The 72,089-nt window shown below is 44.2% G+C and overlaps 3 non-coding genes across 3 annotated transcripts; all 3 read right to left on the bottom strand.

Annotated features, from left to right (window-relative positions):
- Positions 1–23,721: 23,721 nt before the first annotated feature.
- Positions 23,722–23,796, bottom strand: Trnas-cga (transfer RNA serine (anticodon CGA)). The gene has a single exon. It is a non-coding gene; the product is annotated as a tRNA-Ser (tRNA).
- A 17,386-nt stretch (positions 23,797–41,182) lies between these two features.
- Trnav-aac (transfer RNA valine (anticodon AAC)) lies at positions 41,183–41,255 on the bottom strand. Its single transcript has one exon. It is a non-coding gene; the product is annotated as a tRNA-Val (tRNA).
- Positions 41,256–41,413: 158 nt separating this feature from the next.
- Trnav-cac (transfer RNA valine (anticodon CAC)) lies at positions 41,414–41,486 on the bottom strand. Its single transcript has one exon. It is a non-coding gene; the product is annotated as a tRNA-Val (tRNA).
- Between the last annotated feature and the right edge of the window lie 30,603 nt (positions 41,487–72,089).

The raw sequence follows: 72,089 nt of genomic DNA, 5'->3' as shown, positions 1-72,089 counted from the left end.
GAGCCAAATGATTATCGGACCTTCCCGAGGACGAACGCTCACCTGTTTTAAGTACAAGTACTTACACTTACAGTTGTAACTACAGCTGCGTAATATTTATTTAGGTTCAATTTTAAAAATACAAGCACACACGTTATTTAAATTGCCGAAAAAACTTTACACCTTGCAAAGTTCACGACACCAGGACACCAAGGTGTTGGATCCGGTATCTCGTCAGCACGCGTTACGCTTTTCGACGCGCTCTGAATTCATTTCAGTTCAAAAATGGTTCAAATGGGTCTGAGAACTATGGGACTTAACATCTGAGGTCATCAGTCCCGTAGACTTAGAACTACTTAAACCTAACTAACCTAAGGACATCACTAACATCCATGCCCGAGGCAGGATTCAAACCTGCGACCGTAGCGGTCGCGCAGTTCCAGACTGAAGCGCCTAGAACCGCTCGGCCACTCCGGCCGGCACCGAAATTGGTAGCTTTAATAGAGTGACATACAGCTATTGTGACGGAACATGATTTTTCAAAAATGTTTGAAACCTGTAAATCGCCATTTCCTTAGAGCAATACGTTCTCTTCGCCATCGTCTTCGCTTCACTCGCAGACAAATTGGAAATTTGTGGTAAGGTCTTATGGGACCAAACTGCGGAGGCCATCGGTCCCTAAGTTTGCACACACTACTTAATCTAACTTACGCTAAGGACGACACACCTCCGTGCCCGAGGGAGGGCTCGAACCTCCGGCGGGGGAAGCTAAGCGGTCCGTGACTAGACGGTGCAGACCGTGACAAGACGCCTAACACCGCGCGGCTGCCCCACGCGGCAACACGCAGACAGAGCCGTGTTCCAAAGACAGCTTCTCATGAAAAAAATTTTCTCCTCTCAACGCTTATGCTAGTTGAACTAAGAAATGAAAACTGACTGAAACAAACTTCGGAAATAGCTGCAAGTTGAGTGCGCGCTAGTACCCGCTCAGTAGCAGGTTAGAACAGCTGAAACTGGTCGGCTGACTTCTTCGACAAATACGAGAAACGAAGAGAGGTAGCAATCATTTCAGAGCGTACAGGACTCCCCCACCAGCAGAATCGGTTTCTGTTGTTGATAAGTCTTCCGGGTTATATGGCCATGGTCCATGGAATTCTTCTATTCCTAACGTTTCGTCCAATACTACGTTGGACATTCTCAGAGGTATGGCTGGTCCTGCTGAGTCCTGCCGACTGGCGAGTCGGCCGTCATAGAGCGGCCTAAATACCGAGGAAAGTGGGCGTGGTCTAGCTTGCACATAGTAGCAGAGTGAAAACTAGTCAAGGGTGAAATGTAACTATCGATAATAGTCCGTCACAGATAAAAATCACTTATCGATTCTGTAACGACACTGTCCATATCTCGCTTAATTTCAAGGCCTCTTCTTTTATATTAAAATTATCTTCATACATATCTTCTGGTAAACCTTCCGGGATGTAAGGTCGTGGTCCATGAAACTCTTCAGCTCCTAACGTTTCGTCAAGAGCTGCGCTGGACATCTTCAGAGGGGTGTTTCTCCTCCGGTGAGTCTTGCCGGAGGAGAAACACCCCTCTGAAGATGTCCAGCGCAGCTCTGGACGAAACGTTAGGAGCTGAAGAGTTTCATGGACCACGACCTTACATCCCGGAAGGTTTACCAGAAGATATGTCATCCGGTCGTGAAAGCCTTCATATTATCTTCATACAGTCGTGGATAATAATTCGTGTTAGCACTTAAAACTGTAGTTTCAGAAAATTAAATTTTCTGAAACTACAGTTTTAAGTGCTACCACGAACTATTATCCACGACTGTATAGGGAGGCTATTGAAATTTATAAACATGAAGATAATTTTGATAGAAAAGAAGAGGCCTTGAAATTAAGCGAGATATGGACAGTGGCGTTACAGAATCGATAAGTGATTTTTATCTATGACGGACTACTATCGATAGTTACATTTTATCCTTGACTAGTTTTGGCTCTGCTACTATGTGCAAGCTAGACCACGTCCACTTTCCTCAGTATTTAGGCCGCTCTCCGACGCCCAACTCGTCAGTCGGCAGGACTCAACAGGACCAGCCATACCTCTGGGGATGTCCAACGTAGTATTGGACGAAACGTTAGGAATAGAAGTATTCCATGGACCACGGCCATATAACCCGGAAGAATTATCAACAACAGTACCATCCGGTCGTGAAAGCCTTCATTGTATGATTAGAATCTGTTTCGTAAAGCCGTATCTACCACGCGACCAGCCCCTCTGCTCTTGATGCTGGCTTTGCGGTTTTGTCAGCCGGGAGCGAACCAGCAATACTGACACAATTCGCGTCTCTTTGTAGGGTGCACCGCAGCTGTCTACCTGGGCGCTACAGCTGAGGCGCCTGATAAATGTACGGCCTCTTTGAGTGCTATTGGAGTCGGTGCTTTCCCCAGGAGCACGTACCTCTCCTGACAGTGACAAAACTTCGCCTTCCCCGCGAGATCCATCGCCAAACAGCGCAGTGGCTGCAGAGGTAATAACACAAAGGTGCAATCTTCGTCTAATGTAATTTTGGTGTATTGTGGCTCTGAAAGACAGATGCCTTGGGCTGCTTTAAAAAATGAAGGGGCGGGTGTCACAGGAAATCTCTTACTGTACGCAGAATGTCGACGTTCCAACATTTTCCCACACGCATCCGTGAAAAGGGAATCAAATGTTGCACATTCAGCGTTGCGGAGTACTTCGTGACTGGTTACTTCCCATCTGTGTTCATTTCATTTCCCACAAAGATAAGAGAGAAGGTAAATAAGTGATGTAAAGGTGCATTTATAAATGGCTCTGAGCACTATCGGACTCAACTGCTGAGGTCATTAGTCCCCTAGAACTTAGAACTAGTTAAACCTAACTAACCTAAGGACATCACAAACATCCATACCCGAGGCAGGATTCGAACCTGCGACCGTAGCGGTCGCGCGGTTCCAGACTGCAGCACCTAGAACCGCTCGGCCACCCTGGCTCTTGTATCGCTAATAGTTAGCTTATAATCAGGGAGAACAAGTTGATTTGACCGTGTATCTTTAATACCCCACCAAAATGGCATCCCGTCTAAAAATTATTTTCACAAAAAACTTCTTCCCGCTTCATTACGTAAAAGACAGCAGTGTTGCACTTTCAGAATCCGACGGCACTGCAACGGCTCTGCAAGGGGACATAAATCCACGAGATCATCTCCTCATAACAGGTAACAAGAATTCCTACGTGGCGGCTCACTAAGTCAGTTCAAGGATAGATTGGCTTAATTAACGCAAAACTCTGGTGGGAAAGCGTGTGCAGTTATACTGTCCGCCTCTAATACCACCACATACGGACTCACCGGCTAAACTGAGCCATTTCTGAAGGGTTAGTGCGAGTGGGGGGTTCTTGCAATCTGGATTCGAACATGGGACTTTTGTCCTTCGTAGGTGGCTGCTTTTGCCTGCAAAAAGCAAAAGTCTAGATTCGAATGCTGGTCCGGCACATAGTTTTAATCTGCAAGGAAGTTTCATATCAGGGAACATTCCGCTGCAGAGGGAAAACTGATTCTGAAAAGTACTGCGCAAATGGCTCCAACTCTGCGATGCATCTTTTAGCGTTAACTAGTGAACTTTACGGTCTAAATGGTTCAAATGGCTCTAAGCACTATGGGCCTTACATCTGAGGTCATCAGTCCCCTAGACTTAGAAACTACTTAAACCTAACTAACCTAAGAACATCACACACATCCATGCCCGAGGCAGGATTCGAACCTGCGACCGTAGCGGCAGCGTATTTTCCTTCAAAGCGGCCTTATCTGATAAAGCTTGATCACTTCGCCTAAGTACATCTTCGGGAACAAGTGGATACAGGATTGGGAATTGAAATAAATGATGTACGGCGGCTCTCCCCAGACTTGTAAATTCTCGAAAGCAGTTGGCGTGCTGGAAATTTCAAGCCGCTGTTAGCGTGTGTAGCGCATAATTTTCTGTTACTCGGCGCGACGAAGATTTACGGTTTCAGAGCGCTAAACGCGGGATTTATGCACCAGCTGTAAATCAAAAGCAGCCGCATAATCAGAAACCGATGCTAGCTAAGGTTGCGTGCCTCAAATTGTTTCCGATCACTGCCGAAACAACCTCCTACGCGAGGCTACCGAAGGACGACGGCCTGAGTTGTGAACGATGACGCGATTCCCACTAATCGCCCCGATAAAGGTTCTCCGTGTTTTGAATTTACTGTTTATAAGACAGACGGCCTTCACATGTTTTTCACTCAGAAACAATTTTTTTTTAAATTCGTTCTTTCCATTAACTGTACGCTTAATGAGGGGGTCTCACTACGAAACTGAGAACGAGTATACAAATGAATTGAACTGTTCCACTGAGATTTTGCTTCAGTCAACTGATCAGACACTGCATGAAAAAGGACGATATTTGAATCAAGCAAAGCATAAGGGTGTGTTTGGGGCAATGTATTAATTTCAGGTCGAGAACGACGACATTACTGAGCGGCGGAACCGATACCCTGTTGAAGATTGCCTATCTAACAGCTGCCAGAGGGACCAAAATTTGATTTTCGATATCCGTACATATAACAAAAATGAATGTTTATGTATGCATGTGCGTGCGTCTTTCCCCACACCTCCTCCTGAACTAATGGACCGATTTCAGCCAAACTTTGTACATACCCCCTCACTATCGGGCAGCTGTCGCTGTGGGGGTAAGAACCACCTACGTATCATAGTTCAGTAGATACGATGCCATAAACAATGAGATGCTCGTGGTTTTTCTGCAAGATTTAAATTTAAAAGACATGAGAAGTGGTTCTTATCGACTGCTGCTCTATTAGTTAAAAATCTAATTGTCTTCCCGTGTTATTACAAATACAGCGTGGTGGTTTAGTATTAGTGGCACTTGGAACAAAAACTTTCTTCCTGCTATTTTGTTGAAAACTGAAATTTTTTACGCTGGCTGTGTACAAAATACGAACTGATTCCTACAAAGAAGGAAACCGCCATCAGCCACGGTTAATGATGACACTAATTTACACAAACAGTGTCGTTATCGCTTCCTAACCGAAACGATAGGTTAATATTAAAAAAAATGTTTCAAATGGCTCTGAGCACTATGGGACTTAACATCTGTGGTCATCAGTCCCCTAGAACTTAGAACTACTTAAACCTAACTAACCTAACGACATCACACACATCCACGCCCGAGGCAGGATTCGAACCTGCGACCGTAGCGGTCACGCGGTTCCAGACTGAAGCGCCTAGAACCGCACAGCCACACCGGCCGGCTGGTTAATATCAAAGGCTATTAAAATTTGTATTAAATTTTTTGTTGTTTGCATTAGCTGCTGAAAAAACAACTGTAATATAAACGTGAACTGCCATTCACCTGTCGATTCTAAACCGATAAGGGCGCTGTATGTGTAAATAAATAGCGTTATCAACAGTGGCCGATTGCTGTTTTCTTCTTCGCAAGCCGCGCGGGATTAGCCAAGCGGTCTCAGGCGCTGCAGTCATGGACTGTGCGGCTGATCCCGGCGGAGGTTCGAGTCCTCCCTCGGGCATGGGTGTGTGTGTTTGTCCTTAGAATAATTTAGGTTAAGTAGTATTTAAGCTTAGGGACTGATGACCTTAGCAGTCAGGTCCAATAAGATTTCACACACATAATCACCTTCTTCGGGAGATACAACTTGCAAAAAGTTTCTTATTGGCACTGAGAACCAGTTTCCTGGTACGGCGCTTATAACGTTCTTAATATAATATTTATTTCATCCATTATTTTTTGAGGTGGTGTGCTGAGTAGCATAATACTGTGATATCAGAATGGCTTCTAAATTTTTATGGTTCAAATAGTTAGAAATACAGTTCCTTTTCCTCATTCTCGCAACAAATGCCAGATATGACACTTACACACAAACCTCCAGATGTCAGACACTCAGACCGGTATCAAACGTTGTGTGTCGATACAGTGTCAATCAAAACACGGATTTCGTTAGTGCTGTGTGCTGTCATCCAGTAGAAGATGCGTAGAAGGTAATTAAAAGTAACACCAGATCTCTGAGTATAGTGAACCCGCGTCTGTGAGCTGTAAATGTCCTTTGCTAGGTCCCGAGCCGGCCGCGGTGGCCGAGCGGTTCTAGGCGCTTCAGTTCGGCACAGCGCGACTGTTACAGTCGCAGGTTCGAATCCTGCCTCGGGCATAGATGTGTGTAATGTCCTTAGGTTAGTTAGGTTAAAGTAGTTCCAAGTCCAGTGGACTGATCACCTCGTAAGTCCCATAGTGCTCAGTGCCATTGAAACATTTTGAAGGTCCCGAGTACGATGATGGTGACTTTTTTCTTTTTAACAATTTACACGTGTAATTGTTGTATGAGAGAACATTTTTCTGACATGTAAAAGGACGTTTCGGAGTTTGTAGTACTGTTCTTTTGGCAGTCTTCTTTCGCTTCGTTTGTTGAAAGTAGCAAACCTGTAACGTCCATTTGTATAGATAACACTACACCTATCTACACAAATGTACTCTATAGGTTTGTTCCTTTCAATTAACCAACCGAAAGCAGATTACCAACAGAACAGTGCTACAAACTCCGAAACGTCATTTTATATGTAAGGAAAATGCTCTCCCATATAACAATTTCACATGTTGTTGTTGTTGTTGTTGTGGTCTTCAGTCCTGAGACGGGTATGATGCAGCTCTCTATGCTACTCTATCCCGTGCGAGCTGCTTCATCTCCCAGTACCTACTGCAACCTACATCCTTCTGAATCTGCTTAGTGTATTCATCTATTGGTCTCCCTCTACGCTTTTACCCTCCACGCTGCCCTCCAATACTAAATTCGTGATCCCTTGATGCCTCAGAACATCTACCAACCGATCCCTTCTTCTAGTCAAGTTGTGCCACAAACTCCTCTTCTCCCCAATCCGATTCAATACCTCCTCATTAGTTATGTGATCTACCCATCTAATCTTCAGCATTCTTCTGTAGCATCACATTTCGAAAGCTTCTATTCTCTTCTTGTCTAAACTATTTATGGTCCATGTTTCACTTCCATACATGGCTACACTCCATACAAATACTTTCAGAAACGACTTCCTGACACTTAAATCTATACTCGATGTTAAGAAATTCCTCTTCTTCAGAAACGCTTTCCTTGCCATTGCCAGTCTACATTTTATATCCTCTCTACTTCGACCATAATCAGTTATTTTGCTCCCCAAATAGCAAAACTCCTTTACTACTTTAAGTGTCTCATTTCCTAATCTAATTCCCTCATCATCACCCGAATTAACTCGACTACATTCCATTATCCTCGTTTTGCTTTTGTTGATGTTCATCTTATATCCTCCTTTCAAGACACTGTCCATTCCGTTCAACTGCTCTTCCAAGTCCTTTGCTGTCTCTGACAGAATTACAATGTCATCGGCGAACCTCACAGTTTTTATTTCTTCTCCATGGATTTTAATACCTATGTTTCCTTTACTACTTGCTCAATTTCACATGTAAACTGTTAAAAAATCGCCTTCAGTGAGTTTCGAGCTCGGGAGCCATAGTAGACGATCTGAAGATCTACCAGCTCACCCACCAGAAATCTTCACATCAGAACCTCAGTTGGGACACACTCTAGTTGTGGGGTTACTTTTAATTACCGTTTACACACGTTCCACTAGATATAACACTCAGCACGAACTAAATCGGCGTTTTGGTTGGTACTCTACCGTCGCACAATATTTGGTACCGACCTGAGGGTCGGTCGTCTGGAAGTTTGGGTGTTAGAACGTTTTCCCTTTTCACTCTACATATGTTGTGAAAGATTTTAGGAGTTGGAAAAATCGAAAAAGAGGACGGTTTCACCTCACAAATTTAACGTCATAGGACAGGTGGGAAAGGGCCCGTGCCTTAATAGACTGAGGGCCAGACAGTATGAAGCAGAGCCGTGTCTTGTAGTTAGGCCTAGCCCACGGTCAAAAAAGAAATGGTTCAAATGGCTCTGAGCACTATGTGACTTAGCTTCTGAGGTCATCAGTCCCCTAGAACTTAGAACTAATGAAACCTAACTAACCTAAGGACATCACGCACATCCATGCCCGAGGCAGGATTCGAACCTGCGACCGTAGCGGTCGCTCGGCTCCAGACTGTAGCGCCTAGAACCGCACGGCCACCCCGGCCGGCAGCCCACGGTCAGTGACTGTGTCTTGGAGCCAAGGCCAGTGACCGCAATGACAAAACATCGCTGCTCGCTACCTGTACGCTTTCTGAGGCGTTGTCCACATGGGGCGAACGCCCTGCTATTCTTTGCAAAAGTCGCCCCGCAGAGAGTCGCGCTCACCTAATTCGGCTCCCCTGTTGCGAGGCCCAACTAAAAAAAAAAAAAGTGACCAGTGACCTCGCAGTGTGGGCCTGCGCTATTTTTTCGCCTCTTGTGTGCCTCAGGTGACAGGTAAGCGAGCGGTCTCTGCCCCCGCGCAGTTCCGGAGAACAAAAGGCGCACTGTATTGTTAACGACGAGCTGCGTGGGTGGCTCTGCGGCGCTAGACAAAACCGCGGGTATTGGTGCGCACCCCTGCGGCCCACCCTCACTGCCCTACATTTCTGGGGCAGTTTACAGCGATTCTCGCTTCCCGGCAAGGGGGAGTTGGCCCGCGCTAGGGGTAGCTGCTGCCCGGTTTCCGGGGACGGACTGGGGGTTGTCGGCGTTGCCGGTACGGACTTCGGAGGTCGGCAGATGTCGGTCGGTGGGTCAGTTCACGCCAGACAGCTTCCGAACGAGCTGTGGCGCTTGTGTTTCTGTGGAGGGCGACTGTTGCCAGCGCAAAGCGCGCTGTCGTTCTGTGTTATACAGCGTACTATTCCAGCAAGATTGTGACGAGACGCAGAGATCGCAGGTACGGTGTGAAAATCATTGCTCTTTACGATGGCAGTGTACCCTATTTCGCGGAGAAATCATTCGAGTGCATTAATCAAATAAGTGACTTCTCGGTCGTAAAAGTAATTTCGTCGATACCCCAATGATTTCTTATCTAGCTTTTATTTTAAACGTTATAGAGAGTGTATCATAATAGAAAACATTGACACAGGTGACATTATATAAGAAAAAACTAGTTCGCGAAAATCATCAGCTGTAGAACTAATTTCGGGAGTACCGCAAAGGACTATGGGCTTTATTGCCCACATTATATAGGGTGTATAATAATGAATAGCGAAAAATGACTCAGATGGAACTGTTAATGAAAACAGTAACTGTTGTGTTGGCAGAAGAGCCAACACTGTGTTATTGAGGAGGCTGAAATGCACGCGTTTTAGCTCACGCAGGCTGGCGTGAGGAGGAAAAAACTATACTGACGTGAGGTCTGGAACATCACTAGGAATTAGAAGTCAGAAAGCGGACGTAATTAGTTTGATACTTAACTTTAATCCATTAATGATGAACGTCGCTCTTGACGGTACATGATTCACAATCTTATCTGTTCAGAATACATTCTACTAACTGAATGTGGCGCCTTGCTAGGTCGTAGCAAATGACGTAGCTGAAGGCTATGCTAAACTGTCGTCTCTGCAAAATGAGAGAGTATGCAGACAGTGAACCATCGCTAGCAAAGTCGGCTGTACAACTGGGGCGAGTGCTAGGGAGTCTCTCTAGACTAGACCTGCCGTGTGGCGGCGCTCGGTCTGCAATCACTGATAGTGGCGACACGCGGGTCCGACTTATACTAACGGACCTCGGCCGTTTTAAAGGCTACCACCTAGCAAGTGTGGTGTCTGGCGGTGACACCACAGTGACTTGCAAAAACAGCCGGGTGTAAAAGGCATTTCTAGAGTACCCCAGGAGACTGTTTTAGGGCCCGTCGTCGTTCACGTTACATAGGTTTTAACATAATTAACTGCGAAATAGGATACACAGGTACGATAACAGAAGCAAGTTAGTAGAAGCAAGCACTGAAGAGCGTACAAAACAGTAGCATACCACGTACTCAAAGGACATCGGTCCTGTATCCCCATTTCATTATTAAGCGCCGGATTTTGTTTTGTTTTATCTACATTTTTCGTAGTTTCAGTTGCGCGCAAAAAATTCAAATCCATCAAATTCCAAGATCGCTACCGTCCTGATTACACTTGAAAATACAATGTAGTTTTGTGTTGTAAGTCTTCAGGGATTTATCAGTTGTGTTAAAAGTTTCTTTGAGTCATTCGAGCTAAAACGGGTTCAGATCTGAGAATAAAAATATAACAATCAATTATTTAGTGCTTTTATCTAAGCTACGAGCTGCGTTCGCCCATATAAAAACAATTGATCTTCATCTTCTCAAAAGATAACGTTCTCGAGGACGTGCAAACAGATTTTGAAATGATAGATAGCTTATTGAAATACCGTATAATGGCATTCTACGTAAAATAAAATTATTTTGTTTCAGTAAACGGGGAAAAATAGTTATCGAAAAAAACTTATAACCTGCACCGAAACGTAACATACCTCTTTTCATTGCAATACATGCTGCTCTCTGTTATTATTTTTGTTCATGGAAATGTAATTTACATTATTGGGAAAATGAAGCATATTTTTGCTTTCATTAGCGCTGTTTTATCAGACTGAAACACTAAACTCCACCGAGATTTTGAAAACACTATTACTTTAAATTCCTACGCCCTGTAACAATAAACTTAGACAACTACTAGAACCTTCTATTTGCGCAACGAACCTGCTTTGTGTTGTGTGTTCACAGTTTTACATATTCGAATTTACGTTACGTTAAAAAAAATCTTCTCAATTTTCTTGATCAAATTAAAATTAAGAACATTTTTACAGAGGTATTAGGATGTGATAGTCGCCATTATGACAGATGATTCATTTCAGAATAAATAGCATTGATTCAGGGAAACATCATTGCCGTTTTTTCCTTGATTGTTTTCATTTTAGGACGAAAATTTGATTTATGTATTGCATCTTCTTCACAAAATTTTTTTTTTTTTAACAGCGGAAAAAGATTTACGTGCGATATTCTGTTCAAACTCGGACTTGATTTTTAATGTTTCCTCATCATGTTGGCCTTTAAAGGCTGATTTATTGGAGATACTAAACTCCAGTACGGACACGTAAAAGAAGAACGTAACTATCAAGGCAGGAAGCATATTTCGGCGTAATTCAATATCGAAAATATTTGGTAACTTTCGACAAACGAAATATCTGCAGGGAATAATATAACAATTGAGGACGTTAATTTCAGAGAGAAGGAATTGTCAGATATCATTCACTTCTTTGAAGGAATGAGCGTAAGGCAATATGTGCATTAAATTTTCTCTAAATATCTTAATAGTTCTGTTAACACCCGTCGTGATTTCTGTACCAATATTGAAGCGCTATCACAATGTTTATTATTGCAGATATGGTTCCCTATACCAGACTTTGATCAACATAACGTGATTTTTTGAATGTAAGTAGCGCCCTCAAAAAGCCGCTTGTACTATATTTCGTCGATAGATATAAAATAATTATAAAATCCTTACACGCGACGAATTATCTCCTTTCCACAAAATTATTTTGCCTACAATGATATGAGCCATGTATAACCGTATCACAGTACCAATGACAGAAAATATGAATAACTGTAAAAGGATGCATTACCATCTAGGGGAGAACATTGCTGATTTTCTTTTGGCGAAGATGTCCTGGTTTAAGAAATGTTATTTGTCTTTTTTAGGTTTCCGTAACTCAGTCACTAAAAACAGAATCGTTTGGAGAGTACTTTGTTGTCCGTCAGCCTACCCCTCTGTTAAAACAGCTTTTTGCTCAGGAACGGCTAGAGTTATCAAGCTGAAATTTGTGTAAAATACTGAGATCTTCGGTTCCTTGGCGGTATAAAAAATTCAAGCTTCGAAGTCACTGTAATTAAAAGGTACAGCCATTTTTGTCACTTAATTTGGATACTCGAAAACTCACAAATCGAAACCCACAGCGTACTTCCCACTAAAATAGAATAACGAAATTTAGTAAGAAGTAAAGTTTCGCGGTACAGGTAAAGGAAAAATCCGAAAATTGTTAATATGTAATTATAACAATTAAAAAACATTTTTTGCCATTTTTTGTCTGACTGTTAAGATCCTTTTTTTCTGACGAACGAGTAGAGGTATCAAGCTGAAACATATGTCAAATATTGAGGTCTACCGTCTCTTGGTGGTGTAAGAAGTTGTAGCTTGTAAGTCAGTGCTTCTGCGAGACACTGTGAATTACAAAGTAATCACGTAGTTGTAGAAGTACTTTGATACACGCAAACTTACTCATCAAAATTTGTAGATGAACTATATACATGAAAAAGTTTGTACGGAACTCTTAGCCCATGAGCTCTACTCGCATTTCCGTTTCCGTTTTTTAAATGTTTAAACTACCTCCTGTTTATAAAATCATCACTGCTTTCCAATTTGTGTTTATATTGTAAAGGTATCTTCTTGTAATGTTAAAGAAGACGTCTTTTATACGTAATGTGCAACATGCTGAGCTGACGAAACGCTTTCTGAAACATAATTACTATCCCAAACGGTTTAATCGATAGCTCTATAATACGTCGCAAAACCATTAAAATACGGTTCGTTAGACTTAATGAATACCATATGCGGGCAAGTTAAGCAGCAATAACTTCTGCTGAAACTCGAATTAGGGCCGCATTAATAAAAATGTCATTATTCGCAGTAATATACAATTAATTGACTGTGAAACTAATTTTCGCCCCCGTAAAAATCCGTTTGCGCGGCTTTCGCTGAAAAATGGCGTTTGTTTAATCGGTCCCGCGGCGGGGCGATGATATACGTTCGGAGGAAAAAAGTAAATAAATAAACGTGAAAATTAACAACAGAAGGCGAAATCCTCCGTGACAATTGTCGCGTGAGCCATATTTTATATGCCTGGTGGGTCGATTATATCTTCTCGCCTTAGCAGGACTACGGCCACGGTAAGTTCGGATGGAAAGGTAATCTGGCGTGCATCTGGAGACACGAAAAATTACCGCCGAGATGCGGGTGTGTATGTCAGACAGCATGCGGACAGCGGGTAACAGCCAAATACCACGATTTACGACCTCGGGAAATATGTCTGCGAACCAGATTAGTTGGGAGTTTAGGCATTCTCGCCATTACGGGTGATGCATTGCGGCGCCATTGTACCTAAAACAGATTTCTTACTTTGCTAAGGGACTATTGGAATATATGTATATACCAACGTTGAATTATAGAGGCTGTATTTTAGGAATAAGTGCTACTGCCAGTTGTCAGCAAAAAGAATTAATACAAACGTGTGAACAATTTCCGTTACCTTTATGCATCGGTATCAGAGTACAGATTCAAAATGTTCAATGTTCGCGCCCCCGCCCCCCTCTTCCCCCCAGTTATCTCGATATGTCTATTAGTGAGAATGGGCAAGTTGCAATCTGGTTCGTATTCGTTGTGGATCAGGAACTGGTTGCGTGAATCGCTTGATGGCAGAAGAAAGCAACAGGATCATGCTGAAAAATTAAATTGTAGCCTTCGATTCATTTGTTGGACAATACCACTTAATACTGAAACACAAAGAGGTAAAACACCAGAAAATGCAGGAAGCATGATGGTAGGAACAGAAACGATGAATACAATGAAGTACGCGGATGATGAAGGGTTGTTGGCGGAATCAGTGGAAGAACGGAAGTTTATAGTGGAGAGGATCATAAATGAGCAAATTCCTATCAAAGTGTGTTTGCGCAGGGATGTGAGCGCTAGAATTCGAGCTTTTTCTGGACACTGAATATGTTCAGGGGTGTCCACCACGCGGTCCGCGTGCGACCTAAAGCAAGTATCCAAGTGGCCCAAGAAGTGAGTACTTACCACACGGTCAGTAATTCCATACAGTACCATTTATAAAATTATGATCAACCGAATATTTTCAATCTGAAACTCCTGCCACACGGCGCTATTCTCTTTTTCTTCAGCGGTTATCGTTCGTTTCAATTGTATTATGTGTGGTCCAAAACCTCTCTCTTCTTCCAGTGTGGCTTAGGTAAGCTAAAAGATTGGACACTACTGGTTTACGTGTTCCCACTGGCGTTCTGAAATGAAATGCGTATTACAGCAAAGATAAGGAAAATGAACACACACATTTGTTTGTATGCCATCTCCAGTGGAGATTCTTCTCAAAGAAAAAAAGATAGCAACCCTAATTTTCTACGCATGATCTTGAGCATAATACTGTTGAAAAACATTATCGCTTACATTCAGACATAAGAATTTAAAATGTTTCTCTTCACTGATAATTTCATAATATCGTGACAGTAAAAGTTCGAATTTTACGCGGAGTTCTGGAACAACATCTGTATTCGCCACTTTTGCTGCAGTGAAATATTTTCTTTGTATGCCGTGGGTTGACACAACCTAGTACAGCCATTGATGAATTATTTACATTATATGCGACTTAACTTCTGAGATCATCAGTCGCCTAGAACTTAGAACTAATTAAACCTAACTAACCTAAGGACATCACACACATCCATGCCCGAGGCAGGATTCGAACCTGCGACCGTAGCGGTCGCTCGGTTCCAGACTGTAGCGCCTAGGACCGCACGGCCACTCCGACCGACCGTGATAATAAATTTTGATGTTAAGTACATCGGTAATCTCATTTCTGCTACACTTCGGTACTTACATATTTCTTCAGCTTACTCTCTCAATCCCTATTTTGTATTCATTAGAGTGTTTATTTCACTTAGCGGGTCCTGAAATTCTTCGTGACTTCAATGGGGATAGCAATGTCATCAGGGAATCTTTATCATAGATATTGATTCAGCCTTAATTTGAATCATACTCGAAAACCTTTATTTTAATTCCGTCATTGCTTCATCGATATACAGAGTTAACGATAGGGAAGAAATCCTACAACCCTAACTTACACCCGTTTTATCTGCTTTTTAAGCCCTCGTTGCTTCGTTTGGCATGTGTTATTTTGCTTCCAAGATGGAAGAATCTCTTCACTTAGTCTACTTCGTGATCATCAATTTTGATGTTAAGTACATCGGTAATCTCATTTCTGCTACACTTCGGTACTTACATGTTTCTTCAGCTTACTCTCTCAATTCCTATTTTGTATTCATTAGATTGTTTATTCCATTCAACGGGTCCTGAAATTCTTCGTGACTTCAATGAGGATAGCAATGTCATCAGGGAATCCTTATCATATATATTCATTCCGCCTTAATTTGAATCCAACTCCCAAACCTTTATTCCGTCATTGTTTCTTCGATATACAGAGTTAACGGTAGGGAGGAAATCCTACAACGCTACCTTACACCCGCTTTAAGGGCTTCCATTCCTATCGTTCCCTCCTGGTGAAGAAACATAGGAAGATTCAAAACTAGGTGGAAGCACTTGGACTAATCTCTAGATTAGATTAGATTATTTTTTTCGTTCCATAGATCCGTGCTGAGGAGATCCTCGTGGATGTGGAACATGTAAATTTTTTTTAAAGCTGAAATAACAATACTAATAGTATGAATATATACAACACATCATTTGTTTCTATTAAAAAATTCGTCAATGAAGTAGGAGTTGGCCATTAGTAAGTCTTTCAGGCTCCTTTTAAACTGATCTTTATTTGTAACTAAATTTTTTATGTTTGCTGGCAAATTATTGAAGATGAGTGTTCCTGAGTAGTGGACCCCTTTTTGAACTAAAGTAAGCGCTTTTAAGTCCTTGTGCAGATCATTTTTGTTCCTGGTATTGTATGTATGAACTGAGCCGTTTGTTGGAAAAAGACATATATTATTTAGGACAAATTTCATTAAGGAGTAAATATACTGAGAGACAGTAGTTAGTATACCCAGTTCTTTGAAGAGGTTTCTGCAGGAGGTCCGTGAATTTACTTCACAAATAATACGTATTACACGCTTTTGGACTCTGAAAACTTTTGTTCGACTTGAAGAGTTACCCCAAAATATTATACCATATGACATTATGGAATGAAAGTAGGGAAAGTATGCAAGCTTTTTCATTTTTATGTCGCCTATGTCTGCTAACACTCGAATTGCAAATACAGATTTGTTAAGGCGTTTCTGCAGTTCTGTGGTGTGCTCCTACCAACTGAATTTATTATCAAGTTGTAATCCCAGGAATTTAGGGCTGTCAACCTCTTCTATCTGCTCTTCTTCATACTTCATGCATATGCTGGGTGGAAACCTCTTACAGGTTCTGAATTGCATATAGTGAGTCTTTTCGAAGTTTAATGTCAAAGAGTTGGCTTTAAACCACTTATTAATATCCCTGAAAATATCATTAGCAGATCTTTCTAGAACTACCCTCGACATACTATTTATTGCAATACTTGTGCCATCTGCAAACAAAGTGAACTGAGCTTCTGGTAGTGTAACCGATGAGAGATCATTAATGTACACAAGAAAAAGCAATGGCCCTTTAATTGCAGGCGTAACGGGGAAAGCCTAATTAGTTCAGGACAGGAGTACTAATAATAAATGAGGTTAGATTGAGAGGAAAACAGGCGAAGTTTGTACCGTTCCTGAGGTACAGAGGGCATTCGAAATGAAGGATGAGTAGGGAGCACACTCTCAAGATGGCGGCGCGGCACCTTGAAGGCTGACATAGGTGTGGGGTTCGCCGCATGCATGCCATAGCCGGGTCGCCGACAATGCATCAGCGCACGGTTGACAGCCACATACATCACGGGCGAGATAAGCGGTCGTCCATTAAAAAAACACTCCGTATTCGGAAGCATAGGGGGCGCGGGGAGGGAGGTTCAGAAGGGGCAAATTCTCTCCAGAATGTGTAATCGAATTATTTCCTCCCCCTCCGTTTCCTTTTTATTATACAGTCGGAGTAGGCGGCTGCTCAGCGACGTAAGGTGCCTGAGCTTTTGACGCGGCCATTAATTCTGAGGCGGATTAGGAAACAGCGAAAAATACTTAGCTCCCTACATCATGGGGAGAAATAACGCCACGCGACCGGCAAACAAAGTCTTGCCGCCGGAAAAAAGAACCAAACTTATAACGCAGAGGGACTCTACGGCCGAAAGGAAAATTCTGGCTTGGTACTGACATTATGACTAGAAGTGAATCCATAGTGGACGTGGCTGGAAATAGGAAGGAAATATGAGACAAATGAGGAAATGCAGTAAGAATGAAGAGTTTACGAGTTTTTCCACATCCTTGATACAGAGTCGTATTGTGATATAGCAGCAGATAATCTTTTTAATGATTGTTGTAGCTATTAAACGAAAGTAAATGTTGATATTCGTTGAAATTTAGTTTGTTCTGTAGGCACACGTTGCGTAGTAGCGTGGTTATCTTCTTTCTAAAAAGCATTTGACTCACTCCCCATCGCACTGCCCTCAGGTTTAGTGGTAAGATGACAGACTGGATAGCCGTCAAAACTGAACACAATCAAGCATGATAACAGGATGAAGGAGTGGTATTTACAGGTAATCACGCAGTAACAGCATGCGTTCTCAGAAATGATAAGTTCACAAAGGTACATGTATCACATTGGAATAACCGAAATAAAATGTTAAAACGTACCTGCATTCTGTATTTAAATTTAAAAAAAACCTACCTGTTACCAACTGTTGGTCTAAAATTGTGAGCCATATGTTTGTGACTATTACAGCGCCATCTGTCACAACGCGAAAAAAGTGGTCCAACTAAAACATTCATATTTCTTTACGTACTACACGAATATGTAATAAAATATGGGGGTTCCTTTTTAAAAAAGCGCAGTTGATATCCGTTTGACTTATTTCAGCGCCATCTAGCGGGCCAACCATAGCGCGATCTGGTTTCCCCCTTCAAGCTAGATAAGTTTCGTTCTTTGTAGATTTTTCGTTGGACGCTTATTTCGTGAGATATTTGGCCCGGTCACGATCAATGGAACACCTTGTAAATGGGAATTTTCTCTGGTAAAGTGAAACAAAAGTGACGCTTTCCGTCAACACCGGACGTCGAATAAAAGACGTGATGAGCTGTCCAACGATCCGCTGGAATTTTCACTGCCGCCAGCAGCGGACCGGGGTCAGTGCTGGAGGACAGCGTCTCAGATAAACGCGTCCGCAGCCGCACCAGTCGCGTTCTGAGATTGCAGTACGTCGCAGCTGCACTGGAATGTAAGACTGCAAATAGTAAAAGAATGTTGTACGAATACTGTGGAATGCCTGATAAAAGGTTTCTTTACTTCAGATGTGAGTCACTGTGGCGGTAAGCAAAGCGACTCTTCAAATTTGCTTAGACATGAGTCACGGGTTACGGAATGCGATACTGAGTATTTCGAGATAGGCAGCCTATTTGTTGGGGCTAACTTCAATTACACACTGTAAAACGCAATTCCGAATTTCTGGCGAAACACCAGAGAAAAGGTGCCTGATGACTCTCAGCGGAAATACACTGTATACGTGTGCGCTGGGTGTTGCATTTCTCACGTGAGCGCAAGAAAGGATCGTATTACGAATTTACTCCTGCTACATATTTTTTCGACGACAGGGAACTTCAGCTAGCAATAAGCGTCGTACACTAAAAATATTTACGGCGAAGCCCTTGACAGAAGGTAGCCACAGGTACGTACTGGTCCGTAGCGGGCCACGAAAAACAGAGCGACGCTATGACGCTGCCGAGATTGATCCCTGGCCACGAGGCTTGTTTCTCGAACTGCTGGAGCACAACGGATGTCTTATTCCAGCTGCGGCTGAGCACCAAGGCCTCACGCGCACCATCTAGCGGCCGGAAATGAAAGTCCGGGTCCTTATTTTTAGCGCCGCATTACGTACGCTGCAGCCGATGATAGGTCATACGCGCCGAGGGGTCGAATAAGAGCCCGAAGAATGTGCCTCATGAATTTTGAATCGCTCAGGAACTGGACAGTCTGAGACACCAAAAACTTGAGACTTCTCTGGATTCCAAGAAAAGCGAGGACAATTCTTCCTGGTCCCCGACTTATCGTAAATATTGTCATACTTGCTGAGCGATCGAAGAACCTCGGAATCGGCAGGTCTTATGATGAGAATGGTCTTCGTGCCCTAAATCGTATCTCAGCATAAAATGTAAAACATCCATGACCATCATTTGGTTTTGAAGCTCCTACAGCGGCCATCTTTGCACCTTAAATTATCGGAATTCAGGTCTCCCTGTTATGCAAACAACTGTTCATTTCAATACGCAGCCATGTTTCAGCACCTTTATGCCCTCATCAATCTGGTCGCTCTGTGGAATAATAGGTACTTACAGTTAGAACATCTTCTGACTCTTGTTTCGCGGTTATGATGTGAAGCACAGCTGACGTCGATTTTTTTTTTTTTTGTACTCTCTATGATTATCCAGAATCCACATGATCAGTACTGTCATAAAGGGGCCGGAATAAGGCGTAATGAAACTCCGAAGTAGATTGCGTGATAAAATAAGACCTGTAAGTACAGCTAGAAGTTCCATCCGTATTACTTAAATATGGGAAACACCTCGAGAAAAGTATGCTTGAACATAAATACAGATGCTAGTCAAGCTTGCAGGTTGCGCTGTAGTATTTGTCCACGAACGACTCTTATGTCATCTGCTCAATACGTTGCAAGTGTCGGTCTTGATCAGAAAAGAGTTCTGTGTAGTTGTGAGTGTATTTTCTCGGAGCTAAGTGATTTGAAATGTGGGAAAACTGTTGGCGCACGTATGGTGACTGGTTCCGTAACCAAGGTAGCCGAATGTTTTGTATTTCAAAAGGCACCGTTTCGATCATTCATGTCCACATACTCGGAAAGCAGAAACACTTCATTATTTAAGTCACAACACGAAAGAAGTGTGTCTTGAGTGACGGTCTTTGAAGAAGATTGTAGGGAATAATATAACATGGTATTTTTTGTGATCTCTCCAAGGCATTTGACTGTGTGGATCATGTCACACTCTTAGAAAAACTAAGGTTTTATGGAACTGAAGGCTATACACACAGCTGGTTTGAATCGTACTTGATGAACAGAAAGTGAAAAGTTGTGCTGAATAACAGAAATAATGTTGGGAGGGTTGTAAATTATAGTGAATGGGGAGTTATCACAAAGGGAGTCCCACAGGGTTCAATTTTAGGTCCTCTGCTGTTCCTTATTCATGTGAATGACCCCCACTTAACGTTCAGCAAACGGAACTAATACTTTTTGCGGATAACACGAGTGTTATAATAAATCCCATTCCAGAAAAAGCAGCTGAAGATATTGTTCAGGATGTCTTTTAAAGAATTATTAAGTGGTTCTCAGAAAATGGACTCTCCCTTAATTTTGAAAAAATTCACTACATCCAGTTCTGTACAATGAATAAAGTCATGCCGACAATTGATTAACACATGAACAGGGCTCAGTTAACATGGTAGATTTCTCCAAATTTTTGCTTGTTCGCATTGATGACAACTTAAACTGGAAGAAGCACATTACTGAGCTTCTCAAACAACTAAGTTCAGCTTCTTTCACTCTCCGAATAATCGCTAGTCTTGATAATAAACAGATCAGTCTCCGAACGTACTTTGCATATTTCCACTCAATAATGTCTTATAGAATAGTTTTCTGGGGTAACTCACCACTGAGACATAAAGTATTGATTGCACAAAAGAGAGCAGTGAGAATAATTAGTGGTGTTCACCCAAAGACGTCATGTAGGCACCTTTTCAAGGAGCTGGGTATTTTAACTGCACCATCAGAGTACATATATTCGCTAATGAAATTCGTTACAAATAATCCATCTCAATTCGCGAAGAACAGTGATGTTCATACGTACAACACTAGAGGAAAATTGACCTTTCCTATTCGTTATTGAAGCTGTCAGTTGCTCAAAAGGGAGTACATTATTCAGCAACAAAAATCCTAGATCATTGGCCCAACAACATAAAGAGTCTGGCAGGTAGCAGATCAAGTTTTAAATATAGTTTAAAATCATTTGTTTTGGACAACTCCTTCTACTCCATGGACGAGTTTCTGTTTCAGAAATGGTAAAAAATAAATATTGTACCTCTAAATATAGTTGCATGTGTAGAGCTAAAAATTTCAGTAATATTAATATTAGCACTATTCATGTGTTTATGCGTCAGTGACGTAACTACCTGTAACGGGAAAATGTTGTACCGGAGTCATGACACCTGGAATGTGGAGCAACGGAACAATGTCACTTGGTCTGATGTGTCTTGTTGCAGACCCTTTCCAACTTCTGACCGAGTTTACGTCCCAAGAGTCAGACAGTGCGGGGATTGGGGTATGATTTGGCCAGCCATATCGTGGTATTTTATTAAGCCAATGGTTTTTCAGCAAGGTCGTATCACTATCAAGGATTATGTGACCATTTTGGCTTATCCGGTCCATTGCATGGTACAGTATTCACTGCCCAATAAAAAGGAATGCTATGTTCCAACGCGACACGACGCCTGTTGACGCAGCACGCGGCGTCCAAGATTGGTTTTGTCAGCACGAGGATGAATTGTTGCGTCTCGACTCGTCACCGCAGTCACCACAATATTATTGATCGTCTCCCTTGGGGAAAAGCGTGCCTCATCGCTATCCACCTCTTATCATGGTTACCTGAACTTGGGCACTATTTTGCAGGAAGAATGGTATAAGATTCCCTTGAAAACCTTGCAGGAGCAGTCGTTATCAGTGGAAGCTGTTTTTGACGCCAACGGGTCCACTGTACAGTATTGGGCACGATAATGCCTTATATTTTTGGGGTTTCCATATTTTCTTGTCCACCCTCTGCAGTAACAGTCGTCTTCCAATAGGAAAACTGATGTACTGTGATCGTATATGAGGATCAAGTTTTGACTTAAACGTTTTAGATTAACTATAATGAGGAAAACAATACACAGATAATATGGTGGCTAATTGTTGTTTAGTCTCACATTCTCTCGCGATTCAACTGGTACTCAAAATGAGCCCTGCGGCACTACAAAATGAAGATAATTTGAGATAAAATAGCTTGGTCGCACATTCGGCGATTGGAGGGCAGGAAAACACAGATTCCTGTCGGAGCTGGGAATACCGGCAAGGGCGCGGAGGTTACAGCCAAATTGCAGCCTGCATGCCGGCCGCTGCCCCGGTAATAACTCAATTTGGTGTGGGCTCCCGGTAAGGCAAAGATTGGCCGGTAAATCACGGCGGGCCTCCTCTCGTTTTCCTCGATCGCGGAAGGCCGTCGCGCCGGCAGTATCGATCATCGGCGCCGGGGATCCCCCGGCAGGGAGCGTGTACCGGTACTGTGCCGCAGGGCGCGAGTAATCGATGTTTGCGACATGGCTAATAGCGCCCGCCTCTGGGACCAGCTTAAAGCCGCACCGCGGGTTAATATGTACTACGGCTGTAATCAAGGGAGTAACACAAACATGATTCCTCCAGTTTTATACACTTGTTTCCATCAATACAGGTGGGAGAAAAAAATCAAAATTAGCAATAATTCGGGGAAACATACGGACGTTGTCTCCTTATGCATGCAGGATGCTGATGCGGCAATTTTAGATTTATATTTACATAATGCTAGCTGAGTACCCGGCGTTGGTCGGGTATGTATTTAGTTCATTTTTCAATTAGACCATCTCCTCCATTTCCTTCTCTCTCCCCATCTCCTCCATTTCCTTCTCTCTCTTTGTATCCTCCCTCATATCCTATATGTCCACCCACTCCACCCCTCAGCTCCTGTCCATCTCGTCCTTCCGCCCATCCTCTCTGTCCATCTCCCTCTGTTCCCTCTCTGCCCATTTCGCCCACATACACTACTGGCCATTAAAATTGCTACACCACGAAGATGACGTGCGACAGACGCGAAATTTAATCGAAGAATTCTATGCTTACCGCTTAACAATCAGACGGAATGACACATACAATCACATTCTTAACACTAGCCGTTTATTTCAACAATTCCTGGTAAATATGCCTGCAACAATAGAAGCAGAACGGATACTTTACTTAATCAGAAGAAACTACGCTCGGAAGAATATATCCACTTTCGAGACGCATTCATATATGACGGAAACATTGACGACATTGGACCAGTGGACCTTCATCATACATGGAAAGTCCGAGACACATACACTAATACATTCAAGATGCCAAAACCTACATAAGAAAACATGGACGACCTGACCTCTTGATAACATTTGCATGCAACCTGTCGTGGCCAGAAATCAAAGAACAACTAAAACACGGTCAAACCCCCATGCATAGACACGAAATAACAGCTCAAGTTCTCTGACAAAGACAAATGAGATTTGTTGAAGTCATCACCAACTATCACATCTCTGGAACCGTTAGGTGCTCGATGTACACGATCGAATGGCAAAAACGAGGGCTGCCTCACTCAAACAATCTCTTATAGCTACACGACATAATTCATCCCACAATGTCGACAAAATCATCCAAGCTGAATTTCCCAATCCACGCGAAGATCTGGAACTGCGTGACTCAGTAGTGAAAAACATGGTTTAAGGACCATGCGGGTCATTAAACCCCATTTCGTCTTCTATGACTGATGGTAAATGTACAAAAAAATACCGAAAACCGTAATTGGACAACAAACATACCGGGGTTGATTGCTATCCCAAATACAGAAGACGATCACCCAAAAACCGTGACTTCACAACAAAAATACGAATATGAGGCAACGGTGAACTGGTAATACATAATCAATGGGTAATACCAGAATGAGATTTTCACTATGCAGCGGTGTGTGCGCTGATATGAAACTTCCTGGCAGATTAAAACTGTGTGCCCGACCGAGAATCGAACTCGGGACCTTTGCCTTTCGCGGGCAAGTGCTCTACCAACTGAGCTACCGAAGCACGACTCACGCCCGGTACTCACAGCTTTACTTCTGCCAGTACCTCGTCTCCTACCTTCCAAACTTTACAGAAGCTCTCCTGCGAACCTTGCAGAACCAGCATTCCTGAAAGAAAGGATATTGCGGAGACATGGCTTAGCCACAGCCTGGGGGATGTTTCCAGAATGAGATTTTCACTCCGCAGCGGAGTGCTGGTTCTGCAAGGTTCGCAGGAGAGCTTCTGTAAAGTTTGGAAGGTAGGAGACGAGGTACTGGCAGAAGTAAAGCTGTGAGTAGCGGGCGTGAGTCGTGCTTCGGTAGCTCAGTTGGTAGAGCACTTGCCCGCGAAAGGCAAAGGTCCCGAGTTCGAGTCTCGGTCGGGCACACAGTTTTAATCTGCCAGGAAGTTTCAAAGGGTAATACCGTGTAACACACTGCTTTCCAAAATATTCCAAGCACATATAAAAGTAGAATACGTCAATTCAGTGAAATTCATCAAATATGTCTGTAAGTTTGAGAACAAAGGCAGTGACATGGCAGTATATCAAACAGCCAAAGCCAGCGAACAAAACAGAAACGACGAGCATCTCAAGTACCAAATGGGAAGATACATAAACAATAACGAAGCAGCGTGGCGGATTTTCAGTTTTCCCATACACGAACGCGAACCAACTATGCAATATCTAGCAGTACATGAAACCGATATTCATGTAACTGTCGTCATATTTCCTGAATAGTCGTGTATTTGTGTCTTTAGAACAGCCTGATTATTTGAAATTTCACGTTTACGACCTAGATTTAAAATTTTTTCATGCTGCCAGTGACACACAAATCACAGAACACAAACAACAATTAAAAGAAGACCTATATTCGGAAAAAGGAACCTCCGAACTGACTGTTATTGAATAAAAACAAATGATTCATGCAACACTTAATTTTGCGACCCGCTAGATATCACTTGTAGCGCAAATATTGTTCCGTTACTCGGAAAGCCAATACCCAAACAATTAGTTTTATGAAACAACAGATCAGTCCGGAGCCGCGCGACTGCTACGGTCGCAGGTTCGAATCCTGCCTCGGGCATGGATGTGTGTGATGTCCTTAGGTTAGTTAGGTTTAAGTAGTTCTAAGTTCTAGGGGACTGATGACCATAGATGTTAAGCCCCATATTGCTCAGAGCCATTTGAACCATTTTTTGAAACAACAGAGGCGCCCCTGTTGCTAAGGCCGCAACGGTTCTGGGAGTGGCGACTCGCAGTTACAAAGTTACAAAACCCCTGAGTAAAGTCAAGAATTTCGGATCAATTTTGCGAGTACGCATTCGTAACGTCCGCTCCCCAAAGTGGCCGTAACAGTAGTGGCACACACTCCACTGCTGTCTCATTAAAACGACGGTATGGAACTTCAGATTTCGGCTGAGCTGTAAAATTTTGTTTAATGGGCACAGAATATGAATTTAGAATAAAGCGAAGTAAGACGAAAGTAATTAGGAGTAGCAGAAATGAAATTAGCGATAAATTTAATATCAAAATTGGAGATTACTAACCGGACAAAGTTAAGAAATTCTGCTACGTCGGAAACAAAGTAACTCATACGGACGAAGCAAGGTGGGTACAGAAAAGCAGATTAGCACAGGCAAATAGAACATTTCTGACCAAGAGAAACAGCTCCTGGCATCAAATATGAGCCTTAATCTGAGGAAGAAATGACTGAGAATTTACGTTTGGATCACAGAATTGTACAGCTGTGAGTCATCGGCTGTGAGAACATCAGAAAAGGGGCATTTGATATGTGGTACTATAGATGGATGTTGGAGATTGGGTGGACTCTTAAGATACGGTTTGAGGACGTCCTGAGTGGAAAAGAAGACATGAAGAGCACTGACTAAAGTAAAAGGACAGAATAATAGGCGATGTGTTAAGACATTAGGGAATAACTTCCATCGTACTAGAGGGAGATGAAGGGGGTAAAAATTGTAGCGGAAGACAAATAGCTGGGGACACAGGGTGCAACTGCTACTCTTGGTTGAATACGTTGGCACAAGTGGAATTCGTGGAGGACGACTAAGAGAAGCCGGCCGTTGTGGCCGAGCAGTTCTAGGCACTTCAGTCTCGAACCGCGATGCTGCTATGGTCGCAGGTTCGAATCCTGCGCCGAGCGAGGTGGCGCAGTGGTTAGCACACTGGACTCGCATTCGGGAGGACAACGGTTCAATCCCGTCTACGGCCATCCTGATTTACGTTTTCCGTGATTTCCCTAAATCGCTTCAGGCAAATGCCGGGATGGTTCCTTTGAAAGGGCACGGCCGATTTCCTTCCCCATCCTTCCCTCGCCCGAGCTTGCGCTCCGTCTCTAATGACCTCGTTGTCGACGGGACGTTAAACACCAATATCCTCCTCCTCCTCCTCCTCCTCCTCCTCGAATCCTGCCTCGGGCATGGATGTGTGTGATGTCCTTAGGCTAGTTAGGTTTAAGTAGTTCTAAGTTCTAGGGGCGTGATGACCATAGATGTTAAGTCCCACGGTGCTCAGAGCCATTTGAAACATTTTGATTAAGAGAAGAGCACGAAATGAAATACGAATGCACATGGTGGTGCAGGTGCCGTACGTCTGATATTGTGATATTGTATAATAAACGGGACAATAGATATTGGAGTGGTGGATAATTTAACCAGCGCTGCCAGGAGCTGCAAACGCTACTACTTTCCGAGATGTCAGAGTTTATCGGATCATGACACGGGTAGGCTCTCAGAAGATTTTTACTCAAAAACCATTGTTATGTGCTCCAGAAGTGGGAAAGAAATATTTTTCAGAATCATGCTTAGTTATATGCTGAACATTTCTGGGGATACTGGTACATATTTGATGTCATTGAACGGAGATGGTCGTAAAATGTAATATTCATTAACATGGGGTGTGTCTACACTTCGCCTTCACGTCGGCTTTAACTCTCCTGGCGACACTTCTAGAGAGATGTGTGGATGTCTGTCGAGGAATGGCAGCTCATTCTATCTCAAGAGTCTAAATCAAAGTAGATGATGATGTTGGACGCTGGAGGAAAGTCTACATTGTATTATCGATGTTCCACTACGTTCACGTTGCAACTCAGGAAGCATCATTCCGTTTCAGGAATGTTATTTTTCACAAACCATTGCCTCAACGATGCAGTTTTATGACAGGGTGCAGTATAATCCTAATACAGTCAATCATCGTCTCCGACCTGTTCCTCTATTGTACGCGATAATGGTAAAAGAAACGTTCGTATCGTTCCGCATATACTGTATATACCTTCAGACTTCAAGAAGAATATGATTATTCCAATCCCAAAGAAAGCAGGTGTTGACAGATATGAAAATTAACGGACTATCAGTTTAATAAATTACGGCTGCAAAATACTAACACGAATTCTTTACAGACGAATGGAAAAACTGGTAGAAGCCGACCTCGGGGAAGATCACTTTTGATTCCATAGAAATGTTGGAACAAGTGAGGCAATACTGACCCTACGACTTATCTTAGAAAATAGATTAAGGAAAGGCAAACCTACGTTTCTAGCATTTGTAGAGTTAGAGAAAGCTTTTTACAATGTTGACTACAATACTCTCTTTCAAATTCTGAGGGTGGCAGGGGTAAAATACAGGGAGCGAAAAGCTATTTACAAATAGTACAGAAACCAGATGGCAGTTATAATAGTTGAGGGGCATGAAAGGGAAGCAGTGGTTGGGAAGGGAGTGAGACAGGATTGTAGCCTATCCCCGATGTTATTCAATCTGTATACTGAGCAAACAGTAAAGGAAACAAAAGAAAAATTTGGAGAAGAAATAAAAACTTTGAGGTTCGCCGATTACATTGTAATTCTGTCAGAGACAGCAAAGGACTTGGACGAGCAGCTGAACGGAATGAACAGTGTCTTGAAAGCAGGATATAGGATGAACATCAACAAAAACAAAAGTAGGATAATGGAATGTAGTCGAATTAAGTCGGGTGATGCTGAGGGAATTAGATTAGGAAAGGAGACGCTTAAAGTAGTAAATAAATTTTGCTATTTGGGGAGCAAAATAACTGATGATGGTCGAAGTAGAGGGGATATGAAATGTAGACTGGCAATGGCAAGGAAAGCGTTTCTGAAGAATAGAAATTTGTTAACATCGAGAACATTTAAGTGTCAAGAAGTCGTTTCTGAAAGTAATTGTATAGCGTGTAGCCATGTATGGAAGTGAAACATGGACGATAAATAGTTTGGACAAGAAGAGAATAGAAGCTTTCGAAATGTGGTGCTACAGAAGATTGCTGAAGATTAAATGGGTAGTTCACATAACTAATGAGGAGGTATTGAATAGAATTGGGGAGAAGAGGAGTTTGCGGCACAACTTGACTAGAAGAATGGATCGTTTGGTAGGACATGTTCTGAGGCATCAAGGGATCACCAATTTCGTATTGGAGGGCAGCGTGGAGGGTAAAAATGGTAGAGGGAGACCAAGAGATGAATACATTAAGCAGATTGAGAAGGAGGTAGGTTGCAGTAGGTACTGGGAGATGAAGAAGCTTGCACAGGATAGAGTAGCGTGGAGAGCTGCATCAAAGCAGTCTCTGGACTGAAGACCACAACAACAACATATTGTTTCATTAAGGACCATAAGGAGACCACAAACTAACCAAGGAAAACACATACGAGGGCAGTTCAATAAGTAATGCAACACATTTTTTTTCTCAGCTAATTTTGGTTGAAAAAACCGGAAATTTCTTGTGGAATATTTTCAAACATTCCCGCTTCGTCTAGTATAGTTTCATTGACTTCCGACAGGTGGCAGCGCTGTACGGAGCTGTTAAAATGGCATCTGTAACGGATGTGCGTTGCAAACAACGGGCAGTGATCGAGTTTCTTTTGGCGGAAAACCAGGGCATCTCCGATATTCATAGGTGCTTGCAGATTGTCTACGGTGATCTGGCAGTGGACAAAAGCACGGTGAGTCATTGGGCAAAGCGTGTGTCATCATCGCCGCAAGGTCAAGCAAGACTGTCTGATCTCCCGCGTGCGGGCCGGCCGTGCACAGCTGTGACTCCTGCAATGGCGGAGCGTGCGAACACACTCGTTCGAGATGATCGACGGATCACTATCAAACAACTCAGTGCTCAACTTGACATCTCTGTTGGTAGTGCTGTCACAATTGTTCACCAGTTGGGATATTCAAAGGTTTGTTCCCGCTGGGTCCCTCGTTGTCTAACCGAACACCATAAAGAGCAAAGGAGAACCATCTGTGCGGAATTGCTTGCTCGTCATGTGGCTGAGGGTGACAATTTCTTGTCAAAGATTGTTACAGGCGATGAAACATGGGTCATCACTTCGAACCTGAAACAAAACGGCAATCAATGGAGTGGCGCCACACCCACTCCCCTACTAAGAAAAAGTTTAAAGCTATACCCTCAGGCGGTAAAGTCATGGTTACAGTCTTCTGGGACGCTGAAGGGGTTATTCTGTTCGATGTCCTTCCCCATGGTCAAACGATCAACTCTGAAGTGTATTGTGCTACTCTTCAGAAATTGAAGAAACGACTTCAGCGTGTTCGTAGGCACAAAAATCTGAACGAACTTCTCCTTCTTCTTGACAACGCAAGACCTCACACAAGTCTTCGCACCCGAGAGGAGCTCACAAAACTTCAGTGGACTGTTCTTCCTCATGCAGCCTACAGCCCCGATCTCGCACCGTCGGATTTCCATATGTTTGGCCCAATGAAGGATGCAATCCGTGGGAGGCACTACGCGGATGATGAAGAAGTTATTGATGCAGTACGACGTTGGCTCCGACATCGACCAGTGGAATGGTACCGTGGAGGCATACAGGCCCTCATTTCAAGGTGGCGTAAGGCCGTAGCATTGAATGGAGATTACGTTGAAAAATAGTGTTGTGTAGCTAAAAGATTGGGGAATAACCTGGTGTATTTCAATGCTGAATAAAACAACCCCTGTTTCAGAAAAAAAATGTGTTGCATTACTTATTGAACTGCCCTCGTATATACCTCAGCAACACTTATTTCACTGTTGACCCAAGGCATGAGGGCAGATAATATTCTCTAGGCATTCGCCAAACTCAAACCCTTCAGTCGGCTTGACTAAGGGTATAGCGTAATTCATTACTCAAAATAATATCCAGTCATACACTGCCCAATGGCGTCATTCTCTGCACCACCCCAAGCGATGCTTAGCAGTGACGCCTGAAATGTCTGACTTACGGTCGTTACTACAGTAGCCTACATTTAACATTACCTGATTTTTGTAATCTTTTTCGTTTGTTATCTACGAGAGGTATTCAGTATGAAAAAATGTCGTAAGCAGTTGTTTACTTGTGACATGCAAAAATTTTGAAGACGTGACAAGAAGTACTAATACGTCTCACACTTTTTGCATGTCACAAGTAAACAACTGCTTACGACTTTCATTCATCTGACGTAATACAGATACTTCAAATCTTTAGCGTTATGCACTTCCGATACAAAACTAATGCTATACACTATATTTTTTTATTTACGTTACTTCCATTGCAATACGTCCGGTAAGCGAACTTTAAGGAGACAAATGCAAGTAACGAATAATTTTTACAGTCACTGTATCAAATTTTCCTGTGCTGTACGTAGTAGGCTACTATGAGTATATTATAGCTGTAAAGGAAGGTATTTAACGAATGATTTCGCCATATTGTCTTGTGCTTTTGATTCGGTGAGTGTGTACTCGACTGGTAGATGCTATTTACCTTGACTTCCGGAAGGCGTTCGATACAGTTCCGCACTGTCGCCTGATAAAGTAAGAGCCTACGGAATATCAGACCAGCTGTGTGGATGGATTGAAGAGTTTTTAGCAAACAGAACACAGCATGTTGTTATCAATGGAGAGACGTCTACAGACGTTAAAGTAACCTCTGGCGTGCCACAGCGGAGTGTTATGGTCTTTTCACAATATATACAAATAACCTAGTTGATAGTGTCGGAAGTTCCATGCGGCTTTTCGCGGATGATGCTGTAGTATACAGAGAAGTTGCAGCATTAGAAAATTGCAGCGAAATTCAGGAAGGCCTGCAGCGGATTGGCACTTGGTGCAGGGAGTGACAACTGACCCTTAACATAGACAAATGTAATGTATTGCGAATACATAGAAAGAAGGATCCTTTATTGTATGATTATATATGATAGCGGTACAAACACTGGTAGCAGTTACTTCTGTAAAATATCTGGGAGTATGCGTGCGGAACGATTTGAAGTGGAATGATCATATAAAATTAATTGTTGGTAAGGCGGCTACCAGGTTGAGATTCATTGGGAGAGTCCTTAGAAAATGTAGTCCATCAACAAAGGAGGTGACTTACAAAACACTCGTTCGGCCTATACTTGAGTATTGCTCATCAGTGTGGGATCCGTACCAGATCGGGTTGACAGAGGAGATAGAGAAGATCCAAGGATGAGCGGCGCGTTTCGTCACAGGGTCATTTGGTAACCGTGATAGCGTTACGGAGATGTTTAGCAAACTCAAGTGGCAGACTCTGCAAGAGAGGCGCTCTGCATCGCGGTGTAGCTTGCTCGCCAGGTTTCGAGGGGGTGCGTTTCTGGATGAGGTATCGAATATATTGCTTCCCCCTACTTATACCTCCCGAGGAGATCACGAATGTAAAATTAGAGAGATTCGAGCGCGCACGGAGGCTTTCAGACAGTCGTTCTTCCCGCGAACCATACGTGACTGGAACAGAAAAGGGAGGTAATGACAGTGGCACGTAAAGTGCCCTCCGCCACACACCGTTGGGTGGCTTGCGGAGTATAAATGTAGATGTTGAGGTACTGGCCATTCAAAAGTCCCGCCCGCAGTTTGGCAGAAAATGGCCGCCGTATCGTCCGGTTAGCCACTCTCTCCCTATCTATGCCGGGTTCACCTCTGGTGACATGTAGTGGTGAATTCTAGATTACATACGGGTGTCCGGATAATTTTGATCAGAGACTGTAGATAAAGAAGTATTCCATACCTGTATTTGGCGCCGGAGGAATGGGATGTTAGAGACGAGTCCGGGGGGGGGGGGGGGGAGGGGGGTTGTTATAGAGAATGGAAAAGTGTGCTACGGGAGCTGGTAGGCTTCGGAGTTAAAGAAGGGAAGAGGGTGTTAGTATATGCTTCGCAGTTGTGGAATGGCGCAAGAGTCACAGCCTGGTGTGCGTGTGTGTGTGTGTGTGTGTGTGTGTGTGTGTGTGTGTGACCAGAGGCCCGTGTAGGGGTGGAGCAAAGGAACACATTTATTACTACTAGGGTGGTGGGCGGAGAGCTCTAGATTTAAAACCAGATCCGAAAATATCGCGCAAACTCTCCCCAGCGAATCCGCGCGTTCGGTATTAAGTTGTTGCCTCGCTCGCGTATGTGTTTGCGTCTGTGTGTGCGCGCGTACGTACGTGTTTACGGGCACCTACGCTGCCGTCGGCGTTTAAGTTAGATTTATCGTGGGAGAGAATTATGCCGCATTCTCTCCCTCTCTCGTTCTCACACACTGATGCTACCCCTCACCCCCTTCTTCTTTAGGGAGCTTCAGACACATGCGTGTTTCCACTGGGTCCCCGCGAACTGGTGGGGTGAGGCTCTGCTGAAAAATCTTCAGCTCGCCGTATATATTAAAGGGATGATTTCTAATGCAAACGGCTTAAGCTAGGCAAAAAGAATGCGTGTTTGTCCGGCAGTAATTCTGCATTTATTATTCACGGGACCGTCCTGTTTTTCCCTAAAAAGCAGATTTTTTTTACGACTGCTAATACCACTTTGTACTCGTATCTTGCCAGCCAGACGGTACGCCAGAGAGTGGAATAAATAAACGAACAGCGAGCTATGGATGTTTCATTCCATGTACAGAATTATCAGTGACAGATTAGCAGTTCGCCTATATTCGGTATCGTAGTTATGTTCTTCTTCCCAGACCGAAGCTTGGAAAGCGCTCTCACACTTTTTTCTCTGTTTGAACCTAATCTCTTTGTTTTCCTGTGTGTCCGTGTATACTGCCAACTTCATTCTCGTCCACGAAATATGGAGGTTATTGTTGTGTTAAGGAATTTGTTGATATGCAACATACTAAAATATGGCGTTTCAGTCTTCGATCGCTATTCTTTATTTTCAATTACCGGTTTCGGGCTAGCTGCCCATCTTCAGATCATATGTTGTAGTTACAGAGTAACTTGTCCGTACAGAACACACGGTTCACTGTCATAATAATTATGATCTGAAGATGGGCAGCTAGCCCGAAACCGGTAATTGAAAATAAAGAATAGCGATCGAAGGCTGAAACGCCATATTTTATTTAATGAAAGAGCGCGGAACTCCCATTGAGACAATCATGTCTAGTTTTGATGCAACATACTTTTTTGTAATAGATAATTGCTGCAGTAGATGAAAGCCGATGACAGGGAAGTTGTCTGCAGGTAGAAGTAATTCGCTATGACGAAACGTATTCTCACTATAGGACGCAAAATAGCGTAATTTTCAAGTGAAGTGCACAGAAAAGATCATTAGTACGTTCGCAAGATAGCGTACACTTCCATTTTAGCCCTAACCAAAAGGAGCACTGACGGATATAATCAGCGTGCACAATTAACAGAACCCAGTACGTTGTTCTGAACGGGGAATATTCATTAGAGGTAAGAGTATCGTCAGGTGTGGCCAGGGAAGTGTGCTAGGGCTTTTATTCTCTATACCCTTAACAATCTGACGGATGAGGAATGCGACTGTTTGCTGGTGACGTTGTATGCATGCGAAAGTGGTGTTGTCAAGTAATGGTAGGAGAGTACAGGGACGAGTTGGAGTTATTATTTGGTGTGATGAATGGCAGCTCCCTCTAAATGTAGAAAAATGTAAGTTGAAACAAATGAGCCGCCCAGACTGGCCGAGCGGTTCTAGGCGCTACAGTCATGAACCGCGCGACAGCTACGGTCGCAGGTTCGAATCCTGCCTCGGGCGTGGATGTGTGTTATGTCCTTAGGTTAGTTAGATTTAAGTAGTTCTAACAAGGAAACCTCCCCATCCCACCCCCCTCAGATTTAGTTATAAGTTGGCACAGTGGATAGGCCTTGAAAAACTGAACACAGATCGATGGAGAAAACAGGAAGAAGTTGTGTGGAACTATGAAAAAATAAGCAAAATATACAAACTGAGTAGTCCATGCGCAATATCAGCAATATCAAGGACAGTGTGAGCTCAGGAGCGCCGTGGTCCCGTGGTTAGCGTGACCAGCTGCTGAGCGAGAAGTCCTTGGTTCAAGTCTTCCATCGAGTCAGAAGTTTAACTTTTTATTTTCAGTTTACGTGACAAACTCTTATGTTTTCATCACTTTTTTGGGAGTGATTATCACATCCACAAGAAAACCTAAATCGGGCAAGGTAGAAGAATCTTTTTACCCATTCGCCATGTGAACTAGTTAGGTAGGTCGACAACATATTCCTGTCATGTGACGCACACGCTGTCACCAGTGTCGTATAGAATGTATCAGAGGTGTTCTTCTGTGGAGGAATTGGTTGACCTATGACCTTGCGATCAAATGGTTTCGGTTGCCATTGGAGAGGCACGTCCTTTCGTCAACTAATCACACGGTTTTGCGGTGCGGTCGCAAAACACAGACACTAAACTTATTACAGTGAACAGAGACGTCAATGAACGAACGGACAGATCATACCTTTGCGAAAATAAAGACAGTAAAATTTTCAGTCGAGGGAAGATTTGAACTAAAGACCTCTCGTTCCGCAGCTGCTCACGCTAACCACGGCACCACGGCGCTCCTGACTTCACATTGTCCTTAATATTGCCTATCTGCGCATGGACTACTCAGTTTGCATATTTTGTTTATTTTCTCATAGTTCCACACAACTTCTTCCTGTTTTCTCGAGTGATCTGTGTTCCGTTTTTCAAGGCCTATCCACTGTTCCACCTTATAACTAAATCTGAGGGGGGTGCGATGGGGATGTTCCCTTGTAAGTTGTAGGGGACTGATGACCTCAGAAGATAAGTCCCATAGTGCTCAGAGCCATTTGAACGAAAACTAGTGAGTGGAAAAGCGATCCTATAGAGTTTGATCAACTATCTAGACGGAACGCTGTAAAGCGGTATGAAATGGAACGAGCTTGTAAAGTCGCTGATAGGTAATGCGAATGGTCGACTTCGGTGAATTGTAGGAAACTGTAGCTCATCTGTAAAGGAGGCCGCTTATGGAGCACTATTACGACTGATTCCTGAGTACTGAATGAGTGTTTCGGTTCTCATTACGTTAGGTTAATGAAAAACATAGAAGCAATTCACGATAGTCTTCCTAGATTTGTTGCCAGTAGGTTCGATCAACACGCGTGTCTTACGGATATGCTTCGTGAAGACAAATGAGAATCCCTGGGGGAAAGACGACGTTTATTTGTGAAACACTACTCAGAAAATTTCGAGAACAGGAACTTGCTGCTGACTGCACCCCACTGCCGCCAACATAAATTTCGCGTAAGGGCAGCGAGGCAAGGGAAGAGAAATTAGGGCTCGTATGTAGTGATGTTGGTATGACATGTTCTGAGGCATCACGGGATCACCAATTTAGTATTGGAGGGCAGCGTGGAGGGTAAAAATCGTAGAGGGAGACCAAGAGATGAATACACTAAGCAGATTCAGAAGGATGTAGGTTGCAGAAGGTACTGGGAGATGAAGCTTGCACAGGATAGAGCAACATGGAGAGCTGCATCAAACCAGTCTCAGGACTGAAGACCACAACAACAACATGTAGTGATGTAGACAGTCGTTTTTCTCTCGCTCCATTTCCGAGCAGAACAGGAAAGAGAATGGTTAGTAGTGGTACAGGATGCTCTCTTCCATGCACCATATGCTGGCTTCCGGAGTCTATATGTAGATGTAGATTTATATGAGGAAACTTGGTCGACTCTATCGCACTACTCGTGTGGCTTAACGTGTATTCCGGTCGCTGTTATACTGGGTGGTTATTATTAAAACGCAGATCGCAAGGATCCGGTGTGGGCTGTTATTATCGTAAGGCAGAGAAACTTGGTAGATGCGTTAATGCGGGACCGATTTAGATTGAAAAAAATAGTTCGAATTTTGACTACCAGGTGCAAATCTGTCGCTGTGAATGCAAGAGAAAGGAATAGAAATGTTGCCATATGTAATGGATTTGGAAAACGATGTGGGCAGAAAAGGTTTAACAAGAGAGGAAGGCAGAATGTTGATTTTATTATTAACCGCCACTTTCACGTTTCCTGCACAGTGAGAACTAGAGATGTCGAGGAGATGCTGTACAGTGCCAGATTTGCATCTGGTGGCCAAAATCGGAACTTTTTTTTTTCAGCGTAAATCGTTTCTGCATTAACGCATTAGCATATCTACCAAAGTTTCGCTGCCACACGATAATTGCAGCCCACACTGGATCTCTGTAAATACCTGCACGTTAATTATAACCTCCTGGTAGAAGCTACTCCCGTGATATCGAGTGAGAAGTGATCTGGCGCAGTGCTTCGGTGATTAATAAGAGTGTGGAAGGAACGTTTCGTGGTACGGAATAGTTTCTGGGCCTAAGCGAACGACGGCGATGGCACCTGCTGGCTAGGGAGCACTGCGTCCCCTTCCCTTCACAGCTGCCTGCTCTCCAGGGCTGCCAACTGACGGCTCGGCGCAGACAGGAATTTACGAGGTCACCAGCGGGGCTACGCCTGCTTTCTCCGAACTGGCGTGTTGACGTCACGCGCTCGTGTAATGGCTCTGCGTGTGTCCGCGTCTGTATGCAAATACAGCTGTTTCATAGCCTGTGAGTGGCATTCGACCTGGGCTGATATATCGCGACCAGCGCTCTAGATTTAGGAATTCGTTCCTCCACAGGTATCGCGAAGTGTGGCCCTTTTTGCTTGCAGGTTATCCATTTAAAGGCTCCTAGGAGCAACAAAAATTCTATTTTCTTTATTTCTTACGATCACCGGCCGAATTTAAAAATATAAAATGCTGTTATAAACTCTTCTCTTCATGAAGAAGTATAATATCATGTTCAAGGCGTAAGAGAGTAGCCGGCCGCTGTGGCCGAGTGGTTCTAGGCGCTTCAGTACGGAACCGCGCTGCTGCTACGGTCGCAGGTTCGAATCCTGCCTCGGGCATGGATGTGTGTGATGTCCTTAGGTTAGTTAGGTTTACGTAGTTCTAAGTCTAAGGGACTGATGACCTAAGATGTTAAGTCCCATAGTGCTCAGAGCCATTTTGTAAGAGAGTAAAGGAACTATTGCAGTTGGAAACGGTATACCTGTCTTCATGTAGCGTGAATCAGTGAGCGCAGTATTTGATAATGAGAGCAGTTAGCTACTTCCAACAAAGTTCAAACATAATTTAAAGGTTTTCGAAACTACTTCTCGCCAGCATCCCTCCCCACTTCCCTGCGTCATGCGTGACGTTTTAATTTATTATTTCTTCACTATTGGCTCTATCCACAACATATTTTTCACACTGTATCCACGTATATAATTGAATTAACACGCAAAATTGTATCATTACACGGCAGACTGCTCGAGTCTCGGAAAGTAAGATCTTGGAGTTTTAACAGACAAGCTCTACGTCAACCATGACGCTTCTTTACAAGTTCTGAAACAGTCACAAAAAAATACAATTTGTTTGTTCGATGAAGCCCAAATGGCTAATGATTTTGACTGCACTTTCGTTCGTGATGGCGTGCTATGTACCGGGTCATCAAAAAGTCAGTATAAATTTGAAAACTTAATAAACCACGGAATAATGAAGATAGAGAGGTAAAAATTGACACACATGCTTGGAATGACATGGGGTTTTATTAGAACCACCCCATATTGCTAGACGCGTGAAAGATCTCTTGCGCGCGTCGTTTGGTGATGATCGTGTGCTCAGCCGCCACTTTCGTCATGCTTGGCCTCCCAGGTCCCCAGACCTCAGTCCGTGCGATTATTGGCTTTGGGGTTACCTGAAGTCGCAAGTGTATCGTGATCGACCGACATCTTTAGGGATGCTGAAAGACAACAACCGACGCCAATGTCTCACCATAACTCCGGACATGCTTTACAGTGCTGTTCACAACATTATTCCTCGACTACAGCTATTGTTGAGGAATGATGGTGGACATATTCAGCATTTCCTGTAAAGAACATCATCTTTGCTTTGTCTTACTTTGTTATGCTAACTATTGCTATTCTGATCAGATGAAGCGCCGTCTGTCGAACATTTTTTGAACTTTTGTATTTTTTTGGTTCTAATAAAACCCCATGTCATTCCAAGCATGTGTGTCAATTTGTACCTCTCTATCTACATTATTCCGTGATTTATTCAGTTTTCAAATTTATACTGAATTTTTAATCACCCGGTATAACGCAAAAAGATTCTATTCAGGTCTGGAGACGATCATTGCCGACCGAAATTAATAACATGATTACAAATCAACACAGTGATCCAAAACTGGAATTATAATAAAGCAAACAGGACTCTCCTCTTGCAACGTCTGCCTCTGATTTTTGATGAGCGCTGCTAAACGAACACTCAACGAAACGCACTGCTGTTCTTTCGATCTTCTGGGAAAAACACACTGGTCACATCCAGCCTGCAGTAAGGATAACAGAAGTGATCCACAAAATTACCGTCTAATGTCTTTTGACATGCATCTGTGGTAGATTCCTAGAAAATATTCTGAGCTAAAACGTAACAGGGTATATCGAACAGACTGACCACTTCCATGCCAACCAACATGGATTCGGAAGAAATCTGAAATCCAACTTGTTCTTTTGGCATGTGACATCCTGAAAGTCGTGGATCAATAAAATAACGTGGATGCACTATTCCTTGACGACAGAAGTGGAGTTGACTCGGTAATAAGTCAACGTCTAATTTCGTAAGCTTTCACGGCCAGAGTCAGTCAACATAAGAGTTTTATGGCTGTAATGCTGTCTCATATTCCAAAATACGTATTACCGAGCGAGGTGGCGCAGTGGCTAGCACACTGGACTCGCATTCGGGAGGACGACGGTTCAATCCCGCGTCCGGCCATCCTCATTTAGGTTTTCCGTGATTTCCCTAAATCACTCCAGGCAAATGCTGGGATGGTTCCTTTGAAATGGCACGGCCGACTTCATTCCTCGTCCTTCCCTAATTCGATGAGACCAATGACCTCGCAGTTTGGTCTCTTCCCCCAAACAACCCAACTCAAAATACGTATTACTGAACCAAACCGACCATTTTGCGACGGTTGCAATGGCCTTCTTCTGGGTCTGCAGGTATACTTTGTGCCACCAAATTTCGTCATGACTCTCTTTTGAGACCACCATAATTAAAAAAAAAAAAAAAAAAAAAAAACAGTGATCTGATTGGTCTCCGGTTGTGAAAGGCCAGTAGCGACACGCACGCGGGATCAGGTGCGTTGCGGGCAGCAGAAAAACTGGCGGTGGCTGAAGAACAGAAAGATTACGCGAGAAAATAATATTCAACGGAACTTGCGTGCTTGCCAAGCAGCCAAGGGCGATGAAGAGCAAGGTAAGGGGCGCTGCCGAAATATTAAAATATCCTAGCAGTATGAATAGGGAGGATGGCTACAAGCCTGCGCTATCATGGATGCCAGCCATTAGAACTTAACTGGACGACAAGCAACTAGAGACGCTAGGGCTACCAGCGAGGAAAGATAGAAATCCACACCAAATATGACGATTACTGCGAGAGGCAGTACACAACGGCAGACATCCGCTTCTTTCACGAGAGATAAGCAAAGTAATAAATCCTCCTCTCTTTTGACAGCAGGAGACCAGTAATATAAACGGTTTTATAATTGGGACGTAACGTCATGCTCAGTGGTGATAAAGAAATGTAATGGACTGTAGATGCAGAGGGAGGCGTTGGTGTTATTCAGTGACAGTCACTTTATCATCCGACGTGACACCATTCCCGTGTTTACCTCCATCTACATCAACATACATACTCTCCAAGCCAATATACCATTGCCAATCATTCCATTTCCTGTTCCTCTCGCTGATGGAGTGACAGAAAAATAACTGTCTATATGCTTCCTTACGAGCCCTGACTTCTGTTGTATTCGCGATCCTCATGTGAGATGTACTCTGACTGCAGTAGAACCATTTTGCAGTCCCTCGTAAACGGAGGATCTCTTTGTCAACACTATTTCGCGGTCTTCATCCTTCCAAGCGTTTTATTTGAGTTCACGGAGCATTTCTGTAACGCTCGCCTGTTGCTCCAACTTAACGATGACAAATCTAGTAGCGCGCCTCCGAATGGCTTAGACGTCTTCCTTCAATCCAACTTGCGGGGATCCCAAATACTCCAGCAGTACTCAAGAATTGGTCGCACTAGTGTTCTGTGCGGGGTCTTCTAGAATTCTCCCATTAAGTTGAAGACGACCATTTTCGTTCCCTACAACCGATCGTACGTGCACGTTCCATTTAACGTCGCTTTATAGAGGTGACTGTGACAAGCACCGTGCCACTGAACTTCATTCAAACGTTACAGTTTGTTTTTCCAGTTCCTTTGCATTAACTTGCGTTACCCCGCATTAAGAACAACCTGTCATTCATCGTACCAAATGCAAATTCTCTCGAAGTCAAACAGTATCTTCCTGAAATTCCTCAAAGACGTTTATCCTGCACATTACAGCGTAATCAGCAGTGTCAGATTTCATGGATACAGAGGTGCAAGTGAAAGGGGCGAATGCAGGATAATGGCCGGCCGGAGTGGCCGTGCGGTTCTAGGCGCTACAGTCTGGAGCCGAGCGACCGCTACGGTCGCAGGTTCGAATCCTGCCTCGGGCATGGATGTGTGTGATGTCCTTAGGTTAGTTAGGCTTAAGTAGTACTAAGTTCTAGGGGACTGATGACCACAGCTGTTAAGTCCCATAGTGCTCAGAGCCATTTGAACAATTTTTGAACTGTCTGAAGCAGTGTTGGAAGGAACTCGTATTATGTTCAATGACTTTTCTGGAGACAAGAAATCTACACTGTAGGAATCAGCATGGGTTTCGGAAAATACGATCGTGTGAAACCAACACCGACTCAAAGGAAGGCCTCGGCGCTTGTTGGTGACGTCATGTCAGCTAGGCACTGCGAACGCCAGGTCTGTTGTAGGCAGAAACGCCTGCGCGTGCTTATCACTACAGATCTCTTATTTTTGGACAAAATGTTCGGTATTGTTTTGGATTCTGCAGTTTTACTTAGATGAAAGATTTTCTTACTATCGCAAAGCTTTTGTTTTGCGCAAACTGGTCGCACGTCGGTGGCAAAAAGCTGCCCGTCGATATAAAATGAATTTCATATTTGCTGTAAGCAACTGACTCTCTGGTCCGACACATTCAGGTGATAACGAAGATTTCGGTACAGATGCTTGTCGGTACGTCTTGTTTAAAGTGACGAAAAAGTGTTTCCGCCCGGAATCGAACCGGGGACCTTTTGCGTGTTAGGCAGACGTGATAACCGCTACACCACGGAAACGACTGCTGTGATGCAGACTTCACAGAGAACTTGTAACAAGGTTGCCATCGTAATTTGAAAATTCGATAAATGCGGCACTCGCATAACGAAGGTACTTGCAGCAGACCCACACATGACGTGGCCCACTGGAGTAGAATGCGACACACGCAGGAAAATACTGTTCCCGCCCGGGATCGATCCGGGGACCTTCTACGTGTGAAGCAGACGTGATAACCGCTACACTACGGAAACGACGGACACTATGAGTCCATCCTTGCGCACTCGAAGACGCCTCAGCCTTTCTCTCATCCGCGCATGCACACACCATAGTTCATTTGACAGCCTGAAACCCATCACAGCCGAGGGCTCAAGAAGTCTTCGGGGTGCTCGAGGGGGTGTCTGCCGCAGCATCCCGAACGAGATAATCAAACTGTTACACCCCATCGTAACGTAGACCTCGTCTGAAAATGGGCAAACCGGCCTGAAGCACGTAAGAGGGAAAGAATATTGTCCTAAAAATATGATTCATGGCAGGTTTTTCAACATTTTAACATGAGGTAAAACCAATTCCTACAGTTAGAGTAAAATTATTTGATAGTTGAAACTTCTCGCATTGGAGCTGGTTTCCTCCAATCAGGGCGCTCTACGTCACACCCGAACCGCTCGCAATTTGTCAAAGTGGCGCAACAATAGGTCACATCACTTCCAGTTCTTTTTCCGGCTTTCTTTCTTGATGTGTTTGGATCCCGAATCCTGGGCCTCGTTCTTTTATGTTGTGTTTCATAGCACATGGTAACGAAACAAACACAAACACACCTCTAAACAAACTCTACTACAAGACGCGATTCAGCATCACATAGACAGTTATTATTATCACAGAGATCGGATTACGTTAGATAATCTTCCTTGCGTGAAACCTAATATTTTTCAAGGCTGCAGTTCATCGTTGCAGGTGGGTGACAACAGTCATAAACGCAATGCTTCATCGCATGATAGAGCCGTAGCAAAAATGGTTCAAATGGCTCTGAGCACTATGGGACTCAACTGCTGTGGTCATCAGTCCCCTAGAACCTAGAACTACTTAAACCTAACTAACCTAAGGACATCACACACATCCATGCCCGAGGCAGGATTCGAACCTGCGACCGTAGCAGCCGCGCGGTTGCGGACTGCGCGCCTAGAACCGCTAGACCACCGCAGCCGGCTCCGTGTTGCAAAAATTGTTAAGTTTCAATGCAGTCCTTCAAAGAAAACTTGTAACGTTTTAGTAGAAACACAAAGTAAGAACAAGCCTCAAATTCTACAGATTGATTGCATTATATGGGGGTTCGTTTTACGAATAGCAATAGAGGAACATGCTATACATTCACATGAACAGGCATTCGGTTCTATGTTTGTCGTATAATCGTGACTTCCATTCTTATCTTAATATTATTTACTCTATAATGTTGTGTTTCGGAAGAAGGTATCGTTTTTTGTATTCCTTATGGCCTTAATACATTTGTCGGAAACTGAACGCAGCCGAGACGTATCTGTACACGGCACCGCCACAGATGTAAAGCGCGCGCCGCGGCAGGGGCGGTATTACGTTGTGAAACAGCCTGTAGAAGCGCCCTGTGACGTAGCCGGGTAGGCAGAGTGGGGACTCGCTCGCTCTTCAGTTTACCGACAGACTATATTAGGCAGGTGTACCAGTTTCTTTGGCTTTTCTGTGATTCTGCTCGGTTGGATGTATTTCTTGAAACGTCCTGGAGCATCTCATACATCGGCGAACATATTGTGTACACTCGGAGCTTCTTTAAGAGTCTGCGGTGTGGCGCCTACTCGTCGCTTTGGTGCAGAGAGCGCAGCGTGAAGTTGGGAGCGCTGCCGAGAGTCGTCGAGCAGTCCAGCGGCGCCGGAGGAAGCGCGTCGCTTGCGCTGAGGCCGCATGCGAATCGCCGTCGTTTGGCAGCGCGGCGGCGTGGCGAGGCGAGGCGAGGCGCGGACCACACAGGCGCCCAGGGACCACCGAGGGGGCGCCCTGCCCAGCCTACCAACGCCTCGCCATACTGCTTCCGGTGTTGCTCAACCCCGCCGGCGTGTAGGCGCGTCCCTCTGTGCAATAAGGCGCAGGTGGATTCCACAAGGATCCGCGCCCACCACCCAGCCTTCTCAATACACGGGGCAGTTCAAATTAATATAACGATTACAAATCTGTGCAACTCACAGATAACGATTATTACAGACTAGCGACCCGCCCTGGCTTCACACGGAAGGTCCTAATTTCGTCACCTTAGTACGTTAGGACCTGTGTAAACCCTGAAAGGTTACATGAAAGGCTACAAATTGTTATATACAGGGTAGTCCATTGATAGTGACCGGGCCAAATATCTCACGAAATAAACATCAAACGAAAAATCTAGAAAGAACGAAACTTGTCTAGCTTACAGACATATAAGAGTATCTACATCTACATTTATACTCCGCAAGCCACTCAAAGGTGTGTGGCGGAGGGCATTTTACGTGCCACTGTCATTACCTCCCTTTCCTGTTCCAGTCGCGTATGGTTCGCGGGAAGAACGACTGTCTGAAAGCCTCCGTGCGCGCTAATCTCTCAAATTTTACATTCATGATCTCCTCGGGAGGTATAAGTAGGGGGAAGCAATATATTCGATACCTCATCCAGAAACGCACCCTCTCGAAACCTGGCGAGCAATCTACACCGCGATGCAGAGCGCCTCTCTTGCAGAGTCTGCCACTTGAGTTTATTAAACATCTCCGTAACGCTATCACGGTTACCAAATAACCCTGTGACGAAACGCACCGCTCTTCTTTGGATCTTCTCTATCTCCTCCGTCAAACCGATCTGGTACGGATCCCACACTGATGAGCAATACTCAAGTATAGGCCGAACGAGTGTTTTGTAAGTCACCTCCTTTGTTGATGGACTACATTTTCTAAGGACTCTCCCAATGAATCTCAACCTGGTAGCCGCCTTACCAACAATTAATTTTATATGATCATTCCACTTCAAATCGTTCAGCACGCATACTCCCAGATATTTTACAGAAGTAACTGCTACCAGTGTTTGTTCCGCTATCATATAATCATACAATAGAGGATCCTTCTTTCTATGTATTCGCAATACATTACATTACGTCGCGTCACATGCAGAGCATTAAAGCATTTAAGAAGAGACGCAAAAATGAAATTCTTTGATATAATGGCTGTACCTGTTCCACGGTATGGCAGTGAAACGTGGGGTTGTGGAGACAAAAACGCTGTCTATGTTGAAGCGGTTCAAGTGAAATTTTTACGAACTGTGAAAGATTGGACTTAGCTGGTCAGGATACTTAATAAAAACATGAGGCAAGAAGTGAACAATTCTGCAACGGATAGAAGGAACGAGGATTCGAAAGACAGCATTACAACTTACAGACAAAGCAAAGAGGGAGATACTACGGCCAGTTAAAAGATGGCAGTGAGGCCACAACAGGTCGATACATCTAACCTGTGAATGGCAGAAGAAAAAGAAAAAGCGCTATATCTATTTAATGCACAGCGATACATAGGCAAGGATTACAGATAATTACATTGAACTACGTGCGTATTTAACGAAGAGACCTTCTTAGCATTTGTTGAGCTGCTGAAGACATTTGATAAAGCTGAGAAAACAGTGGATCGTCATAAAAAAGGTTACCCACTCTATTTAAAAGACACCTCAAGAGGTCTGTACGAAAACACGAAACAGAGTTCTATGCAGGTATTAGAATAGACAGACTACTCTGGATTGTGGTTTATGTGTAGACGATGTCACAATTCTAACAGCGAAAGGAAATGAGCTGCGAAAGGTATATTAATACTCAGCAAAATAGCGGATGGCTGCAATATTACTATATCCACAAAGAAAAGTAAAACAGTTGCGCTTACAGAACGCCTCGATTTTCTACTTTTCAGATTCCCCCTCAGTCCATCATTCATTGTTATACAATGCTGTATTGCAGACGTGCATTCCCAGAAACTTCTTCCTCAAATCAATTCGATATTAGTAGACTTCTTTTTGCAACGAAATCCTTCCATGCCAGTGGTAATCTGCTTTTTACGTCCCCCTTAACCTCGTCGGTCACACTTCATTTTTCTTCCAAGGAAATAGAATTTCTTCTCTTCTTCTACTATGTGGTCTAATTTTGGTGTTACGTTTGTCGCTAATCTCATTTCTGGTACTCCTCTCACTTTCGTCTTTCTTCGGTTTGCGTGCCTTTACCTTTCATAAAGCCCATCTGATCGTCATCTAACAGACCGTCAAGTTTGTTTCCCATACCATATTCAAAAGAAATCAATAAACTTCGCAGATACGGGCTCCTGCGGAGTCGACAACGCTATGGATATCTGTAGCAACTAAGATCCAGAGTTTCGTTGTACCAAAACTGCGGTTTGGTCGCGTTGGTACAATTTATAAATAACGTACTAAATGGTAAGATTACCCGTAGTATTGTGGTAGGGAAACAATCATAAATGGATGCGTAAGAGAGAGACTGGTAACTGACGATTTCTCTTTGTTTTTGATTGTTTGCACCTAATTAGAACCGCACATGTTCAGTGTAAGCGCACTGTGTTTTCTATATCCTTACAAAATATAAAGTGCATTTTATATGAGAGAAGAAATGAATTGATCGCATAACGTCTGCGCGTTTATCTACCCTAAGCAATTACTTCAGATGCAAGTACAGTTTAAATGCACAAGTATAAAAAATCTGTATTGTTATTGTTGTTTTTTATACTCAACACAAAGCTCTTCATCACACTCGAAAGCAAGTGTTTCCTGTTATTATTGGTAAGTGCGAAAATTGTTTAGGTATAACGCAAACATGTTTTCTACAAGCTCGACGAAGTACTGAAGAGATATCTGATACGTTTTCGTTTTGCTTTTTTTAATTTTAACCTTTTCTTAGCAAATTATGTTTTCCAGCGCTGCAGCATACATTTGTATTGTCATTTATTTGTACTACAAATTCACTCAGATTCACGTTTCAGATCAGCAATTTTCGAATAAAACCTGAATTAAATATTGACTATTTTAACTTTGCTATAAATATTATTTGTTTTTATGTATCGGACAGGAGGATAACTGTGCAGAACAAAAATATTTCGAAGGTTACGCGTCCCGTTATATATCTTTACTCAGTTTCTACGTGGTTAAACGCTTTCGGTTTCTAGGGGAATCTAATAACACCGCATGCGCAGAGCTATTGAAATGATGATGATGATCTTTGGTTTGTGGGGCGCCCAACTGCTCGGTCATTAGCACCGAGACAGAGTCACAATTTTTACACAGTTCAGTCCAGCGACTGTCACGAATGATGATGATGATGATGATAATGATAATGATGAAATGATGAGGACATCACAGACACCCACTCCCTGGGCAGAGAAAATCTCCAACATGGCCGGCAATCGAACCGAGACCCCTTGATGCAGAGGCAGCAAGCGATCGAAATGAGGTAACGTCCATTCGGTATGGAGCACACCTTATCGTACAGGTAACGCGGGTACGATCTTAACTCACCACACCTACTAGGAAAACTACAGTAGTCTTACACTTACTTTACTCAGTCTATATGTCTACTAAGGCCCGATGATGCAGCTGTGAATTTTAAACGTACGTTGACACTGTGTAAACGCTACGCGCCGGGTTAGCCGAGAGCGCTGATGCGCTGCTTCCTGGAGTCGTGTAGGCGCGCCGGCCCCGGATCGAATCCTCCCAGCCAGTGTGACGGTAAGCCTGGATGTGGTTTTTAGGCGGTTTTCCACATCCCCCTAGGTGAATACCGGGCTGGTCCCCCCAATCCCGCCTCAGTTACACGGCTTGTAGACATTTGAACACTTTCGTACTATTCCATAGATTACACTAGTCGCAGAGAGTTGGGGTACACTACTTCTGTCCCGAGGGGGTACGGGGTGGCGGCATGAAGGGCATCCTGCCACCCCTTACACTAACATTGCCAAATCCGATTAACCATGCTGAGCCTGCCTAACTGTGGAAAAAGGCACAAGCGAAAGAAAGAAAGTTGACACGGTGTAAACGCTATTGAAAGCAGTAGACGGGGTTTATTATTACTTTTTCCATTCATTTCACTCTTTTTAGTTTTGTCAGAAACGCCCACTGTGACTGCGGCTTTCACAGTGTAATCAATGCTGTTGAGATCGATTTTGGATACGGATAGCAGGAGAGGTCCTGATGCCACCTTTCTCTGACGATCTCCGTGCACCCAGGACAAAGTATTGGGTTCTATCTCTCGAGAGTCTCGGAGCCTGTCAAGTGTCGGGAGCAGGCAGACAAGAGTGGCACTTGCGGGCAAGATAAGCAGCTGTCCCCCGGGGCCTGGTACTGCCGCCCTTGCTAAGGGAGCCGAGGTGAGGCACAATGACGGAAAAAGAAACAAAGGCAGGTGTGGGCGCCTCGGCCGACGGACGGCTGAAGTATTTACTGCGGCGGGAAGCGCGGCTCGCAGATTAAACGCCATTGTCCGCTTAAATTGCGCGCCGGCCGCCGTAAGGCGAGGCGCGGGACCATTCTTCTTGCGTGGGCTCCGCATACACCTTTTTCTGTTCGCCTGCCCCGCGCGCTCCTACAGTGCTGTCTCCGCACTTGCCGTGACGCGATCTTGTCTCGGTCCGACAATGGCTGCCGTAAATTCACCTGTATTTGACGTCCCGATCGATTTGACCCTCCTCAGGTTTATTATGCCACTCCAATTTCCCTATCAGTCAGGCTCAATAAGGCCCAGTATTTCTCCGGATTGCAGCAGTTGTACTGAGTGACACTTTTGCGAAGAGACATTTCTTTGGGGCCTGGGATTCTTGCTGGGACAAGCGGCATTTCGAGCTAAGGGTTGGTTTCCTGTCTAGCAGTCTACGACACGTGTTACTATAGTCCGATTAAAATTACCACATAGTTGACGTCAGCCACCCGCCGCTACAATCTTGCCAAATCCACTGCCGCCTACCGCTCGCTTATAGGCGACACACAAACGCGTCGCGTCACTTCACAGATGTGGTTAGCACACTGGACTCGCATTGGGAAGGGTGATGGTTCAATCCCCCGTCCGGCCACCCTGATTTAGGTTTTCTGTGATTTCCCTAAATCGCTCCAGGCAAATGCCGGGATGGTTCCTTTGAAAGGGCACGGCCGACTTCCTTCCCTAATCCTATGAGACCGATAACCTCGCAGTTTGGTCTCTTCCCCCAAACGACCAACCAACCAACCATCACTTCAGAGATGCTGTTAACGTGTAACGCAGAGCGATGCCGGAAGTGTTCGCCGCCAGTATGACGGAAATCCGAAAAACTCTACCCACAGCTGATTGTGAGTGACCAGTGACAACTGCTGCAGACGACGTATTCTGTAGCTTTGAATTTAAACTCATGTCCTCAGCTAACCACAACCTCGTGATGTACAGTGTTCCGAGAAAACGGTGGTCAACAATCTGCGGCAGAACTAAGATTATGATCGCTTTTTTCACGGCGATAAAAGCTAACCTCTTCGAGCGAACACACCACAGAAGTATTTCAGTTTCAACGCTGAAGGCAAACCAATTTCTCGCTACCATTCTTCCTCAGAAACTATCATTACATGAGCTGCCGTGCTACAGACCGATGAGCAATCCTGATTGATTGGCACATGGTTGCAGATTAAAGGCGGCACAGGCAGATTCCAAATGAGAAAAGAATGATCGGAAGAAAAATAAGAGCGAATAAAAAGTCAATATAATGATGAAAATGACATGGGAAAATACTACAAATAAAAAAATTACATTAAAACAAATTAAAATGAATAAAAATAATAAGTCTTTTGATTAGATTTTGAAATGAAAAAAAAAGCTACGTCTAAAGCTTTTCGAACAGGCGTTGTGCTACACATCAGGTTAGCACGCTATTACTGTGCTACGGCTCTAGCCGGCCGGAGTGGCCGAGCGGTTAAAGGCGCTACAGTCTGGAACCGCACGACCGCTTCGGTAGCGGGTTCGAATCCTACCTCGGGCATGGATGTGTGTGATGTCCTTAGGTTAGTTAGGTTTAAGTAGTTCTAAGTTCTAGGGGACTTATGACCACAGCAGTTGAGTCCCATAGTGCTCAGAGCCATTTGAACCATTCTTGCTATGGCTCTATCATGCGATGAAGCATTGCGTTTATGACTGTTGTCACCCACCTGCAACGATGAACTGCAGTCTTGAAAAATATTAGGTTTCACGCAAGGAAGATTATCTAACGTAATCCGATCTCTGTGATAATAATAACTGTCTATGTGATGCTGAATCGCGTCTTGTAGTAGAGTTTGTTTAGAGGTGTGTTTGTGTTTGTTTCGTTACCATGTGCTATGAAACACAACATAAAAGAACGAGGTCCAGGATTCGGGATCCAAACACATCAAGAAAGAAAGCCGGAAAAAGAACTGGAAGTGATGTGACCTATTGTTGCGCCACTTTGGCAAATTGCGAGTGGTTCGGGAGTGGCGTAGAGCGCCCTGATTGGAGGAAACCAGCTCCAATGCGAGAAGTTTCAACTATCAAATAATTTTACTCTAACTGTAGGAATTGGTTTTACCTCATGTTAAAATGTTGAAAAACCTGCCATGAGTCATATTTTTATGACAATATTCATTCCTTCTTACGTGCTTCAGGCCGGTTTGCCCATTTTCAGACGAGGTCTACGTTACGATGGGGTGTAACAGTCTGATTATGACTTGGCAAAGCCAACGAAAGTCGAAGGAAAAAAATAGTTTCATTGATAGACTAATATGTAACTTCGCCCAGTGTGTAGGTTAAGTTGCAAGGTGACAGTCTGTTTTTGTTTCCGACGTCAATTAATGTGGAATTAATGTGTCATATTGGGATAGCATGAGCTATAGCTTAACCTGAAGTCTAGGTTACGTCGGAATGTGACAGTCCGAACGTGAGATGGCAAAAATCCTGATTGTCGTGAAAGACTTTCTCTAGCTTAGCCCTCGGTGTAGGGTAGGTTGCAAACGGATACTTCACTGGTTGGGGAAGCCAGCGAATGTGAAAGCAAAAGACATAGTTGTGGGGACAGACATTTCTGGGGCTTAGCCTAATGCGAGCCTAATGGCACAGGTGAGCTTGGAGATCAGAAAAGTTAGTGGACTCAATGAAACTGGAGAAGAAAGGAATATTCGGGAAAAACTCATCAGAAGGAGGGACTGGATGATAAGACATATTTAGATAGCACAGATTAACTTCCTTGGTACTAAAAGGGTCGTAGATTGCAAAACTGTAGGGGAAGGCAGAGATTACAAAATATCTCGCAAATAATTGAGGACGTGGGGTGTGATTGTTACACTGAGATGAAATTGTTGGCGGCGGGTGGAATTTATGGTGGACCGCATTATACACTCATCCAGTCAGGAGACTGATGAACACACGTTCTAAAAACAGAAAAAAAGCTTTCTAATCGTTGTTATCTTATTCTCGTCACACCTATGCGCAACATACGACGAAGACAGCGAATTTTTGAACAGAATTCTTCGAATAATTGTACGCAACGCAACGGGGTACCGCGAAACTGCCTTTATTTCATGAATTATGCAGCTCAATTGTTCTACGCCTATCGGGTTCTTATTCCGAGCAAGTGAGACGCGATCTATCCCCGCGTGACACAAGTTCTTTGACAATGTATAAATTTACACGCCAGTGAACTTACGGTCTTTCATTATTGGTGATGTGCAAGGTAAAAAATCGTTAGCCTTGCGGAAACAGTCTTCTAGATTCGATACGTTTGGTAACTACGGGCTCCGGTTACAAATAAATATTTTGGTTTTGTTGGAGTTTGAGCATTCCATAAGAAATGAGATATGTACGAAATATTTACACTACCATATCTTTAGCTTAAGAACTGGTGCATTCATTCCTTCTCGTTGGTGAATATTTCAGTAATTACTGCGTGTAGTGTTTCGAAGATTATCAGTCTTAGTCTGTAATGCTGCGGTCACTGTGTTACAGGTTCTACGGTTTCCGCACTGAAGAAAATGTGTTGGGTTTAAGAACTTCTCGTTGCGGAATTACAAGATTATCGTTGTTGGTAAGTAGGTTATCTAATATTTCATTAATATGGAATTAGAGTAGGACAAGTGTCAATAAAACAAAATTTGAAAATTCTTCAGCTTATCGTATACCCGTGACAAAATATTTATTTATTTAGTGAACTACTTTTTAGTAAGCTTTCGGAGAAGGACAGTGTTTATCACGAAGTAACAACACTGGTTTTCAATAACAAACACTCAGTTCTTTCACATTTTAACACACTTCAAATGTTCGCGTGAAGAAAACTTGCACCCCTAGCTCTTAAATGGCTTAATAGTGACTCAAAAGATACGTGCAAGTTTACTTGTGCACAGTTCTCTGTTCTACATTTCAGAGGACAAAATGAAATTTTATTTGGATATATTTTCTGAAAAAGTACGTGGTGGAACACGCAAGAGCTGTATAGGAGACATCCATTGTCTGATGAGCACAGATAAATTTGTGTTTCTCTATGAACGAAACTGTTGTCTTAGAAGACAAAAGGAGAGAAACTGTTAAGAAGTTTTTCTCCGCAGGGATTGTTCAAATGGCTCTGAGCACTATGGGACTCAACATCTTAGGTCATAAGTCCCCTAGAACTTAGAACTACTTAAACCTAACTAACCTAAGGACATCACACACACCAATGCCCGAGGCAGGATTCGAACCTGCGACCGTAGCAGTCCCGCGGTTCCGGACTGCAGCGCCAGAACCGCACGGCCACCGCGGCCGGCTCCTCAGGGATTCAGACGCTTTCGTTACTGCTCAGGAGAAGAGAGTTGGCTCTGAGCACTATGGGACTCAACTGCTGTGGTCATAAGTCCCCTAGAACTTAGAACTACTTAAACCTAACTAACCTAAGGACAGCACACAACACCCAGCCATCACGAGGTAGAGGAAATCCCTGACCCCGCCGGGAATCGAACCCGGGAACCCGGGCGTGGGAAGCGAGAACGCTACCGCACGACCACGAGATGCGGGCCCAGGAGAAGAGAGCTACGTAGTAAATTGCATAGAAATGAGAAATATGTATTTGTGGCAATTTGTGGATGATAAAGTTGATAAAGTCGTTCCGTCATTAAGACTCCGGTAAGAGTTAGCGATAAAATATCGTCGAGTGGTTACGTTACTGAAACAGATAAAATTTGAACACCGGTTGTTAAAATGAGTGAAAGAACGGGGATAAACTCAGAAAGTATTGGGGCGACTCTCCTTTTCGGGTGGGATTTGCAATCAGAATGATTGATTTTTTTATCATAAAAAGACGAGAGATGCTGAGCGTTGGACATGTGTTCTGGAGGTCACAACTGAACAAACAGTAAGGAAAATCAACGATGTTGTGTCGGGAAATCACTTGGTGATCGTCCATATGATGCTGCAGGTTATCAGGTCGCAGTAGCTTGTATTATATCCTATAAGAAGATTTGGGGCCGCGCGGTCAAAGGTGCAATGTCGTGGATTGCGTGGCCTCTCCCGCGAGAGATTCGAGTTCTCCGTTAGGAATGGGTGTGAGTGTTCTTAGCATAAGTTAGTTTAAGTAGTTTGTATGTCTAGGGACCGATGACCTCAGCAGTTTGGCCCCTTAGAAATTCACACACATTTGAAGATTTGATGATTTGGTTATGAGGAAGCAGTTGTTTGCATTATCTCGGAGTCGAGTCGACACACATTTCTCAGTTGTCCGTACAGACAGTTACTATGAGATTTTCAAAATACACGCCATCGTTGACGAAATCAATACATTATTTCCAATTTGAGGGCATCGAATAACTACGCCTTGCTAATGTGCTCCAGAAAAAAAGCGAGAGACGTTCCATTAGTTGCGAAAGTGATGACAGCAACATGTTTACTGTTTAGGATTCTCGTAGTGCAATATCCAACACCTACTTGGAAATTGGACTCAATGCTTTTATTGGAAAAATTTTCATAAAAAGTAGCAGGAAAAGCAATCCCATGTAGCGAAGAACATGATTTTCCTTCATAGTAGAAAGCACACGCTACCAGATCTGCATTACTAAAACTATCAAATTACGATATACTTTTTCATAACAAGGCCCCTGATCCTTCAAGAAGTTTCTCGAAAGGAAGAAATTCTCGTGTCGAACAGATCATATTCGAAATCCCTTTTTTTTCAGAACTGGTACAAGATTTAAATTTGCTAACATTAATAATGTTACAGAACTATAAACGAAGCATACGAGGTTGGAAAAAAAGAGTTCTAAAAATTAATTGAAATTTAGCACGAAAGAACCTTTTCTCATTTAAAAGTGATTGACAGGGCAGTAAAGTACGAGCCCGTATTTTCAGAGTCTACAACTGTCTTTAACCTAAATGTGAACACATTGTGTCAAACAAAAAAGTTAAATATTGAAATTCTGCCACCGTATGACAACTGTTGCAATGAATTAAACCACCTTTTAGTCGAAAACGCACTCGCAGCATATCATGATATTGCTTACAATATCAGTTCAAGTTATATGGAAACAAAATGTCAGTCTTAGAAAAGACCAAAATTCTAACTAACAAATGTCGTGAGAACATATCGAAGGGTTCTTACGGGTGTAAATATATTGCATTCTCAAGTCATTGATCTTTTTTTTTTTAAAAAAAAGGAAAAGAAACATTGTCCCAGGAGATTGAGGTGAACACTTGACACACCAAACATAACGGATATGTTGAAATTAAACAATTTTTGAACGTGTTTGTCTAGGTCTCGTTACAGTCTACTTGACTGCTTTCTCGACGTCCTTTGTCAGAACGCCCATAAGCGATTCCTGGTGTAGCAATAATACTTAACGTGATCTTAGTCTGAATGCTTGTGTAATTTTTTTGTATAGCTATACCTACATTTCGCCATCGGCACAAGTTAATTGCACATATGCTGGCATCACATACTTGAATGCAGGTTAAGAATACAGTTTTGTTTGCTTTACATATTGTAGTGCTGACGTTCGGCTCAGCAGTTACCGATTTGTTTTATACCGTCCCTATGCTAATCTGAAAGTTAAAATGCTCATCATGCAGTAGAAAGTCAATCTTACCTATTTTTGTGAGCTCTCGTATAAAATAAAATCATATGCAAGTATTTTTTCAGCAGCGGTAACAATGTAAAACAAGCTATAACTTAGTAGGAGATAGTGTACTTACAACGCTTAAGATACCTAGGACTGCAACGGGAGACACTACTGCAGTGAAAGCCTGGTCCCACTAGCGTTCAGACGTCTTACCTGAAACGGAAAAAAATTTGTTGAGCAATCAGACTTGAGTAATCTATTGACGGAAACAAATATATAAATAACTTTTGCATTAGAAGCCGTAACAATGGGGTATTGGTCTATTTAACGTCGCTTGGGTTACGCCGAAGGCGGTCATTATGTGCTATCGTGTGCGTGTTTATCTGTAAACGATGCGCGTTCAGACAACTTAATTATTAAAAGGCTAACCCGTGACACGGTCTCTTTTCCACGTAACCTGTCTAACAGCTACCAGGCGTAATGAAAATTCGATTTTCAGTATTTAATATAAATAAATGCAATACTGAACATTTAAAATCCTGTCGTAATCTACTCATCAAGAGGTATAACCTTACGTTATAATTTTAGTACAATAAGACAAGTATTAAAGTTAGTGATTGTGCACGTACCAACTCACTGCATGAAAATTATTCAAACTGCAGTCATCCTGTATTTTAGAACGAGACCACTTAGAGACTTCCAACAGACTTTACACATAATTTCAAACTTTTTCGGAACTTTTTCTCGCTCACACGCCAAGAAATTGGTGAAAAAAAAAGATAGTCGCTGTTCATGCAGTTAAAACATTATCATTAGACAGGACGATTTAGTTTATTAGTAAATCTCTTCGCAAAATTATATCATTATACGACACATAGTTCAGCAGGAATGACGTCACAAACATTGACATGCGTGAAAAACCAGCTTTTCCTACAAAACAAAAAAAATGGTTCAAATGGCTCTGAGCACTATGGGACTTAACTTCTGAGGTCTTCAGTCCCCTGGAACTTAGAACTACTTAAACCTAACTAACCTAAGGACACCACATACATCCATGCCCGAGGCAGGATTCGAACCTGCGACTTTTCTACAATGGACAGGAAATTAATTATATATGATATATGTAGTATAGAAGACAGTTCTTATGTTGACTTTCTCATCAGTCTGTGGGTGAATAATCCTAAACAAATAAAACCAACGCAATTAGGCTTTGCGTTACCAGCTATAAAGGTTTTACATGCTTAACACCAAATATTTACCACATTAACTCATTTGCAGAATAATGAGGCGTTTGAATGTGTTTTATACATGGGTGTTCGGTTCTTTAAATAATCGAGGGTGGTGGGTTACTGGCTTGGTAACTGACTCATATGTATCTGTAGTTGTTATTATGCAGGCACACTAGCGGAAGTAATGGAGGAGATAGAATTAGGAGCAGCGCGCTCGTCAGGATATTGTTGTTATACCACGGAACCGTCTAAGGTAGTACGCGTGTCAAATTCATTTAAGCGAACGAAGTCGCACTTTGCTACATATTTACCTCATTAGAGGGTGGCGTGACATAGCTACAAGAACTACTTCCGGATGTATTTCATTTCGATAACTGTGCCTAAATGCCGGAAGATGAAGCCCGTAAGTACTTCGAAATCGATTGCTAATTGTTGAAACAAAAAGTGAAGTTAAGTGGAAATTTAGTATCAAATTACCGTGTCTGCATCACCCCTCCTTCCAAGAGCTGTTAGGCACATTTTGCCTGGTATTTTGGCATATAACTGCAACTTCGTGTATGCGGTTTGAAGCTGTAGTCACCCAAACGAGTAGTGCTATCAAGTGTTTCATGTGACGACCAGTGTCGTTGTGTTACTCGTTCAAGATTCGTTATATCGGTGTGTATTAATAGGGACAGTAAAACACGAAGAGTATCCAATGCTGCAGTAGCGACACCATTGCCCTGGCCCGCGGTGACTGCCTCCGCCATGCAGCAGCGCTAATCAGTCGTAGCTGGAGTACTGTTTATTCTTAGTGTTTTGATATCCCTGTAAATACACTACTGGCCATTAAAATTGCTACACCACGAAGATGACGTGCTACAGACGCGAAACTCAACCGACAGGGAGAGGATGCTGTGATATGCAAATGATTAGCTTTTCAGAGCATTCACACAAGGTTTGCGCCGGTGACGACCCCTACAACGTGCTGACATGAGGAAAGTTTCCAACAGATTTCTCATACACAAACAGCAGTTGACCGGCGTTGCCTGGTGAAACGTTGTTGTGATGCCTCGTGTAAAGAGGAGAAATGCGTACCATCACGTTTCCGACTTTGATAAAGGTCGGATTGTAGCCTATCGCGATTGCGGTTGATCGTATCGCGACATTGCTGCTCGCGTTGGTCGAGATCCAATGACTGTTAGCAGAATATGGAATCTGTGGGTTCAGGAGGGTAATACGGAAAGCCGTGTTGGATCCAAACGGCCTCGTATCAGTAGCAGTCGAGATGACAGGCATCTTATCCGCATGGCTGTAACGATCCCGTGCAGCCACGTCTCGATCCCGGAGTCAACAGATGGGGACGTTTGCAAGACAACAACCATCTGCACGGACAGTTCGATGACGTTTGCAGCAGCATGGACTATCAGCTCGGAGACCATGGCTGCGGTTACTCTTGACGCTGCATCACAAGACAGGAGCACCTACGATGGTGCACTCAACGATGCACCTGGGTGCATGAATGGCAAAACGTCATTTTTTCGGATGAATTCAGGTTCTGTTTACAGCATCATGATGGTCGCATCCGTGCTTGGCGATATCGCGGTGAACGCACATTGGAAGCGTGTATTCGTCATCGCCATTATGGCGTGATGGTATGGGGTGCCATTGGTTACACGTCTCGGTCACCTCTTGTTCTCATTGACGGCACTTTGAACAGTGGACGTTACATTTCCGATGTGTTACGACCTGTGGCTCTACCCTTCATTCGATCCCTGCGAAACCCTACATTTCAGCAGGATAATGCACGACCGCATGTTGGAGGTCCTGTACGGGCATTTCTGGATACAGAAAATGTTCGACTGCTGCCCTGGCCAGCACATTCTCCAGACCAATCACCAACTGAAAACGTCTGGTCAATGGTGGCCAAGCAACTGGCTCGTCACAATACGCCAGTCACTACTATTGATGAACTGTGCTATGGTGTTGAAGCTGCATGGGCAGCTGTACCTGTACACGCCATCCAAGCTCTATTTGACTCAATGCCCAGGCGTATCAAAGCCGTTATTACGGCCAGAGGTGGTTGTTCTGGGTACTGATTTTTCAGGATCTATGCACCCAAACTGTGTGAAAATGTAATCAGACGTCAGTTCTAGTATAATATATTTGTACAATGAATACCCGTTTATCATCTGCATTTCTTCTTGGTGTAGGAATTTTAATGGCCGGTAGTGTTATATATCGATGAAACGAAGGCCGTGGTAGGTGAATTACGGACCGATCTATCGAATGGCGTTCTGATTTAACACTCATTTTATTTGTAACAGGAGGCAAACCGACAATTTTCGTCGACACTCGGTGTTGCATGAAAGACATGATGAACAGTACACAAGCTAGAAATCGCAGAACGAAGTTTAAAACATATGCCGAAACAGCAAAGAAGTTGTGCCTAACGACTCTACAGGGGGCATCCGGTATACTGTGACTAACAAAGTTTATCCCCACTTGTAGAGGGTGAGCAATACGGAACTGGCCACCTTAATGGACTTTAATGTAGGCAGCCCAGCTTATATCATTTGCAACTGAGCTGAATTATGTAAGTGCAACTGCCTATCGTAGGGTGGATAAAAAAATTTACGGCCCGCTTGCGCACCTTGTATTTCTGATTGTTGCAAAGTGTTCAAAGCTCTTTGTACGTCTTTTTTAACCTGCATACATTTGGAAAGTGAGCGACCTTGAGCGAGAAGTAGTTCACAATGTGAAGGAAAACTTCAGAGTTCATTTTCTGTCGGTAAGAAATGCACGTGCAAAATATAGCTGCCGCGTCCTAACGCGGCCGACACCGTGTTTTGCCCGCGACACAGGTTTCTTTCAGCTGGCGTGAAATATTAAGGGCGGAATTAGGTGCGAATGAAATTTGCACGGCGCGGCGCGGCGCGGCGCCGCTGGCCACTGCGGACTCGTGGGCCGTGAATCAAGCCGTGTAGCGGCAGCGCGGCCGCCGCTGTCGTGTTTTGCCCGCTCTCGTCGCAGCGGCCTCTGCCGGCTCCCGGGAGACCGGGGATTCCCCTGGGACTGCGTGTAGCCCCGGCGCCTCCCACGCTTAATTACTCCGCGCCGGCTCTGGAGCCTGGGCGGGCTCCACGGGATTCTCTCCAGCGCCGGGATCCGGGCTCCAGCCAGTTCCCTGTTAATTACGGCCGGACCTGGACAGCGCCGCTCGGGGAATCCCCGGCACCGGCGAGTCTCCAGCGCCTCTGGCGGCAAGTCTCCAAAACGAAATGACATCGGCCAGCGAAAATGCGCTTCCCTTGTCCCGAACGGATGCACTTCCGGGCCACCGAAAGTGATGCCAAAATGACTTGTCACTAGATGCGACCACGGAAGTCGATAGCAGTCGAACCAAAATGCCCCGAGAGACACAGCTGAATGTATGTGACAAGCTAAAATATGACGGTCACTGCTGCGAGTGAAACGAGCAGTAATTTTTGCTGTGCTGTATGGTTCTTGTCTAAGCATACCTTCGAAAATCGTGACATATTAATGGGAAATGAAGGTATAAAATGTTCGCGTAGACAGCCTCGTCATGTCTGATGCGACTTGGTTGCAACTGGCTACCTCTGCTGGGACCTGGTAAGAGGAACGTGGGCAGCGTGACAGAAGCAGTTTGCGAGGAGGTGAGTCACGGCTGTGAACGATGGTACAGTCACAATAAAAGTGGAAACGAGGAAAGGACACCGCAGGGGGGCAGGCAGAAATATCGGAAAAAGCAGGACCAAAGCGGCGCCGTAGTGCATCCTGGGAAATAGCCGCGTTATGCCTCGGCGGGCTTGCCGGCTGAATATTTCAAGCGGCGCAGTGGGAGCGGAGTTCTGGCAGCGAGACACGTCTAAGGGAAGGGCAGAGGGCGCTCAGACCTGCCGTAGGCATGTCACACAAGTTGTTGTCTTAGAAAATGTTTGTAGCTTAACGCGCAAAGGTGTTTCGTTGATTCGGGGGAGGGGTCCAAACAGCGAGGTCATCGGTCCCATCGGATTAGGGAAGGATGAGGAAGGAAGTCGGCCGTACCCTACCAAAAAAACCATCTCGGCATTTGCCTGAAGTGACTTTATTGAAAGCACGGAAAACCTAAATCAGGACGGCCGGAGGCGCATCTGAACCACCGTCCTCCCGAAAAAAAAAAAATGGCTCTGAGCACTATGGGACTCAACTGCTGAGGTCATTAGTCCCCTAGAACTTAGAACTAGTTAAACCTAACTAACCTAAGGACATCACAAACATCCATGCCCGAGGCAGGATTCGAACCTGCGACCGTAGCGCTCTTGCGGTTCCACACTGCAGCGCCTTTAACCGCACGGCCACTTCGGCCGGCCCGTCCTCCCGAATGCGAATCCATTGTGCTAACCACTGCGTCAGCTCGCTCGATCTCAAGAGTGTCACAGTGTGTTTACGTATATACGGCGTTTCACAAGTTCCATTATAGGCTTCTACAGGATGTAGAAGATAAGGTTCTGGTAAGGATCCCATGTCCGGAAATATACCCTTTGCATGTAAAACAGTTTTGAAGATCGGATCCCTTTCAAATCTTCCACTTCACGACACGCACACAAACTGAGATGAGGGCGCCGTCGTCTACATCTACACCTACACCTACATTTATAGTCCGCAAGCCACCCAACGGTGTATGGCGGAGGGCACTTTACGTGCCACTGTCATTACCTCCCTTTCCTGTTCCAGTCGCGTATGGTTCGCGGGAAGGACGACTGCCGGAAAGCCTCCGTGCGCGCTCGAATCTCCCTAATTTTACATTCGTGATCTCCTCGGGAGGTATAAGTAGGGGGAAGCAATATATTCGATAACTCATCCAGAAACGCACCCTCTCGAAACCTGGCGAGCAAGCTAAACCGCGATGCAGAGCGCCTCTCTTACAGACTCTGCCACTTGAGTTTGCTAAACATCTCCGTAACCCTATCACGCTTACCAAATAACCCTGTGACGAAACGCGCCGTTATTCTTTGGATCTTCTGTATCTCCTCTGTCAACCCTCAACCCGACTTCGTACGGATCCCACACTGGTGAGCAGTACTCAAGTATAGGTCGAACGAGTGTTTTGTAAGCCACCTCCTTTGTTGATGGACTACATTTTCTAAGGACTTTCCCAATGAATCTCAAATTGGCACCCGCCCTACCAACAATTCATTTTATATGATCATTCCACTTCAAATCGTTCCGTACGCATACTCCCAGATATTTTACAGAAGTAACTGCTACCAGTGTTTGTTCCGCTATCATATAATCATACAATAAAGGATCCGTCTTTCTGTTGTTGTTGTTGTTGTGGTCTTCCGTCCTGAGACTGGTTTGATGCAGCTCTCAATGCTACCCTATCCTGTGCAAGTTTCTTCATCTCCCAGTACCTACTGGAACCTACATCCCTCTGAATCTGCTTAGTGTATTCATCTCTTGGTCTCCCTCTACGATTTTTACCCTCCACGCTGCCCTCCAGCGCTAATTTTGTCATCCCTTGATGCCTCAGAACATGTCCTACCAACCGGTCCCTTCTTCTCGTCAAGTTGTGCCACAAACTCCTCTTCTCCCCTATTCTACTCAAAACCTCCTCATTAGTTATATGATCTACCCATCTAATCTTCAGCATTCTTCTGTAGCACGACATTTCGAAAGCTTATATTCTCTTCCTGTCCAAACTATTTATCGTCCATGTTTCAGTTCCATACATGGCTACACTCCATACATATACATTCAGAAACGACTTCCTGACACTTAAATCTATACTCGATGTTAACAAATTTCTCTTCTTCAGAAACGCTTTCCTTGCCATTGCCAGTCTACATTTTATATCGTCTCTACTTCGACTATAATCAGTTATTTTGCTCCCCAAATAGCAAAACTCCTTTACTACTTTAAGTATCTCATTTCCTAATCTAATACCCTCAGCATCACCCGACTTAATTCGACTACATTCCATTATCCTCATTTTGCTTTTATTGATGTTCATCTTATATCCTCCTTTCAAGACAATGTCCATTCCGTTCAAGTCCTTTGCTGTCTCTGACAGAATTACAATGTCATCGGTGAACCTCAAAGTTTTTATTTCTTCTGCATGAATTTTAATACCTACTCCGAATTTTTCTTTTGTTTCCTTTCCTGCTTGCTCAATATACAGATTGAATAACATTTGGGAGAGGCTACAACCCTGTCTCACTCCATTCCCAACCACTGCTTCCCTTTCATGTCCCTCGACTCTTATAACTGCAATCTGGTTTCTGTACAAATTGTAAATAGCCTTTCGCGTCCTGTGTTTTACCCCTGCCACCTTCAGAATTTGAAAGAGAGTAGTCCAGTCAACATTGTCAAAAGCTTTCTCTAAGTCTACAAATGCTAGAAACGTAGGTTTGCCTTTCCTTAATCTTTCTTCTAGGATAAGTCGTAAGGTCAGTATTGCCTCACGTGTTCCAATATTTCTACGGAATCCAAACTGATCTTCCCCGAGGTCCGCTTATAGCAGTTTTTCCATTCGTCTGTACAGAATTCGCGTTAGTATTTTGCAGCAGTGACTTATTAAACTGATAGTTCGGTAATTTTCACATCTGTCAACACCGGCTTTCTTTGGTATTGGAATTATTATATTCTTCTTGAAGTCTGAGGATACTTCGCCTGTCTCATACATCTTCCTCACCAGATGGTAGAGTTTTGTCGGGACTGTCTCTCCCAAGGCCGTCAGTAGTTCTAATGGAATGTTGTCTACTCCCGGGGCCTTGTTTCGACTCAGGTCTTTCAGTGCTCTGTCAAACACTTCACGCAGTATCTTATCTCCCATTTCATCTTCATCTACATCTTCCATTTCCATAATATTGTCCTCAAGTACATCGCCCTTGTATAAACCCTCTATATACTCCTTCCACCTTTCTGCCTTCCCTTCTTTGCTTAGAACTGGGTTGCCATCTGAGCTCTTGATATTCATACAAGTGGTTTCTCTTCTCTCCAAAGGTCTCTTTAATTTTCCTGTAGGCAGTATCTATCTTACCCCTAGTGAGATAAGCCTCTACATCCTTACATTTGTCCTCTAGCCATCCCTGCTTAGCCATTTTGCACTTCCTGTCGATCTCATTTTTGAGACGTTTGTATTCCTTTTTGCCTGCTTCATTTACTGCATTTTTATATTTTCTCCTTTCATCACTTAAATTCAATATTTCTTCTGTTACCCAAGGATTTCTACTAGCCCTCGTCTTTTTACCTACTTGATCCTCTGCTGCCTTCACTACTTCATCCCTCAGAGCTACCCATTCTTCTTCTACTGTACTTCTTTCCCCCACTGCTGTCAATTGTTCCCTTATGCTCTCCCTGAAACTCTGTACAACCTCTGGTTCTTTCAGTTTATCCGGATCCCATCTCCTTAAATTCCCACCTTTTTACAGTTTCTTCAGTTTTAATCTGCAGTTCATAACCAATAGATTGTGGTCAGAGTCCACATCTGCCCCTGGAAATGTCTTACAATTTAAAACCTGGTTCCTAAATCTCTGTCTTACCATTATATAATCTATCTGATACCTTTTAGTATCTCCGGGATTCTTCCATGTATACAACCTTCTTTCATGATTCTTGAACCAAGTGTTAGCTATGATTAAGTTATGGCCTGTGCAAAATTCTACCTGACGGCTTCCTCTTTCATTTCTTAGCCCCAATCCATATTCACCTACTACGTTTCTTTCTCTCCCTTTTCCTACACTCGAATTCCAGTCACCCATGACTATTAAATTTTCGTCTCCCTTCACTATCTGAACAATTTCTTTTATCTCATCATACATTTCCTCGATTTCTTCATCATCTGCAGAGCTAGTTGGCATATAAACCTGTACTACTGTAGTAGGCGTGGGCTTCGTGTCTATCTTGGCCACAATAATGCGTTCACTATGTTGTTTGTAGTAGCTTACCCGCACGCCTTTTTTTTATTCATTATTATACCTACTCCTGCATTACCGCTATTTGATTTTGTATTTATAACCCTGTATTCACCTGATCAGAAGTCTTGTTCCTCCTGCCACCGAACTTCACTAATTCCCACTGTATCTAGCTTTAACCCATCCATTTCCCTTTTTAAATTTTCTAACCTACTTGCTCTATTAAGGGATCTGACATTCCACGCTCCGATCCGTAGAACGCCAGTTTTCTTTTTCCTTATAATGACGTCCTCTTGAGTAGTCCCCGCCCGGAGATCCGAATGGGGGACTATTTTACCTCCGGAATATTTTACTTAAGAGGACGGCATCATCATTTATCCATCCAGTAATGCTGCATGCCCTCGGGAAAAATTACGGCTGTAGTTTCCCCTTGCTTTCAGCCGTTCGCAGTACCAGCACAGCAAGGCCGTTTTGGTTATTGTTACAAGGCCAGATCAGTCAATCATCCAGACTGTTGCCCCTGCAACTACTGAAAAGGCTGCTGTCCCTCTTCAGGAACCACACGTTTGTCTGGCCTCTCAACAGATACCCCTCCGTTGTGGTTGCACGTACGTTACGGCTATCTGTATCGCAGAGGCACGCAAGCCTCCCCACCAACGGCAAGGTCCATGTTTCATGTATGTATTCTATGTATTCGCAATACATTACATTTGTCTATGTTAAGGGTCAGTTGCCACTCCCTGCACCAAGTGCCTATACGCTGCAGATCTTCCTGCATTTCGCTGCAATTTTCTAATGCTGCAACTTCTCTGTATACTACAGCATCATCCGCGAAAAGCCGTATGGAAATTTCGACACAATCTACTAGGTCATTTATATATATTGTGAAAAGCAATGGTCCCGTAACACTCCCCTGTGGCACGCCCGAGGTTACTTTAACGTCTGTAAACGTCTCTCCATTGATAAGAACATGCTGTGTTCTGGATGATGTAATATGACGTCATATACCATTTTCATTTGACTTATTAGGAGGGTTGACTGTGTTGGCCGGCCGGTGTGGCCGAGCGGTTCTAGGCGCTTCAGTCTGGAACCACGCGACCGCTACGGTCGCAGGTTCGAATCCTGCCTCGGGCATGGATGCGTGTGATGTCCTTAGGTTAGTTAGGTTTAAGTAGTTCTAAGTTCTAGGGGACTGATGATCTCAGATGTCAAGTCCTGTAGTGCTCAGAGCCATTTGAACCATTTGACTGTGTTGCTTCACGGACGTGACGCACTCTCGACTTTTCAGCACGACTTCCTTCGTCACGCAGAGCCAACACGATGAGGAGTACTCGAAGCATTCCCGTGTCGTGTACTCATGCAGAGCGTACCGTGAAGCGGGAGTTTGAAAATGATACAATCTTCAAACTTATTTTACATCCAAACGGTACATTTCCGGACATTTAATCCTTATCAGAACACCTCTTAAAGCCTGTGACAAACTGTGACATGCCCTGCATACATTTTCGGCAAAGCTTTGTGTCATTTACAAGATCTCATCTCAGTTAACGTTAGAAGATGAAAAGAGGCGGCTGATTAGATAACTAAAGAGAACACACAGAGCTTTGAGGTAAGGTTTGGCCAGATGGGCAACACATAGAGAATCGACACAAACTTTATTCTAAGCCACGTGACCGACAAAGTCAAGTAGCATTTGTCGCGAGTTTGCGTCCGAAGTTCACGAAATTTGAACGGAAGAAGACAGGGGAAGAATTTTCCAGAACTTCGCGAGTTACGAGTACGTCCGAGAATTTTTTGCAACATTCTAGTAATCTATCTAATACCACGTGCATTGATATGCATATCACATTTGAATAGGGGATACCCCATACCGTCGAGTGGATACATTTTGAGAACTTACTTCGAAGTGGGATATAGCTGCCAAACCGCCCTCCAGTCCCCTCCACAGAGGGGAGAACAGGACCTGAGTCTGACAGATTACGTAGGCTCGAATACTTAAGTACATTGGTACTCTCACAGAGCCGTACAGTAATAACTGGGGTACGTCCTCAAAATACATGTATTGGACGATGGGAGGCTTCCCTTCTTGCGTGCGATGTATGTACCTACGCATACGGCACCAGGAAGGTTTGTAAGAAGTTCCAAAGAGTTCTCGCCTGTCTTTTCCCATTCAAATTCCATGAACATTGGGCGGGAAATCGTGACCAGTCCCATGTGGTGACTCTGTCGTGGCTTCGCGTACTGTTTATATTGTTTGTGGGATTCAGTGCGGTACTGCCTTACCTGCCACCTGAGCAAACCTTAACCTAAAGCTGTGTGTGTTCTTCTCACTTATCCTATCAGCCGCCTTTTTTGTCCTTCTAACACTGACAGAGTGCTTGAGACCTTATGAATGGAACAATGCTTTGCCGAAAATATATGCACGTAAATATTCTGTGACACTTTCGCTTATTAAGCTACAAACAAGTTCTGTGTCAACATATTACACAAATCGAATTGTAACCTGCCCCACCACACAGACAGACTTATCATTTCTGTATTGGTCTCAAGGAAACCAGACCATATTGTGGATACTGACTAATAGCAACCTTACACACAACAGTACGTCGTGAAATCCCAAAACTATTTCGTATTTTGCTACTCCCCCCCCCCCCTACATCTCGGCCCCACTCACCTCATATTTTGGGTATGCTCTCGGCTAAAGCCAATATGGAAACCTTTGCCGTCAAAGATACAGGACACGAACCTGTGCTACAAGTAGGAGAAGACGTCTAGATCGCTTGTGGAAGGAATAACAGCGTATCTTCCAGACATCAGAACAAGTTGCAATATATTCTTGTCACATGTTTATTAATTTGCATCGTACAAGAACCTCTCCTGAAAGCGGCCACTAATTCTTTCCCATATTACCACAGTCACCATCATCGGTTTTCTGTTCCAGTTGGGAGGTTTGATTTACGAGCGCTGTCAACTTCTGTGAGTCCATGTATCATTCTTCCCTCGGGACTGTATCCCATCTGTCTCATCCTGTTCCCATATCCTTCTCTTGCCGGTTCAGCCATCTCTTCTTTGGTCTCCGTACCCGTCTTATACCAGTCGCATGTGTAGCCGTTCTTTTGTTATCCTTCTTTCGTCGACTCGATTGACATGGTAGAACCATCTCACACTGGCCCTTGTCACTTTTCGAAGGTGTGTACAGTTCAGCTTCTTCGCTTATTTTATTTCATTTCTTACCCCATCCTCCCTAGTTTTCTGTACCACAATTCGTAAGAACTCCATTTGTGCAGAAAGCAGTTTGTTGTCGACGTCTTTGGCTGTTATGCAGGTTTCGAGGCCTTATATTATTATACGGATAAAGTATGAATATTGTGATCTTATAGGGACTTTTTCTTTCCGTAAAAGATTAAGAATTTCGTGGTAGGACTGAGCTGATTCTTTAGTTCGGTTATTGACTCCTTGCTGTGTCTTGTTATCGCATGAAATTATATTTATACTTTTTTCAAAGAAAATTCCGCACTGGCTGTATGAATGATTTTTATTAAAATCTGCGACCGGTTTCGCACCACTTATCGGAGCATCCTCAGGCAATATACGCTATTTACAACATAGTACCGTTGAACATTGCCCTGTAGCCACTCCCCACCATTCACGTCGAATATATCGTCATCTGGTGAAAGCGGAAGTAAAAATTTAAACATCTATCTAAAAAAAATTTTTAAATGATGGCAGCAGCAATGACCGTGCCGTGTCCGCTGCCGCGCGGCTCCTCTTAACTTGCACGGTCATTTTAAAAAAAAAGGTTTAAAAAAGATTTTTAAATTTTTACTTCCGCTTTCACCAGATGACGATATATTGGACGTGAATGGTGGGGAGTGGCTACAGGGCAATGTTCAACGTTACTATGTTAGAAATAGCTAGCCCATATTACCTGAGGATGCACTGATAAGTGGTGCGAAACCGGTCGCAGATTTAATACAAATCATTTATACAGCCAGTGCGGAATTTTCTTTGAAAAACCGAGCGAGGTGGCGCAGTGGTTAGCACACTGGACTCGCATTCGGGAGGACGACGGTTCAATCCCGTCTCCGGCCATAGTGATTTAGATTTTCGGTGATTTCCCTAAATCGCTTCAGGCAAATGCCGGGATGGTTCCTTTGAAAGGGCACGGCCGATTTCCTCCCCCATCTTTCCCTCACCCGAACTTGCGCTCCGTCTCTAATGACCTCGTTGTCGTCGGGACGTTAAAGACTAATCTCCTCCTCCTTCCTTGAAAAAATGTCGAAGATTGGCTGTGGTGGTCCGCCCTACAAGACAATATATTTATACTGTTCTACTGTTTCCAGCTCTTTATCTTTCAATCTTCTTTTTGCCTTCTTGTTCTGCCAGTTAATTAATAGTGCAACCTTTTTTTTTTGGTTTATTTAATCCGAATGCTCTCAGATGGTAGTTCAGGTTGCCAGCCTTTGGAGTTTTTCTCCTCTGTATTACCCGCAATTATTACATGATACTTAAATGGAAATGCGTTGATGTCCTTATTGTTGTTCTGATATTTTATAGCTTCATTCATGGCAGCGATAGAAAGTAATGCGGAAAGGGCATTGCCACAGTGTGTGGTAATATTGGTTCTGTACGGCGGATTTCTTTCAGACAAGGCGTCCGTTCCTTAACCGAGAACACTGACGCTGGCCAGATAGTTGTCGAACATGTGGACGTTCTCCTCCCAAGTCGCGAATTCCGAGAAGGCGACGGAGGGTCCTCGAGAGACAGGCCCGGAAAGGCGAGGCAATAATGACGGAAGCGGCGGCGCCATCGCCGAACTAGTTAACAGTCCCCTATCCCCTGTCCTGCGGGCTGGTAGCTCCCCGCTGGAGTCTCGGCTATCTGGTTCCCCCAGCGCCTGCGCTGTCCCCAGCGTCGCGAGATCTCCCCGCACTCCACTGCAGGGCAGGTGGCCACAAATCACGGCTTCTGCCGCGTCCAGATAAGGGACGCTGCCCGCACACCCCTGCCTCGCGGGTGCGGGGGAAGAAGAACACAAGGAAAGGAAGTGCTCTCGGCCACCGTCTCGTTCCCTTTGTCTCGCGGCCCGGTCGCGCCAGGTGGAGCGAATTACGCCGCAAGAAATGAACAGAAACAAGAAAAACTTATCTGGCGCTCGCGTCGCGCGCCGCGACGTCCAAGGGCCGGGTTATCGGTCGGACGGCGTGGAAAATTAGAACGGAGCCAGTGCTCGCCGCTAACTAGCGCTCGCCGCCAGAGGACGTGGGCTGCGGCAGGGGAGGACGCCGAAGAGTAAGCCAACGCGGAGTACAGTTCGCACGCCACACTCTGATTACTTTGCCTGTGCCGGACTGTTGTGTGAATCAGTTTTGTGTAGTTTGTGGGGCACGCCGCACTCTGATTACTCTGCCCGTGCCGTACTGTTGGGCGAATCAGTTTTGTATAGTTTGTGGGACATGCCGCACTCTGATTACTCTGCCTATGCCGCACTGTTGGGCAAATCAGTTTTGTATAGTTTGTGGGACACGCCGCACTCCGATTACTCTGCCTGTGCCGCACTGTTGGGCGAATCAGTTTTGCATAGTTTGTTGGACATGCCGCACTCTGATTACTCTGCCTATGCCGCACTGTTGGGCGAATCAGTTTTGTGTAGTTTGAGGGACACGCCGCACTCTGATTACTCTGCCTACGCCGCACTGTTGGGCAAATCAGTTTTGTATAGTTTGTGGGACACGCCGCACTCTGATTACCCTGCCTGTGCCGCACTGTTGGGCAAATCAGTTTTGTATAGTTTGTGGGACGTGCCGCACTCTGATTACTCTGCCTATGCCGCACTGTTGGGCAAATCAGTTTTGTATAGTTTGTGGGACACGCCGCACTCTGACTGCCTATGCCGCACTGTTGGGCGAATCAGTTTTGCATAGTTTGTGGGACATGCCGCACTCTGATTACTCTGCCTATGCCGCACTGTTGGGCGAATCAGTTTTGTGTAGTTTGAGGGACACGCCGCACTCTGATTACTCTGCCTACGCCGCACTGTTGGGCGAATCAGTTTTGTGTAGTTTGAGGGACACGCCGCACTCTGATTACTCTGCCTACGCCGCACTGTTGGGCAAATCAGTTTTGTATAGTTTGTGGGACACGCCGCACTCTGATTACCCTGCCTGTGCTGCACTGTTGGGCAAATCAGTTTTGTATAGTTTGTGGGACATGCCGCACTCTGATTACTCTGCCTATGCCGCACTGTTGGGCAAATCAGTTTTGTATAGTTTGTGGGACACGCCGCACTCTGATTGCCTATGCCGCACTGTTGGGCGAATCAGTTTTGTATAGTTTGTGGGACACGCCGCACTCTGATTTCTCTGCCTATGCCGTACTGTTGGCGAATCAGTTTTGTATAGTTCGTGGGACACGCCGCACTCCGATTACTCTGCCTGTGCCACAGTGTTGGGCAAATCAGTTTTGTATAATTTGTGGGACACGCCGCACTCTGATTACTCTGCCTATGCCACACTGTTGGGCTAATCAGTTTTGTATAGTTTGTGGGACACGCCGCACTCTGATTACTCTGCCTATGCCGCACTGTTGGCGAATCAGTTTTGTATAGTTTGTGGGACACGCCGCACTCTGATTACTCTGCCTGTGCCGCACTGTTGGGCGAATCAGTTTTGTATAGTTTGTGGGACATGCCGCACTCTGATTACTCTGCCTATGCCGCACTGTTGGGCAAATCAGTTTTGTATAGTTTGTGGGACACGCCGCACTCTGACTGCCTATGCCGCACTGTTGGGCGAATCAGTTTTGCATAGTTTGTGGGACATGCCGCACTCTGATTACTCTGCCTATGCCGCACTGTTGGGCGAATCAGTTTTGTGTAGTTTGAGGGACACGCCGCACTCTGATTACACTGCCTACGCCGCACTGTTGGGCAAATCAGTTTTGTATAGTTTGTGGGACACGCCGCACTCTGATTACCCTGCCTGTGCCGCACTGTTGGGCAAATCAGTTTTGTATAGTTTGTGGGACATGCCGCACTCTGATTACTCTGCCTATGCCGCACTGTTGGGCAAATCAGTTTTGTATAGTTTGTGGGACACGCCGCACTCTGATTGACTATGCCGCACTGTTGGGCGAATCAGTTTTGTATAGTTTGTGGGACACGCCACACTCTGATTTCTCTGCCTATGCCGTACTGTTGGCGAATCAGTTTTGTATAGTTCGTGGGACACGCCGCACTCCGATTACTCTGCCTGTGCCACAGTGTTGGGCAAATCAGTTTTGTATAATTTGTGGGACACGCCGCACTCTGATTACTCTGCCTATGCCGCACTGTTGGCGAATCAGTTTTGTATAGTTTGTGGGACACGCCGCACTCTGATTACTCTGCCTGTGCCGCACTGTTGGGCGAATCAGTTTTGTACAGTTTGTGGGACACGCCGCACTCTGATTGCCTATGCCGCACTGTTGGGCGAATCAGTTTTGTATAGTTTGTGGGACACGCCGCACTCTGATTTCTCTGCCTATGCCGTACTGTTGGCGAATCAGTTTTGTATAGTTTGTGGGACACGCCGTACTCTGATTACTCTGCCTGTGCCGCACTGTTGGGCAAATCAGTTTTGTATAGTTTGTGGGACACGCCGCACTCTGATTACTCTGCCTATGCCACACTGTTGGGCTAATCAGTTTTGTATAGTTTGTGGGACACGCTGCACTCTGATTACTCTGCCTGTGCCGCAGTGTTGGCGAATCAGTTTTGTATAGTCTGTGGGACACGCCGCACTCTGATTACTCTGCCTGTGCCGCACTGTTGGGCGAATCAGTTTTGTATAGTTTGTGGGACACGCCGCACTCTGATTACTCTGCCTATACTGCACTGTTGGGCGAATCAGGTTTGTATAGTTTGTGGGACACGCCACACTCTGATTACTCTGCCTATGCCGCACTGTTGGGCTAATCAGTTTTGTATAGTTTGTGGGACACGCTGCACTCTGATTACTCTGCCTGTGCCGCAGTGTTGGCGAATCAGTTTTGTATAGTCTGTGGGACACGCCGCACTCTGATTACTCTGCCTGTGCCGCACTGTTGGGCGAATCAGTTTTGTATAGTTTGTGGGACACGCCGCACTCTGATTACTCTGCCTATACTGCACTGTTGGGCGAATCAGGTTTGTATAGTTTGTGGGACACGCCACACTCTGATTACTCTGCCTATGCCGCACTGTTGGGCGAATCAGTTTTGTATAATCTTCAGGTTTTGGCTGCGCAAAGACTGTTCCATTAAGTTTCGGGTGTGCAGCCGCAAGAAATCTCCTTCTTCTCCTTCTAATATTTTGGCTGTATAACGTTCAGCCATCTTCAGAGTGAGCCGCAAGATTGCCGCTCCAGTGCTCGTTTCGTCCCTTTATACTGTTGTACCGCGCGACTGCGCATGCGGTCACAGATGCAAATGCGCCAGAGGCATTGGTCAGCGGCAGAGACGTGCATAATGGGCGAGTTGTATCTATGACTCCGCAGTTGATCTGTGTTGGCATAGCGAAATATCATTGTGAGCTGCACTGTGACGACGTCTTTGCGAGTTGATTACAGCAAGTGCTACATTGGACAAAATAACTCGTACTGTCCAAGTAAGATGTACAAAACACCGGAGGTTTACACGA

Source organism: Schistocerca serialis, chromosome 12 (genome assembly GCF_023864345.2).
Source record: "Schistocerca serialis cubense isolate TAMUIC-IGC-003099 chromosome 12, iqSchSeri2.2, whole genome shotgun sequence".
Taxonomy (NCBI): Eukaryota; Metazoa; Arthropoda; class Insecta; order Orthoptera; family Acrididae; genus Schistocerca; species Schistocerca serialis.
The sequence above is the reverse complement of the archived record's forward strand: the minus strand, read 5'-3'. Positions and strand labels throughout refer to the sequence as shown.